This window comes from Myotis myotis, unplaced genomic scaffold, assembly GCF_014108235.1.
Source record: "Myotis myotis isolate mMyoMyo1 unplaced genomic scaffold, mMyoMyo1.p scaffold_m19_p_44, whole genome shotgun sequence".
Lineage (NCBI taxonomy): Eukaryota > Metazoa > Chordata > Mammalia > Chiroptera > Vespertilionidae > Myotis > Myotis myotis.
The window spans coordinates 37569-105885 of NW_023416351.1; the positions used below are offsets into that span (position 1 = coordinate 37569).

General features: G+C 66.4%; 1 protein-coding gene across 2 annotated transcripts; it reads left to right on the forward strand.

The window, feature by feature from the left end:
* The first annotated feature begins 7693 nt into the window (after window positions 1-7693).
* OLFM1 (olfactomedin 1) lies at window positions 7694-36617 on the forward strand. 2 transcript variants are annotated; one of them, XM_036306964.1, is made up of 6 exons: window positions 7694-7984; window positions 20795-20944; window positions 25197-25352; window positions 27102-27321; window positions 32509-32615; window positions 35032-36617. In XM_036306964.1, the coding sequence occupies exons 1-6, from the start codon at window positions 7919-7921 to the stop codon at window positions 35704-35706; spliced, it is 1374 nt and encodes a 457-aa protein (XP_036162857.1). In that variant the 5' UTR covers window positions 7694-7918; the 3' UTR covers window positions 35707-36617. The 2 variants fall into 2 exon arrangements, with proteins under 2 accessions (XP_036162857.1, XP_036162856.1); XM_036306963.1 differs by lacking the exon at window positions 7694-7984 and adding an exon at window positions 18592-19060.
* The last annotated feature ends 31700 nt before the right edge of the window (window positions 36618-68317 follow it).

Sequence of the window (68317 nt, forward strand, 5' to 3'; positions counted from 1 at the left end):
CCTCGCCCTGCTCCCTCAGCCCTGTGTGCTTGGGGTCGCCGGGCCGGGGTACCCAGTACTCGGACAGTGAGGAGAACGTGCCAGGCGAGGCCGGGTGGTGGGAGGACGGCTGTGTGGGCCCGGGAGGCAGCTCCATCCTCAGCTCTATGTTCAGGTTCACATCCTGGAATCCAGGTTGGCGTCTCTCCTGGGCAGCTGGCCCCGCGGGCCGGGAATCCTGACTGGTGCCCGGCACAAAGCTGCAGGCAGGACAGTGTCTGCAAAGAGCTGGCTGGCCCGGCCGGCTGTGCGGGGTTGCAGCGTCGTCCCGGCACCAAAACCAAGGCTGCAGGTTTGATCTCCAGTCGCGGCACATCCAGGAGGCAACTGATCGATGTTTCTCTCTCTCTCTCTCTCTCTCTCTCTCTCTCAAGTCAGCAAACATATCCTCGGGTGAGGATCTAAAATAAATAAGTCACTGGTTTGGACAATCCATTCTGAACCTTTTTTAAAAATATATTTGTATTGATTTCAGAGAGGAAGGGAGAGAAAGAGAAACATCAGTGATGAGAGAGAGTCATGGATCAGCTGCCTCCTGCACGTCCCACACGGGGGTCGAGCCCCCAACCTGGGCATGTGCCCTGACCGGAAATTGAACAGTGACCTCCTGGCTCATAGGTTCACGCTCAACCACTGAGCCACACTGCTGGGCCATTCTGAGACTTCTGAAGCAGAAGACACAATAGCTGCTTATTCATCATAATTGTGAGCATTTAGTCATTCACAGTATGTCCCACCTCCCTGCATGTCCCGCCTCCCGACAGATCCCACCTCCCGGCACGTCCCTCACGCAGAAGTGGCGTCGAGGGTTTGAAGCAGGTCATGAACGCCACTGGGGCGTGAGGGCTCCACCTGCCGGTCGGGAAGTTGGTGCCACTGTTGCCTGTGGTTTCATGGAAACTCAGAAGTGAACTCAGTGAGCTCCGTGAGCTGCACGCCAAGCGTTCGGATAGAATCTTCCAGGCACGGCCTGCTCCCGCCCCCGATGCGGGGAGAGGGCAGTGAACATGGGCCTGGAGCTGTAAAGGGGCCACTGGCTGCACGGCTGCACGGGAGTGAAATGGCTGCTCCCCACCCGCAGGTGGCGAGGGGCTCAAAGCAATGGCTGCCGGGCTGGCTGCCGGGGCAGACAAACCCACAGACGGAGCCTCTCGCCAAGCACAGCAATGCCTGCTGGACGGAGCCCAGAGAAGGGTTCGCTGGGGCCCTGGGGTGCAGGCCTGCGCGGGCAGACACGGCAGGAATAAGTGCCTGTGGGTGAGCCTCACGCTTCTCAGCTGTGCCCAGAGGCCGCGCGTGGGGACTCCCAGGGCAAACCTGCCATCCTCCCGCTGGAGGACCTGCGGAGTGCGTGGGCTGGAGGACCTGCGGGGGCGCCCGGGCCGGAGGAGGTGCGGGGGCGCCCGGGCCGGAGGACCTGCAGGGCACCTAGCTGCGGGGCTGCTGGAGAGGGAAGCCGCAGGGAGGAGCAGGAAGGGGCCACATTGTGTGTGAGCGCCGAGGGTGCTGGGACTCTGGCTGGACGGAGAGCCCGGGGGTGCGGAGGGAGCCGCACAGGAGCAGGCGGGCTGAGAGCTGGGTCCTGGGGTCGCAGGCGGGACTCAGGCTGCAGCGGGGGGGCTGCAGGGGCAGCTGCCTGCTGGTGCCAGTCCTCTGGACCGGTGCCCAGATGCAGGGTCTCCCCACAGAGCAATCACAGTCTGCAAGGTGTGTGCCCACCGAGGAGTCGGGGAGACGGACGCCTCCCACGGAACCACCCTGTGCTGGGCCGGGTGCTGGATCCCATCAGAACAGGAGCCGCCGTGTGCCCTGTGCCCACGAGGAGAGGCACGCGCCTCCCGATGAGTGGAGAGATGATTAAAGAAAAGTCAAGCGGAGAAAGAGAACATGTAAACAGCAGCCACACGGAACTGTCAGAGCCGAGAACTAAAGCGTGAGTGTCGCACGCACCAGATGGGCCTCGTTAGCAGAAGGGAGGAGAGAGACTCGTCAGCGCACTGGAGCCCAGGATGATGGAAACTACCCACCATGAGGAAGGGGTGGCATTGAAGGCGGCACCGCCATCGCTGGGGACAGGCATCGCTCGCGCCCAGGGGTCCCGCCTCCATAAAGGGGCGGAGCCTCGGGCAGCGAGAAGGGGACGGGTCACCTGAGGGACAGCGGACAGCGGAGCGAGCCTCGCCCAGGATCCCCGGGGGAGCTGCAGGGCGCCCCGGGGTGGACGGAGGGTGCTGGGCGCGATGTGGGTCTTCAGGACGAATGAGGGGCATCGGCAACGACCGACGGGCACCGGGTAAAGAGAAAATGACTGTTTGCCCAGAGTGAGTAGGAGGGGAAGGGAACAAAGGCGGGACACCAAGTCCAGGAAGTTGGAAACCAACACAAAATAGAGACAATTAACGGACCAAGAAACAAAAGTGAGAAAAGCACAAACCGTCAGCATCGGGAAGGAAGCAGGTGGGTGTTCCAGATCTTTCCAGGAGAATAAGAAAGCATTACGAGTCGCTATCTGCCAATAAGCTCAAGGACATCAAACTCGCACCAAGAAGATTCACGAATAACTTTACGCTAACAAATCTGACAGCTTCGGCTAAAAGGACGAACTCCCTGAAGAATGCTCCCTACCCAGGGGACCCTAGACAAGAGGAAGTCCGAAGGTCTCTACAGCTATTTTGTAAAACAAAAACAAGCCATCCTTTTCACCTCCCCCCTGTCCCCCCCAAAAAGTCCAGGCCAAAATGCTTTCGCCGGTGAATTCTACCAACTATTCCAAGAGGAAAAAACATCAGATTTACACAAGCCCTTTCGGATGACAGCAAGGAAGGGACCACCTCTCCACCTGTTTTGTGAGGCCAGCCGAGCCCTGTCACCAGAACAGACAGGGGCGTCGTAAGAAAACCCGGCCACGACAAACCATTGTCCCGCGTGATCACCGACAAGAGATCCTTAACAAAGTCCCTAGAGGTTTCCGGAATCCAGCAGCGTTTGACCACACAGGGTGGAGGCCGGAAAGCAAGGATGGTTTAACCCTTGACAATCAGTCACTGAAATTTACCATAATTGACAGGATAAAGGAGAGTCCGTTATCACAAAATGACCCGGGCCAGGGGAACGCCCTGGTCCCCACAAGATAGCCGCAGAGGAACGGACCGAGGTGAGCACCCTGGGCCTCGCAGCCAGGGGCGGGCAGGGCTCCTGACTGGAGGGAGAGGGGCTGTGCAGGTGGCTCCCACGCACCCAGGCTGGCCCCCCGGGTCCTGCTGGAAGGACAGGTGGTGCTTGTGGGCACCGGCCGGGCAGTTCTGCAAAATCAGTCCAGGTTCTCAGTTTGATGGCAAAGGATGGGCTTCCTCAGGGGAGGAGCGAGATGTGGGAGACAAATACAGAATAAAACGCAAACTGGTCACACGGTGGAAGCTGGGGAGGGTACCGGGAAGGGCTGGCAACCGGGATGCAGGTGGACAGCACCTAACGGCCACCAGCAAGGGGAGGCAGAGGGCTCTGTGGGTGCGGCTGCCCCGGAAGGTGCCATCCTGCCCCGCGTGTTCGAGAAGCTGGGCTTTGGGGGGGGGGTACCCACAGCCATGGGCACTGCTGTGGACGTGGCGGTTGGAACCCCAGAGGCAGGAAAGTGGTCCTTCTCCTGGGGCCACAGTGCCAGGGGGACACGGGGGACACCCCCTGCCCCGAGGCCCCAGCTTCCCTCTGCAGGACAGCGGCTCCCAGGACCCTGTGGGCACTGGTTCCTGGACGTGGACCTGGTGAGTTCTGGTCCCAGAGAGCGGGTGACCTGGGAGCTGGAGGCCCTGCATTTCAGCCCCGTCTCTGGCTGTGACTCGGGGTCATGGCTGCCTGGGTCTCGGGCTGCCCTGGTTCGAAGGGGATGGGGGGGGGGGGACAGGTCACCTGTCCCTCCACCCGTCCTGCTGGACCACTCGAGGGTTCCAAGCTTGCTCTTTGCTCCTACGCCCGTGCCAGGCCCGCCATCATCGCTTCTCGTGGCTTCCTGATTCCAAGCGTGTGCTGCTGGTGCCCGAGGTGGGGCCTTCACACAGTAGGTTCTCAATTCAGGAGCCGCGGTTTAACAAGAACCGTGGGGCGGGGGAGGCCGGGAAGGGAGGGCCAGGCCGGGCGGGCTGCTGAGGGGTGCTCGGCTCAGCGCCCGCCCGCAGGAGGGGGAGGCCGGGCAGCCGCCGCTCCCAGCACAGGCCGCAGGACACCTCGCGTGGGTCCGGCCTCATTTGCTAGGAAATTTGCAGAGAGGAGAGAGGAGGGTTAGTGCCGTTACCTTGGCAACTGCTCTGTCACATCATAATGAGGCTGGCGAGGAAGGAGGCTTCTTAAAGCAGCAGGAAGCCCATCCATGGCCGCTCCCTGAGTCAGTGGGCCGGCTCCCTCCAGGAGGACAGCAGGAGGGGGGTGGGCGGGGTGGAGGGGGGCTGGGACCCGATGTACCAGCTGACGAGCAGAGCGGTGCCCGATGGCTCTGTACACTGGGCCACATCCCAGCACAGCTCAGGGGCTCAGGGCTGGCGTGAAGGGACAGGGCTGCTGCCCGACGGGCCGAACCCCCGGGGCCCAGGCCCCGCGCCCACCTCCCCACGGACCCGCCACTCTGAGGCGCTCCATGGCTCCCCAGATGGGAAAGCCGCTGCCAGGAAGGAAAGCAAGAATCTGACCAGTCGGCAGAGAGCTGTGGCCTGGCCCTGGCTGTGGGCACCTCGCGCCTGGACTTCAGGCAGCCCAAAGGGGCCATCGGAAGCCAAGACCCCCGGGGAGCCTGCTGGTGGCCCCCCGGGACCAACGACCGGGGTGGGGTGAACACAAACATCACAAACCCTAGAGCACTGACCATGCAGAGGTGGGAAGGGGAGGCCAGAGGGAGGGACACGAAACGCCCATCTTTCTGGCCAGCACGTGGCCGACGTGGGCAAAATGGAACACGTCTCCGCGGACTTTCTTTCTCCGTCTCCATTCCTTGTTTCGCGCAGTTCTCCATCCTTCGGGCAAGTTCAGGTGCAGCCCAGGCCTTGTCCGCCGCAAAGCACCTGCGGCTCCGCCGCACGGCCGTGGCTCACCCGCCCGGCGGCTGGCAGGGGGGTGCGGGGCCGACTCGCCCAGGGTCACGGGTCACAGGGAGGGGGTTGGGGCTTAGAGGGCCTGGTCTCCCACCTCCCTTAGCCTCCCTCTGCACTCGCTCAGAAAACGCCAGCCTCGTGGTCGCCACGCAGTGACGACACGGCTGTTCTGGTCTCGCTGTGACATGCTCTGCACTTTGCATTCTTAAACCATCACAATGAGCCCGGCCGGTGTAGCTCCGTGGTTGAGCGTCGACCTATGAACCAGGAGGTCAGGGTTCGATTCCCGGTCAGGGCACAGGCCCCGGTTGTGGGCTCGGTCCCCAGTGTGGGGCGAGCAGGAGGCAGCCGATCCATGATTCTCTCTCATCATTGATGTTTCCATCTCTCCCTCTTTCTTCCTCTCTGAAATCAATTTAAAAAAATTTTTTAAAGCAATACAATGAGTCTTGCCATTAAAAAAACACACAGCAACCCACAGCCTTATTAAGATATAATTCACATACCTTACAATCCGCCCCTTGAAAGTGTGCCATTCAGTGGTTTGGGGTATCATACATCATTATTTCTTTCGATTGTGGTTACAAATTGCAGATCTAGTAAAATTTTAACCGTTTTAAGGGAACACTTTAGTGGCAATGATGACATTCACGTGGAGCAGGACCGGCCAGACGCAGCCCTCAGCTCCCGGCGCGGGCTCCCTCCATCCCCGTGGGCTCCCTCGGGGCCGGGGCCGCGGCGTGGCTTCCTCTCATCGCTGAGCGTGAGAGCGCTGGGCAGGCACAGGCACAGGCACAGGCACAGGCAGGAGAGCAAGACTCCCACCGCCCATCTCTATTCCCAGCTCTGTCTCAGCATCCAGCCACCCTGCCTGCGAGGCCCCACGAGGAAGTGCCCGCCTGGGCAGGGGGCGGGGGATCTGGCCCCTGAAACCCGCCCACCTTGGCTCCCCTGGAGCCCAGCCCTCAGGGCTCAGAGAACAGAGTTCCCCTGGCAGAGCCCTGGAGAGGGGGCGTGGCAGCCCCCACACCTGCTCTCTCAGGGTCCCCAGGCCCAGCTCCTTCACCCAATGCCCAGAGGGGCCTCCTCCAGGGCCCAGTGACCGGGTGGCACGGTGACCCGGTGGCATGGTGACCGGGTGGCACGGTGACCGGGTGGCAGGGTGACCGGGTGGAACGGTGACCGGGTGGCAGGGTGACCGGGTGGCACGGCGACCGGGTGGAACGGCGGCTGGGTGGCACGGTGACCAGGTGGAATGGTGACCGGGTGGCACGGTGACCGGGTGGCACGGTGACAGGGTGGAATGGTGACCGGGTGGAATGGTGACCGGGTGGCATGGTGACCGGGTGGAATGGTGACCGGGTGGCATGGTGACAGGGTGGCACGGTGACCGGGTGGCACGGCGACCGGGTGGCATGGTGACCGGGTGGAATGGTGACCGGCAGGAGTTGGCTGGCATCTGGGCCTCGCTCTGGAACTCCCTGGGTGGCCCTGTGAGTCCCCTCCCCCACCCGCAGGGCTCCTTCCCACCTGTGACCGAGGACACAGGGCCACGTCACCCACAGCTGTGCCTCCTGTGCTGCGGGAGCCTCCAGCTGTCAGCGCTTTTCCTCAAGGAGTTTCTTGGCGGGACAGACATGAGACGTGAAGGTGGTTGGGGGTTCCTCCCGAATGAAGGATTGACCTGGAGAGTGGGTCCCAGGCCAGCTCCCGTGGGGAAGACTTGGTCTCCCGCTGGGAGCTCATCTGGAAGGACCGGCGTGGGGGGGGGGGGAGAGGAGGAGGCGAGGACGCTGCGCCCACAGCCCATGGTGGCCAGGCCGGGGGTGAGGGCCGGGGGTGAGGGCGGGCGCTCAGGGGCTCAGGCCTGGCTTCTTGGGGAGGCAGAGCTGTGTCCCGTCTCATCCAAACACTGGGCGTGGAACCCAAGCAGCCCCACAGGGACCCTCACGAACCAGTGCCTACCCACCCACGTGCACGCACCCACCCAGGACACAGCACCCACCCCCACATGCACACACGCACCCAGGACACAGCACCCACCCTCCCCACACCCTGAGTGGGACCCAAGCCCCAGCAGCAAGGCCTGTCCCCACCCACAGGCGGGAGAGAGGCCTGTGTGTCCACCCGTCACCCACCCGCCCTGCAGCATCGGTCCTGGGTCCGAGCCTCAGCAGCTCCCTGAGGGCGGGGCCTGCTCTCTGTCCCTCCGGCCAGGCCCTCCCACTCCGCGCCGCTCCCAGCACCCAGGGCCCGGCCCCGCGCTGCTGCCTGAGTCCAGGTCCCCAATCCCAGGGGCCTGGAGCCCCCCGCCCCGCGGCCCGTGGGGATGGAATTTCCTGCGAGTTCAATTCCCCCGCCTCGGTGATGTCACATCCTGTCCCAGCCGCATCCCCGCCGGCCGCGCCCTCCCGCTCCCCGCACCCGAGCCCGGCGCGCGGGTCCCTCCGCGCCCCCCGCCCCGCCCCTTCCCTGCAAACTTTTGGCTCCGCCGCTGAGCGCGCCTCCCCGCCCGGCGCCCGAGCCGGAGCCCAGCCGCTGAGCCGCGGGAGGAGGGGCCGGAGGAGCCGCGCGCCCCGCCCGCCGCCCGCCCCGCCCGCCGGGCGCCGAGCAGCCCCGATCAATATGCAGAGCGGCCGCCCCGCGCAGCACACCCCGCGCGCCGCCGGCTCCGGGTGCTGAAGGCGCGGGGACACCGCCGGCGCCGCCGCGGAGCCAGCAGAGCCGGGAGCGCGTCCGCGTCCACGCAGCGCCGGCAGCACAGGCCCCGCACGCCAGGGCGTTGGGGGCGGCAGCGAGACATGCAACCGGCCCGGAAGCTCCTGAGCCTCCTCTTCCTCCTCCTCATGGGCACCGAACTCACTCAAGTACGTGCATCCAACGCCATCTTCCTCCCCGCGCCCGCGCCCCGAGCCTGCAAAGTCAGGGAGCAGCTCGCGCAGCAGGCGCCCCTGCCCGCGCAGAGCCCCGCGGTTGGGGAGGACGCCGGGGTGCCCGCCGGCCACACTTGGGATGGAGGGAGGGGTGCAGATGACAGAGCCTGGGTCCAGCTCCCCAGGACCCCAGCTCCGGCCCAGCTGGGCTGTGGGGGGGACCCCCTCCCTGCTGAGAAGTTCAAAGGGCACAGGAGGGGGCAGTGGGCTGTGGTCATCTGGGGGGCCGAGCAGGATGTCCAAGCCCCCCGTTTGCAGAGGTGGAGCTGAGCTAACTCCCCGCACCCGCTGCCGAGCCCCCTGCCTGTGGGCACAGCGCCGCCCTGGGGGCTGCCCAGCCGCCGTGGGGATCCTGCCTTTGAGACCAGACCTGGGAGGGCAGGCAGCGTGCGCTGGGCTGGGGTGCCCGCTGGGGTGCCCGCTGGGCTCGATGTGGAGGGCCTGGGGGGCGGCCACATGCTCGGCAGGAAGTGTGAGTGGCAAGTGGCCGTGTGCGTTTGGGACCGCGGGGCACGCCAAGGGGGCTCGCCGTCGGAACAGTGCGCCCTGAACAGTGCGCCCACAGAGCCTTCGCCAGCTGGGGTTCTCCATTTTAAAGCTGCTTCTCCGAGCTGAGGTCTGGGAGGAGGCGGCGGCGGCAGGCGGGAGCGCTGCTGGCAGGGCGGCTCTGGCACCGGGAGCCGGGCTGCTGGCAGTGACATTAAAATGCCCTTTGGATGGGGCCACTGTGCCACGCTCTGAGCGGACAGGCCACCCCGTGGAGCGGCAAATCCGGGAGGCGGGTGGGCGCCCGCACCTTCGCCCCCAGCCCCACTGCCCCTCCCTCCCTCCCTCCCTCTCTGCCTGTCTTCCTCTCAGAACAAAAGAGGAGAAACAAAAGAGAGAGGGAGGTGAGAGGCGGTCGCAGCAGAGAGGCTCGGAGCAGCCCCCAGGTTTTGCCTGGAGCCCTGCCTGCCCCCCAGCTCTGCCGGCAGGTGCGGCCTCCACCCCGCACTGGGCAGCTTTGCTGCCCCTCTGAGCCTCAGAGGCCCCAGACGGCGGCCGGGTCCCCTGTGGAGGCTCAGCCTGATGTCCCCCGAGAGAAGTCTGGGGGCAGGAAGGCCTGGGGGAGGGGGGGTGTCTGTGTACTGTGCACGGACAGGTGCACGTGTGGACGGACAGGGACACATGCGCACGTGACTCAGACACAGACAGGAACACAGCAGGCATTGCCCTATGTAGACATTGGGGGACATGAGGGCTGGCTCCAGTGGCCCTGGGAGTGGCTGCCCCAGGACCCCCCAGGCCTTCGCGGCCCCTGACTTCTGGGTCCCCTGAGCCTTCATGCCCAGACCACAGAACGTTTCCCTCCCGGGTCCCCGCCCGTAGTCTTTGTAAAGATCCCCTGTTCTTGGGGAAACTTTTGGTTCAACTTCAGTCGGAAGCTTCGCCTCGGTGGTTTGGGTGTTTGCCCGTCCACGTCCAGGCTAAGGAGGGCACCAGCCCTCAGCATCTCAGCCAGCGCCCCACCCCCAGGCACACCTGCACCCTCCCCTGCAGCTGAGGTCCCTCAGGACCCTGGACAGCTCCGGGTCGCTCTCCCCTGGGCCCAGGAGGGTTTTCCTCTGAGGTCCTTCCTGAAGCTCAGCTGCGGGGCCTCTCAGGGGACCAGTCCCTCCCTGTGTCCCTGGCCGCCAGCCAGGGGACCTCCCACCCGCTGGAGGCCCCATCCTCCCTGATTGCGTGGGATTTTAGGACAAAGGGGGGCTGAACTCGATGCAGGATTCCAAGTCCAGGAAGCTGTGAGGGCACATCTGCCTCGGCCACCAGCTCCTGGGACCCCAGCTGCACTGCCCCATCCAGGGGGACCGTGTCAGGGTCGGGCCAGGTGACCTCGAGGCCCTGGCAGTGGGCGTGGGGGCAGGGCTGGGGTGCTTGGAATCGGAGAGCTGCATGGGGGCGTCCGTGCCCAAGAATATCACTTTCTTGATCCCACGGAGGTTCGACCCTAGGGCGCCCCAGGGTGGGCATCCTGTGCCACCCGGTCACCTTCGTAAATGGACACAGCACCTCGGGGCTCCGGGAGACCTAGAGCAGAGAAGGGCACCCAACCCCCCAGCTGGGTGGCTTCTGTCTCCCCTCCGCCCCCCCTCCCCCCACACACTTTAGGTAACACGAGGGACTCGGGGCTGACGGCGCAGCCTGCGTTTATGGAAGTGGGAGTAGTGGGGAGCGTGCGCGTGGGTCTTAACTGCACGTTCCAAGCTGCTGGGACCTCGCGGGCGGGCGGGCGGGGCAGCGAGCACATGCCGCCATCTGTGCTCCCCACGGCGCACGACCAGCCGCTCAGTCAAATGCCAGGTGTTGATGGACGGCCTACTACGCGCCACGCTGGTGGCCCCAGTGAACTCTGACCTCAGACAGGAAGACGTTCCAGGTGGTCTTGTTCTGTGACTTCCATTAAAGGCCTGCGTTTCCCCGCCGGAAGGGGCGTGGGTCCCTCTGTCCCAGGGGGCGGGGCCCAGGGTGGCACGGGGCGGCCTGTGCTCCCGGTCCACTCGGCTGCCCTCAGAGAGAAGCGTGGCCCTCCTGTGTGACGGCCTGAGAGGGCCAGGACGCTGTGTAACCTCGACCTTGAGCCCAGCTGCCCTCACACACCCCCGCCCCCCCTCCCACCCCCACCCCCCCATCCCCCGTCCCACCAGGCACTGTCCCGAGACCTTGAGGAGGCTCTTGACCGCCCACCGTGTGGGGGCAGGAGGGCTGCCCGGGATGGGTCTGAGGGAGGTCTCCCTGCGGGAACCCAGCCCTGCTCTCTCCGCCGCTCCCTGTCCCTCCTTCACACACAGGCTCGGCCGCCAGCTGGTCGGGCTGCACGTGGGCAAACCGGGGCTCACGGTGCCGAGCGAGTCCGAGCCTCGCCATCTGGCATCTGAGCCGGCCTCGCGGGCGCCGGGGCCCTGCCATCGTTGTTTGTTTAAGAGGCAGGAGCGAGTGTGAGCCAAGCGGAGGCTGCGTGGAGGGAGGGGGCCTTCTCTCTCCTGGAGCTGGAGACAGCCCCGCAGGAGGCAGCGGCCCGGGGTCCAGCAGGGAGCCCGGGGCAGGACTGCGGGGGGCCAGGGGCGGGGGGCTGCACACAGGGCACAGCACGAGCTCGGCTGGGGAAGGCGAGCTGCGGGAGTCCGTGCACGGGTGAGGCAGAGCCTCCCTGTCAGCCAGGCTCACAGGCAGGCCATGGCTTTTCTTTTTTTAAATATATTTTTATTGATTTCAGAGAGGAAGGGAGAGGGAAAGAGGGGGAGAAACATCCATGATGAGAGAGAATCATGGGTCGGCTGCCTCCTGCACGCCCCACACTGGGGATCAAGCCCGCAACCCGGGCCTGTGCCCTGAGCGGGAATCGAACGGTGACCTCCAGGTTCATAGGTCGACGCTCACCCACTGAGCCCCATCGGCCGGGCCGGGCATGGCCTTTCTTAACGACAGAGCATCCCCGACACCTGGTGGGGTCCCCGCTGGGCCTGAGCACAGAGCCTCCTGGGTACCAGCTGTGGTTGTCGGTCGTTCTCAGGCGTGACCGCTGTGTGCTCAGCCCCCACTGGTCTGGGCGCCTGAGCAGAGAGGAAACCGAACCCTGGCCTCCCCTCAGGGGACGGGGGTGGGGCAGGGCCACAGAGGAGCCCTCCACCCCCACCCTCAGCTCCTCCTGCAGCGGAGACCGGGCCCAGCCCCCAACAAATGTAACCAGAGTGAAACAGCACGTGCTGTCACCTGCGGGGCCTGAACTGGGGCCGGAGGACCCATCGGCTTCTGCCCACCTGCCCCGGGGCGGCCCACAGCTGCCCTGCACCCGAGTGGGAGTGGGGTCTGGGCTCGGGGAGCACGGGGGGCGGGGGGTTCACTGCACCAGTCCGTTCAGGCCACGGGAATCCAGTGCGCGTTTCCGCCGTCCTGCCCCGGGCGGGAGGGCCGAGCCCCGTAAGCTGTAAACCCAGCCCCGGCGGCCGCCCGTCTCCGTCTCCGACAGCAGTTTGCTTCTCGTCCCCGACTCCACCTCCCTCGGAAGGAGAAAGGCGGCTTCTGCTCCGGGTGGCATTTATTCCCAAAGTCGTCGGCCCTGCGGTCGGTGTTAACACCGCCGTGTGGGGTGACACAGAACCAAGACCCGCCACGTGGAGTCAGATGCGTGGCCGCGTGAGCCGGCGGCGGAAGGAGCCCGTGTTCGGCTCTGAAGGATGCTCTGTGGGTGTTCACACTCTGAAACCTGCAGCCACGAGGCCACCCACGCGGGCGTGGCCGGGGGAGGGAGGGAGGGAGGGTGGGGGAACGCAGGCCTCTTTGTTTAGCTCATCGTTCGGGTAAGAAACTGGCCCGGAGCCCAAGGCGCTGGGGATGAAGCCAGTAGCCAGGGTGAACACCTTTTGTGTCACCGCGTCAAACCCCGCCCGGAGCTGCATCTGGGTCAAGTCTCCACAGTCCCCGGGACCCCGCGTCATTGTCCTCGCCCTGGAAGGACGGAGACCGAGGCTTGGGGAGGGCGAGGGGCGTCGGGGGGCGGGAGGAGGTGGCAGGCCCCGGCGCGGTCCCAGCCCTGTCTGGCACCCGTGGCACCGAGTGCGTGTTCTCGTTAAGAAAGAGAGAAACACGGAACAGAGAGGAAGCAGCTCGTTATCTCGGCGCCCGTGACAGGAGGCGCCCGGTGCGGCCCCGGAGCCTGCCGTCGCGTCCGAGCACCCGCTGAGCCGCGTCTCTGGCTGCGGGGCCACATGCTCGCCTGCTGCCGACCTTGAGCCTCAGCCTTGAGCCTCGGCCTCTAGCAGGGGCACAGCGGGCGCGGGGAGCGGGCTCGGCGGGCTCAGAGCGGGGGAGTTCCTTCCCACCTCCCGCTGGGACGGGTGACCCTGGACCAGTCCCTTCGCTGCCGAGGGACCGAGGTCCAAGAAGGAAGCACAGGCTCAGTGTGCCTGGCTCGGCTCCCAGTCCGGGCAGGTCTCTTGCTCTTCAGTACCCAGGTTACACCTCGCGACAGCTGCCCCGGCAACAGGAGGGGGCGGGGGAAGTTGCTCTCGCCATGTTTGGGCGCCGTGGCTCTGCTCGCTGGGACCTGGGCGTGGGAAGGGGGCAGACACCGCTGGGGACAGTTCAGGGACCTTGGGGTCTGGCCAGTGGTCTGGGAGGGAGCAGGGCCTGGGCTGGAGGGTACAGGTGAGAGACGGAGGGTGTGAACCCCCAGCTTTTGTCCACAGCGTGCCGTGCGGGAAGGCGGCACCTTGGAGAGTCCCTGCGGGTTTAGGGGGCCGCGAGGTGCCCTCCGGGGCCCAGACCTCGCGCAGATACCCCTCTCGCGAGCACAGGGCTCGCGCGGGGCTTCTGGAAAGAGAGTGGGTCCCGCTGCTTCAAGGGCGTGGGGGGTCTGAGGGCCGGAAGGAGCAGACGTGCGCTTACCAAGGTGCCGGCTCGGAGACGGCTGGCTGCTCGTGCACAGCTGTGCCCCGCCCCCCACACGCACCCACCACCCGCATCTTTCCTGTGGACACAGTGGCAGGGGGAGGGGGCGCGGGAGTGTCATGTGACTCCACGAGCAACTCCTGGGATTTCCTCGGAGACGGCGGCGGCAGCCTGTGGTGCAGGCGGCCAGGTCCAGGCAGGCAGGGAGGGCCCTGGTTGGCACGATGGTGGGGACAGAGCCCGAGCTCAGGGCAGGGACCCCGTCGCTAGAATCGGGAGGGCGCCCACGTCCCTGCTCCCCACAGAGGCTGCATCCGGGCCTCTCCTCCAGCCCCAGCGGGACCCCAGCGCCGGCTCTCAGAGGTGCCTATAACGACGCCCCTTTCTCATTCGCTTGGGGATCAATTACTCATGTCGGGGCGATCGCTCACTCACAGAGCAGGCTGCTTCTCGGTGGCCGTGGCGAGTCCCCTCGCTGCCTGGAGAGCAGGGCCCGCAATGTGTGGGGCCCGAGCCCCGGGGTCTGCCAGCGCCAGCCGCCCAGAAGGGGCCCATTCCTCCCGGGCGACCAGGAGAATGGCCTGTGGGCCCGGCAGGATGAGGGCGTGGGCTGCCCGAGGCCGCGGGGCAGCGCGGAACCTCCCCAGTGGCCGTGGCAGCTGTGGGAGGGGCACCAGGAGGCGCTGCCCACGGCGCTGGCCAGCTCTGGCCACGGGCGTCTCACCCCGCTGGGCGCACGTCCTCATGGCATCGGGTGGCAGCAGCTCTGCGGGCTCGGGCTCAGATGCCGCAGCGGCCCCGCGTCAGGTCATGCGCCAAGCCCAGCGTCGGGCGGGGCGGCTCAGCAGGAGGGAAAGCCTCTCACCGGAAGCATGGCCGCCACCCCGCCTCCCCCCGTCGGCCCGTAGACTCAGAGGCACAGAGGGGCCAAACGAAAGGGACCTTCGGTCGGACAGTCTTTGCTGGTCCTCCTGGTGCCGGAGAGGGTCCAGGACACCTGTGGGCGCCTCCCCAGTGCCCGGCCCAGACCAGCCCTCTCCCTGCTCCCGGGCTTCCTTCCAGCAGGGACAGTGCGTGCAGAGGCGGGCACAGGGGGCAAGGGGGCCCCTTCCTCCCCCTCCCTCCCTCCACCCTCCTCCCCTCTTCCTCCCTCTCCTCCCCCGCTCCTGTCTTTCTCCTCCACCTCTTTCTTCTCTCCTTCCTTCTCTCTATCCGTTTCCCTGCCCCCCTCCCCATGTGCAAGTGGCCTGAGGAAAAGATGCATATTTTAAGCAGCAAAAGGGCACCTACACTGTCCTTTGGGGGCCACTTTGCCAAGGAGGGGGTGGGGGGACTGGCTGGACCCAGGCAAGTCCCCGTGGACCCAGTTTCCTGTCTGTGGGTGGAGACACTCAGGGGCCGCACAGCCGTCGCGGGCTCCGTGGGTCTGCTGGCCCCACACGCATGTCCCAGGCAGCAGGTGCTCCCGTGATGGAGGGAGGGCTGTGAGCCGCGGGGCGGTGGCGCTGGGCCTCGTGTGCCCATGTGTACCGGTGAGTCGGTGCCAAGCCCGGAGCCCGCCGAGGTCCAGGCTGGGCAGGGCTGGCTGAGGACACAGGCCTGACCGTCCAGCGGGTCACGTCTGGTGGCCCAGCCCCGCGGGCCGGAGCCGGACCATGCGGGGAGGGACAGCCACTCAGCCTTCCCACGAGGCCTGGGAGGCTCTGGCAGAAACGTGTCTGTGGCTGGCGGGCGCCGTGGAACCGTGCGGGTCCCGGAGTCCGTGAGGTCTCCAGTGAATGTCATGTGCTCCCCAGTCATGCTGCGATCCTCACCCCAAAGGCGGTCTCAGCAGAGGGACCCATGGAAATGTCTGCCGCCTGAGTGGTCGGGGCCGCACCTGCCCTCCGTGTGCCCGCCCTACATGTGAGGACAGGACCCCGAGGGGCCCCTGCATCTTGATCTCAGCCTCGCAGCCTCCAGAGCTGCAGCCACGGACACCTGTGGGCCCCCGGCCCCGCCTCCCCCCCCACCCCCCGCTCTGTTACAGCCTCAGAGCTGGCCCGGACGCCGTGACCACGTGACCTTGGACAGGTCGCCATCCTCTGAGCCTCACTGTGAGGGGCCGGCTGTGCCCCGACCCGGCATCCGTAGGGCGGAGGGATGCCGGGCGCTGACGGGGTGCCTGGGCACCGTGCCTGCTCCGTCCTGCGGCGATGGGATCAGAGCTGCAGATCAGAACGGCGTCCGGGGAAGCCGCAAGCACGTTGGGTTTAGACTCCTCCCTCCCGGCCTGTCCTTTCATGCAAACGCTTCACCCTTCAGCGCCCAGCGCTTGCACGTGGAATGCCCGTAGCCTCTCATCAAATTAGACGCGCTCGCGGCTTCGCGACGACCCTTCCAAGTGCATTACAGGCGGCGCCTCAGATGGCTGCGGGGGGAGGGCTCTGCCTGGGCATGAGACGAGCGAGTGACTCCCTCAAGCCTCCCAGCTGGTACGGGCAGCTGGGGTGCGGGCGGGGGGTGCAGGCAGCTGGAGTGCAGGGGGGGTGCGGGCAGCGGGGGTGCAGGTGGGTGTGCGTGTGGGGGGTGCGGGCAGATGGGGTGCAGGCAGGGGGTGCAGGCAGCTGGGGTGCAGGGGGGTGCGGGCAGCTGGGGTGCGGGCGGGGGGTGCAGGCAGCTGGGGTGCAGGGGGGTGCAGGCAACGGGGGTGCAGGTGGGTGTGCGTGTGGGGGGTGCGGGCAGAGGGGGTGCAGGCAGCTGGGGTGCAGGCTGGAGGGCACAGATGCAGTTGGGGCAGCAGGTGCCGCCACCGCCTGCACACCCTGTCCCGTCCGCACGCTGCATCTGGGCAGAGAGCGGGCACAGTGGGTCCATTGGACTCTGAACCACAGACGAGTGATGAGCAGAGACGGCCGGTGTGAAAGGCTGAGGGGGTGGTGAGTCCGGTCTTCCTCCCACCGCCCTCCAGTCCTGTGACCTCCTGGTCGGTCGGTCGGCCGGTCGGTCGGCTTAGTCCCAGGGAGCGGAGGCGTTCCCAGGCTCGGGCTACATTTGAGGAGCCTGTGGGAGCCCCCAAGCTGCATGTTTGAGAGGCTGCTTCTTGGCCGGCCCTGAGGGGTGCCAAGCCCTCCCTGGCTCCCCCACTCGACCTCACGCTCAGGAGAGGGGTCGGGGGTCGGGGGTCGGGGGTCGGGATCTCTGGGCCCCAGAGGGTGGGAGGTCCCCGGCCTCCAGCCACTCTCCACGGCCATCCTCCTTCCCGCGTGGCCGCCTGGACTTGCTCCCGGGAAGCGCAGCGGCCGAGGTGCCCTCTGCAGATCTCATACCCACTCCGTCCTCCCGGGACGCAGCTGACATGAAATCAAACCAGACGCTCTCCCAGCCAGACCAGGGGGTTCCCCCGCATCTGCGACCCGAGGTGTCGCCTTCCCAGCATGCCCCTGGGCGTGTTGCCAGGTCCGACACCACCCCCTCCAGGTGTAGGCCTCCACCCCCCGCAGTCTTCAGACAAAGCAGCTCTGAAGAGAGCGGGGAGTGCCCGGGGCATAATGCCCTCTGCCCTCTGCCCTCTGCCCTCTGCGCACCAGCCACTCGCCGCGGGTCCTCTCTGGGCGCGCTGGTCCGTGCACAGCAGGGCTGCCAACGACGGGCCCCTCCCTGGGCGCCACGCCTGCTCCTGCCCCTGCTCCACCCTCACAACACCCCGAGAGGAAGGGCACTGGTATTAGACCCATTTCAGAGATGGGGAAACTGAGGCTCGGAAGGGCTAATTACCTCGGCAGAGGCAGGGCTGGAGCCCAGGCTGCCCAGAGCCATGGCGCGGGCACCGCTGACGGTCCTCCTGGTTCTCCGGCACCTGGCTGGTTGTGAGGAGTGTTGGTTCGCGCGGTTGGGCCGTGGGAAGCGCCGGAATCTGGGGTGGGTGTCGCTTAGTAAACACCGTGGCTGCCGAGCCGACGCCTGGGTGGTGCGGCTGGACGGTTCCAGCACGTCCGTGGTCGCTGCCCTTGCTGCTGTGGGAAGTGGCGGGAGCACACGTGGCCTGGACCTGCGTCCCCTGTGCCGGATGGAGGCGGGTGGTGGGCCAATGCGGCCTGGGCACCCTGGGCACCCACGAAGGCAGAGCCTGCAGTACCTGCTCTCACTGGGAGGTGGCGCCCTTCCCCAACAGTTGGAATCTGTGGCTTTTAGGCCTCAGCGGCCACAGATCCCGGGTATTAGCCAGGAAAACAAACCAGAGACCCCTTCCTCCCTGGGTCTCCCACCCAGCACTGGGCTGGCCCCTCCTGCTGTACTGAGTTCCTTCGGCAGACGGGGCGCAGCGGAGAGGGGGTCCCGCTCAGGTGGGCGTGGGGAAGGCCACCCCTGCCTCCCGGCCCATCGGGAAGGAGGTCACTGTCCCCCCAGAGGGAGTGCAGGGAGCGATGGGGGGGGGGAGGGAAGGGGGGGCCACCCAATGGCGGGCGAGCTCGGTGCAGGCTGGAGGGGAGCCTGCCCTCCCGGGTGAGCCGAAATGAGCCCGTGAGGGTGTGGATCCAGCCAGCGAGCCCCGGAGACTCCCGTGGCCTCGCGCTGAGGCCGCCGGAGCAGGGACTGGTGCCAACCTGCCCTGCCCCAGCGCGGGCACGGGACTGTGGCTCCAGCCCCGCCCTAACCACAGACCCCAGGCCCCGCCTCACCCTGCTCGTGGGTGGGGCCCCTTGAGCGCCCCCCGTTGGGATGCACCCAGCTCCCGCTCCGTGTGCCCACCCCTCAGCCCGCGCCCCGGAGCCCACAGCGCTGGGTGTCGACCGGCTGCGGCCAGGAGCACCCCTTCTTCCAAGGGCCACCCTGGCACTAGCTGGGGTGGAGCGGGCCCTGGGTGTGGGGTCTCTGAAGGGTCCCCGGCCGCCTGGGGGTGAGGGAGGGCCCATCAGTGCCGCTCGGGCCTCCGCCCCAGAGGACTTGGGTGCCCTGGGCGCGGCGGTGTCTTCCCGGCCAGTCACCCCGTCCCGGCTCCCGGCGCCTGAGGTTTGCAGGCCTCGCGGCCGGCGCCAGGGGGCGGCGGGGAGCCAGCGGGAGGAAGAATCCACCCATTTCCTGGGCTGAGCGCGTCGCCGTCGCCCGGCCTTGTCCCCGCCTCCCGGCCGCGGCCCCCGCGCAGTCTGCCCGGCGCGCGGAGCCAGAGCGGCGGCCCTTCCCGGCGGCGGCGGGGCGCGGAGGGCGCGGCGGCGGCACCGGCACCGGGACAGCGCGGAGGCCGCCGGCGGCCACTCTCTCCGCGCCCGGAGGCGGCGCACCATGGCCGGGGCGCGCGGGGCGGCGGCGGCGGCGGGCGGGCGGCGGCGGGCCGAGGGGGCGCGGGGACGCGGCCGGTCGCCCCTGCCCGCCGCGGTGCCCGCCGCCTGAAGGCTGCCCGGGGCGCGGGGCCGGCGCCGGCGCGGCGCGGGCGCAGGAGGCGACTCGGGCGCGATGTCGGTGCCGCTGCTCAAGATCGGGGTTGTGCTGAGCACCATGGCCATGATCACCAACTGGATGTCCCAGACGCTGCCCTCGCTCGTGGGCCTCAACACCACCCGGCTCTCGGCGGCCGGCGGCGGCACGCTGGACCGCAGCACCGGCGTAAGTGCCGCCCTCCCGGCCCTCCGACCCCCGACCGGGCTGGGCGGCGCCACCGGGAGCGGCCGGGCGCTCGGGGCAGGCAGGTCAGGGGGCGGCTCCTGGGCGCTGCGGTGGGGACCGGCGCCCCGCGCCCCGCGCCCCAGCCCGGCCGCTCCCGCCGCCGCCCCTCCAGCCACGCTGCCCGGCTCTGCCCGTCCCGCCCGGGGGCGCTCGGGGACTCGGGGTGGCGTCCTGGGTCAGGGCGGAGCAGGTCGCTCCTGGTGAGGTTAGGACGAGGCGGGGGCCCGGGGACTCGTCCAAGGTCACTCAGCAGGTGAGGCTGGCGACGCGCCGCTCCGCTCCGCCCGGCGCGCTGGGTCCACCGGACTCGCACGGAGCCCTCCCTACTTTGTAGCAGCCGGTCCTGCCCGGCCAGGCCTTGGCCGGAGCCGTGCCCTCCCGCCTGCGCGCCCCAGAGCCCCAGGGCTCTGTCCTCCCGTCCCTGCTTGAAGGCCCCAAGTGTGCGGAGGGGCGGGGGCTGGTCCCCTGGGTGCCACCAGCTGCCGGCTCACCCCATGCCTCCCGCGGGCCCTCCCCCCTGCCTCCCTGCTCAAGGCGGGGGAGGGGGCCCGGCTTTGGGCAGGGCTGACAGGAGGGTGGCCCAGCGGCTGGAGGGAGGCTGAGCTGGAGCCCCGTGAGTGGGCGGGTGCCCCCCGGAGGCCCAGGCAGCTGGAAGGAGAGGTGAAGGGCAGAGGTTCCGGAGCTCCCCTTTTTGCTGTCAAGGGCACTGAGCTGGGGGAGGAGGCTCGGGGACGCCCTCTGAGTCCCCGGCACCTGCGGGTTCAGGCACCCCTGCAGTGCTTCCTGCTCACGCCGCTCCCCTCTGCTTCCAGCTGCTGGGTTTGGAAGTGAATGGAATTAAATGTGCCCGCACTCTCCTTTCTCAGCACCAACTTCTCCCCACCCCGAGCTAAAAATAGCGGGTGACCTGCCTCTTTGGGCAGGCTGTGGGGGCCGAGGAGGTGCCGGGGAGTGTGCCCCCGCCCCGCGCACCTGGCCCTCGGACCACCTGAGCCGACTGCAAGGTGACACCTGCGGTCCCCAGCTCTGGCTGGACTGAGATTGGGCGTGACGCCTGTCACCAGGAACTCGGTGACATCCCCACACTCAGGGTGGGAGCAGCCGTGCGCTTGGGGCCTGGCGTTTCAGGGCAGCCTGCGCCGGGCGGGCGGGAGGGCTCGGGCTGGGTCCTCGCACCCTGGCTGATAGCGGTTGGGTCGCAGCTATTAACGGTCTGACGGTGGGTGCTTCATCTCCGGCTCTGGGAGGAGCGGGGAGCAGCTTCGGCTGCGGCTGCGAGCCCCCCTGCTCGCCCTCAGGGGAGGGGATCGTATTTCTCAGTTACGTGCCCACTGGGTCCACCAGCGGCCTCCCGCCTCCCTCCCCTTCCAGCTCCGGCCCCGGCTGCCCCTCCCTCTGCCTAATGGATCGGTTTGGTCAGACGCCAAAACTCCACTATCCCTTGAATTTGAAAAACTGTAAACAGCCGTGCCTGTCGGACTCCCGTCCAGCCCCGGGGACCCTGACGGGAGGCCCTTTGTTTTTGGGGACCGTCTCCCCGCCCCCCCCCCCCCCGCCATCAGAACATCTTTAGATCATTTCTGTCTGCTTTGCCCCGGGGTTGGCCTGGACAGTCCTCCCCGTGTCCCACCTGATGTCTCACTGTCTCTCCCCCCCCCCCCCCCCCCCGCCCAGGTGTTGCCCACCAACCCTGAGGAGAGCTGGCAGGTGTACAGCTCCGCCCAGGACAGCGAGGGCAGGTGTATCTGCACGGTGGTCGCCCCCCAGCAGACCATGTGCTCGCGGGACGCCCGTACGAAACAGCTGCGGCAGCTGCTGGAGAAGGTGAGTCTGTGCGGGGCATGTGTGTGCCCCTGTGTGCGTGTGTGTGTGTGTGCGTGTGTGCGTGTGTGCGTGTGTGCGTGTGCGTGTCCACACCGCCGCCGCCGAGGCGTGGCCAGCCCGCAGGGTCCGTCCCAGCTCCACGACTCCCTCTTCCCATTGAGGATATTTGTGGATGAGTGATGAGTGAGTGAGTAGATGGGGACTCCCCAGCGGTCCAGGAGGAGATGACAGACCCTCCCCATCACTGCAGCTCCACTGAGAAGCCACTGGGCTCCCCTCATGCCGCCTCCCCCGGGGACGCCTTCACCTGCGGCCTCAGGCTCTGGCCCCGGCAGCAGCGTCCCGGGACCCGGGGTGCAGGCCACGCGGGTTTGCCCGCAGGGATTTTCCCTCCTCTGAGCTGTTGGACCTGGCGCGTGGCAGGCCGAGCATTGCCCACCGAGGAGGCACCCCACCCCCACCCCCCGAGGGCGCGCTCCTGGCATAGAAGCAGGTTAAGTGGTCACCTTCGTCGCCCACCTGGGAACAGCCCCACGCAGTCGCATAGACATTTTCCGTCCATTACTTCACTGAATCTTCACAAGAACCATGTGACGTAGATGAGGTCTTTCACGCCACCTCGGGCAGTGGAAATGTGGGTCAAGAGAGAGGCCCCGGCTCCTCCCGGGAGACAGCCGGTGAGCGGGGCCGCGCTCACCCCCGGTCCTCGCGCCCACCGGGCCCGGCAGCCTCTATCCCACAGGGGCGGCTGCGGCAGGCGGAACAGCCAACTCAGCTCCTGGCACATTCCCTCCAGACCCCTGGGTTCCCGGAGAGCCCGGGGGTCGGAGTTCATGGGAAGGAGAAATGGGGCCTCTGTTCCACTCATCACCCTCCTCCCAGGCGAGGGGACCCTTCCCACCCTGAGAGAGCGGGTCACACCACACACATACCACACACACATAGGTACACACACAGTGCACACACCTCATACACAGAGATACAGACACACACATAGATACACTGCACACACCTCACATACACAGATACATACACACACTCTGCACACACCTCACATACACAGATACATACACACACACACACTGCACACACCTCACATACACACAGATACATACACACACACACACACTGCACACACCTCACATACACACAAGTACATACACACACCACACACACACATAGATACACACACTGCACACACCTCGCATACACACACACACCACATACAAATACTCATACACACAGATACACACACACACACACACACACACAGCGTGAAGCCGTGGCTTTGCCCTCAGTTGGGGGCAAGAGAGGAGCCATGGGGAGGGGGTGCTGGAGGGCGCCGTCCTCGGGCTGCCCCCCCGCCCAGGAGAGGCCGGCACCTGCTGGGCCTGAGCCCCGCTCACTGAGACCCTCGCTCGGCTGCAGGTGGACCTGCGGGTCCCTCGCTTGGACCCGTTTCCCAGCTGTGCCGTCAGGGGCCCCCAGGAGGGCCTGGGAGGGACCGTGATTCCTGGGCAGGAGGCAGGCGGCGGGGCAGGCAGAGCCGGGCAGCAGCCGGTCCCTGGGGCTGCGCCCTTGGAGGGGCAGAGCTGTGTTCTTTTCCCACCGAGAAAGTCACTTAAAAAGAAAGTCAAAGCCTTAGCAGCTTCGGCAAACATGTATTCACACAAGCTAGACCAGAGCCTCACGAGCCTTAATCACTCAGAACCGGAGGGGGGTGGAGCCTGGGGGCCTCCGCTCAGGGCCGGCGCTGAGACCCCCCACCTCCCGCTCCTGACAGGAAGCCAGTCAGGGTTCCAGAAAGCTCCGGGAGCCCTGGCACTGCAGCTCTTCTTTCTGCCCCTGAGCCAGGGCGTCACTGCTTAGCCGTGTGCAGCCCTCGGCGTACCCGTGGGCACTGCTCTCCCAGGGCACAGCCATTTGCCGAGGGCCTGGCTGCTCTGTGCCTTCTGCCTGCAGAAGGGGCAGGGCCTCCTGCTTCCCCTCCCCCTCCCCCTCCTTCTCCCCCTCCTCCTCCTCTTCCTTCCCCTCCCCCTCCTCCCGCTGCTCCTCCCACTCCTCCTCCTCCTGCTCCTCCTCCAGCTGGGTTGCCCCAGTCTCCCCTCCTCTTTCCTTGTGGAGGAGCAGGGGCAGGGCGAGGCCAGGGCACTGGGCGGACCCGGGGGCGGGCCCAGCGCTGTGGCCCCTGTGCCCTGTCTCTGGGCGCATCCCATCCACTTCCACTTCCGCACGAAGGCTCCACCCTACAATCCCCTACGGGCGCCCCATGGCGAGCTGGTCCCTTGCCCTCAGCTCTGGTTTCCATGGGCCTGGAGTCCTTGGGAGGCACCTGGCGTCAGGGCTAAGGACCACAGAGACCCTCAGCGGGTGTGGGGCGGGCAGAGGGTGGGCAGAGGGCAGGCGGCCCCCCACTCTGTGCTCTTGGAAGACATGCGGGGCCCTGGGTTTGAAAGTGCGGGCGTGGGAGTCAGACCAGGCCTTGGATGTGGCTGACCGCTGCAGTGTGAGGGCAGGCACGTTTCCTAACGTCGCTGAGCCCCGTTAGACGCTGAGACCCAAGCCTGTGACCAGCAAGTGGGAGGTGTCGCCTGCAGCCCGCAGTCAGGAATGTTAGCCCCGGTGGGGCGGGGCTTGATGGAACCGCCATTGTGTCCCTTCCTCCCAGCCACACGGCTGCAGGGGGCGCCCCTGTGCACGAGGTGGCTGAGTCCCGTGCTGAGGTGACAGGTGTGAAGGGGGCCAGTCCCCCTCCCTCCCCGAGTCTCCCCGTCCAGCAAGGTGGCTGAGACAGCTGTGCAGGTTACTCCTGGGCAGGCACTGTGCCAACAGGGTGAGGTTGTTTCCAAGTCGTGTGCAGCCACTTCTGGCTTAGCTCATCAGGGAGGCCTGCCTGGAGGAGGTGCCGTTGGGCAGGGCCTTGAAGGGCGAAGGAAACCAAGCATTGCAACTTTTCTCAAAAGAGGTGCTGCAGTGATTCAGAGTGACAGAGCAGGAAGGTGAGGGGACAGGGGGACTTCGGGCGCTAGAGCACACATATTCTAGGTCATACAGCGTCTCAGGAGAGAGGGCCCGAGGGCACCGGAGCCACCCACATGTTGTACTCGACGAGCCGGGATTTCTCGCAGAATCTGTGTGTGCTGCTTTCAAATAATGTCCTAAAATCCCCGGCATTTTAAAACGCCGAGATGAACAATGCCGGTTTCTCTTGCTGAGAGGCCTTTGCTGGCCTCTTATTTTATTTGGGGGGGTGGCGGGGAGGCAGGAAGGAGTGGAAGCCACGCTGCCGTCTCCTCTCGCTGAGGCAAAGCTGAGCCTCAGACCCGAATGATTTTGTTGCTAAAGGGGGGGCGGGGGGCGGGGGGGGCGATATTCTTAACCAGCAGAAGCTCAGAAACGAAGATTTGCGCCTATGGAGATGCCTCCCTCCCTCGCATTGGACTCGATTCCGAGCCCACGCGCCCGCGCCCGCGCCCGCGCCCGCGCCACTGCGACAAGCCTGAGCTCGAGCCACCGCCCCAAACGCATTTGCTCAGAATCGCCAGCCAGTTTCCTGGAAACAAAAAGCGCTGGCAGGTGGCTGCGCCCAAACGCGTTCCTGTTAAGCTCCCTGCCACCCTGTGGAATATTAAAGTCCGCCTCCAGGCGGGACTCCGTTCCCACGTGCCTGGAGGGTGCGGAGCGGACATCCGTCATTTGCGGGTGATTGACTCCCGACGCGGGGCCCGAGTGTACATGTTTGCAGAGCAGTGTCGACCTGGGATGTCGTTGGGGTGATGGATGGCCCGCGGTGGGGGAGAAGGGCCCGCCGCCGGATCAGACTGGGCATCCCGGTGCCTCCGTTCCCGCCCGCGCTCGGCCCGCCTTTCTCGGGGAGGCACCCGGTGAGATTAGGGGCACAAGAAGCTGTACCCGGGCTGGGGGAGCCCCTCGATGCTGTTCCTCTTCATGGATGTTTATGTCTGCCTGACTGGGTAAAGAGAGGAGGGACCACGCCCCCAAAAGAAGGGAAACTCGCCGCCCAGCCGCACGCCCAGAGCTGTGGCCCGCGAGGGCGGGGCTCCGGCCCTGGTTTGCATCCCGGGCGCTGGGAGGAGGCAGGGGGTGTTTACCAGACCCATTTGCTGTGTTTGGGAAGCGCTCGGTCCTCACCATCCCCGGCCGTGTGGGAAGGTCCCTGCGCGCATTAGGAGGCCCGTGAGGTCGGCTGCGCCTGCCGCGGCGCCCTCCTTGACCTTGGCCTCTTCGGCAGGTGCAGAACATGTCCCAGTCCATAGAGGTGCTGGACCGGCGGACTCAGCGGGACCTGCAGTACGTGGAGAAGATGGAGACCCAGATGAAAGGCCTGGAGTCCAAGTTCAAGCAGGTGGAGGAGAGCCACAAGCAACACCTGGCCAGGCAGTTCAAGGTGCGTGTGTCCTCCTCCCAGGCAGGGTTTGCTGCCCTCGAGGCTCCCCTCTCCCTCTAGAGCTAGCGATTGGGGGGCGGGGGAGCCGAGCGAGGTTTGCTCTCTGCTGTCCTCGGAGACAGAGGCAGCTGCCTGCACGCACCCTGAGAGGGAGGCTGGGCCGGGCCTCGGTTCCCAGCACCTCTAGCGTCAGAGGCCAGGGGTCCCGGGTCCAAGCTCCGGCCAGGTGCCAGCTCCGCAGCTGCTGCGGGTCAAGCCCCTCAGCCGAGGACTGGCTTCCCGGGTCACCTCAGTTAGCTGTGGCGCGGCCACTGTAGGGTCACAGGGAAGAGAGAGAGAGACACCAACATCTTTCTCACTTTGTGGTAAGTGTTCCTGCTCTCCGGGTGACTGGACCGTAAGGCCGGGGTGTGACCTGAAATTATATATACATACGTATGAATATGTATATATACAGACACATAGATATTCACGCACCCAGAGCGAACGCAGCTTCAGAACTCCTAAACTGAGGAGCGCTATGCACCTTAATTAAGGCAGACGTGCATGCTAATTAGAACTCTGGCCCGGATATAAATGAGCGGGTCGATAACACAGCCCGCACGACTGGAAATTGCTGACGCGGTCGACCTGTCCCCTCCACGCCGGCGTCTCCCTTTGATGAGCTCTGCATGAAGCAGGAACGGACTCGCTTTTAAAAGCCACCGTCCTCTAGAGGAACCGGCGAGCCGATGACGTTACCGGCTGGAGGAGAGTGAGCGGTCGCCCTGGCCCGAGGCAGGCGGGCGTACCGTCGTCCTCGCTTCTGCCGCGTCATCGCGAATTATCCGGGAAGAGATTTTGACCTGCCTGACCATAAAGAGTTTGTGTCTCTCCGTCAAAGGCCAGCACTCCCTTCTCAGGGGCGCGAGGGGGGAGGGATAAGGCAGAGTCCTCTCAGGGGGCCGGGTCCCCCGCGGCCAGGGGCTAGCTCCTCTCTGCTAGCGCCGCCCACACAGCCGTCTCCCCCAGGCCCCGAATCGGGGCGCTGTGGCTCTGGGGGAGACTGGCAGCCCTTGCCCTCCACCGGCTTTAATTGCATTAAACGTGCCAGCGCAGGGCGGTGAGGGATTGACGTCGCTGGCAAGGCCGGCGGCCTGGACGAGCCCTAGCACTGAAGTGTGGTTCCTTCTAAGTGCCCGTGACGCGATCTGTCTGCGAGTGGCTGTGTGTGTGAGGCAGGCTGGTGAGGTAGTTCTTCAACGGTATTTCGTTTTCTTGCTTGCAGGGCTAACTTAAAAGCGTTTTTTCAGAGCCGCAGTGACTGAAGAGGCATGTGCCCATGTACCCATGACCGCGGGCCAGACTGCTTTTTGCACCCTGCATTTTTACTCTCCTTCCCGACACTTAGCGCCATTTCACTAAGGAATCCAACCGCGACCCTCTTTTTTGCATGCGACTGTAGATGCATTTCACGAATCCTTTGAACCCTTGTCAATGCATTTTTTTTTTTTGAAAAAGAAAAAAAAAACAAAAGGAAACTGTGTGTATGTGACCTGAAGCATGTAACCTTAAGATGTTGCATTCTACCTGACAATAAAGACCTTTCCCAAAGATGATGGTGTTCTGAAGACTGTTTCATACGCTCTCCTCGCGCTGGGGGCCGGAGGATAAGCCAGCCTGTGAGAGGCGGGGAGCGGCCAGGCCCAGGCAGGGTGTGACGAGTTTTTGCACGCATCGCACTGAACCTAGCTTATTTTAACCTTGCAGGCGATAAAAGCGAAAATGGATGAACTTAGGCCTTTGATACCCGTGTTGGAAGAGTACAAGGCCGATGCCAAATTGGTTTTGCAGTTTAAAGAGGAGGTCCAGAATCTGACGTCAGTGCTTAACGAGCTGCAAGAGGAAATTGGCGCCTATGACTACGATGAGCTGCAGAGCAGAGTGTCCAATCTTGAAGAGAGGCTCCGTGCGTGCATGCAAAAGCTAGGTAGGCCCAGCACCCTGCGGGGCGGGCGCGCGCGGGGCGGGGCGGGGCCCGGCCCCGCCCACCGCGGCCCGGCCCCGCCCACCGCGGCCCGGCCCCGCGCTGGCTCCGGGCGCGGTGCTGAAGTGGACAGCGCCCGCCTGGCTTCCGGAGCGGCGGGCTGCGCAGGGCTCGCGGGCAGGGCCCCGTGGAGGCTGCCCCCGCGTGAGCGCGCGGTCCCACCCCGGGCGGGGCCGGGCGCAGACCCCGCTGAGTTGCACACCTGGAAGAAATAGGAGGATCAGTTGCTGCAAACCGTCTGAAGAGTGTGCGTGCGCACGCGCGTGCGGGTGTGTGGGGGTGAGTTCCCAGGACGCGAGTGGCTTAGTTAGGGCTGCAAACTGCACCTCCGCGTCCCTCCCGGTGGGCACCAGGCCGAGGAGGCGCCTCGGGCACCGCGCCCGGCCTCGAGGAGCAAATTCAGCCCCAAATTCAGCGCCGGCGGAGGGTGGCCATTTAGGCGAGCGAGGAGCCGCTCCCACAGCTGCCCGCTCCCCGCTCCCTTCGCGCGTGGGGGCAGCCTGAGTTCTTATTCGTGATTGGACACCCACTCGCCTTAGCAACCTTCCTGTTAATTGCTTTTATAAGTCTTTCTTTTTTTTAATACTCGCCCCTAGGATATTTTTCCCATTGATTTTTTTTTTTTTTTAAAGAGAGAGAGAGAGTGGGAGGGAGGGAGGGAGGAGAGAGAAGAAACCAACGATGAGAGAGACACACCAATCAGTTGCCTCGCACACTCCCCCCCCCCCCCCAATCGGGGCCTGGGATCCACCTGCAACCCAGGTACTACCCTTGACTGGGAACTGAACCTGCGACCCTTCGGCATGAGGGCCGCCGCTCCAGCACCGAGCCTCACGGGCAGGGCCTGCGTCTACATGTCGGTGCCCGAGCCCCCTACCTCCCAGTTCCACTTCTTAGACCTTCTTCCCGAAGGTCGGCTGGCCCTTCTCGTCACGGGTTTAAAACAAAGGTTGCTCATCCCGTAGTGTGCTTCTTAGGGTAACTCGGGGTACGTTTGCGTTATCCTTTGGTTTTACCTGATGTCCTTGGCTCCCTTTTTATTCACCCCCCAACCCCCCCACACACTCACACTCACACACACACAACGTAAGACATCCCCAAAGAGCCGGCGCCAGTGCTGTTGTCCGTGAACGACCGAAAGGTGCCGAGGGCGGGGAAGCCGCGGCCGCCGGCCATTCTTTGAACAGGTTCCCGAGTCCAAAGCTGCCCCCCGCACCCCGTGGGGGCACACGTGCTAGCCCCCGCTCTGGAGAGAAGCCTGCGCGGCTGGCGTGGAGAGGGAACGCGTGCCATGTGTACACGCTGGCTGTGTCACAGGAGCACGTGCTGCCGCGTGTTCTCAGCGACATGCTTCCCGGCACCCACGTCCTGGTGTGTCGGGCTGAGTGACCTGGGACAGTCCCAGGGGGGGTCTGGGTGGACGGCCCGGACCTGCTGCTCCCTTCTGGCACCCCAGGAGCGGGGGCGGCGCCTGAAACGCAGTGATGCTGGGCTCTGATTATTTCCGCGGGGCGTGGTCTTGGGGTTTCTGCCCGGAATGACCCCGAGCTCCCGGCCACCTCTCTCTCTCCAGACCCTCCCCCGGGGTCCCTCTTGGCCTCTGACGTCCAGAGCACGTGGGGGGAAGGGTATTTGTTATTTTTGCCCCAAGATACAACCTCCACACTTTTCAATGAGCGGATCACAGAGCAAAACGTCACGCGGTGAGAAGCGAGGCCTTGGAGGGGCGCCCCGCCCAGACGAGCAGGCTGCCCGCCCGGCCCTGCCTGGTTCAGAAGCTGCCTGAGCTCAGCCGATGGCGTCAGCGCTCAGGGCTGTCACGTGGTCCCCCTCAGGCTGCTGAAGGGCTCGCTGGGGAGTAGAGAGAGGATGACGAGGCCCTTGGAGGCGTTCTCCTCGCTGGAGGGCAGCCACCTGATGTCACCTCTGGTTTCTTTTTTCAAAAGACCTTGATGTTTAGAGAGACTGTGAAGTGGGGTCTGCAGGTGGGGTTCAGGGTCTGCAAGTGAGGCCTGGGGTCTGCAGGTGGGGTCTGGGGTCTGCAGGTGGGGCTTGGGGTCTGCTGGTGGCCCAGGGTCTGCAGGTGGGGTTCGGGGTCTGCAGGTGGGACTTGGGGATCTGCAGGTGGCCCGGGGTCTGCAGGTGGGGCTTGGGGTCTGCAGGTGGGGCCCAGTGGTCTGCAGGTGGGGCTTGGGGGTCTGCAGGTGGGGCCCGGGGTCTGCAGGTGGGGCTTGGGGTCTGCAGGTGGGAACTGGGGTCTGCAGGTGGGGCCCGGGGTCTGCAGGTGGGGTTCGGGGTCTGCATGTGGGGCTTGGGGGTCTGCAGGTGGGGCTTGGGAGTCTGCAGGTGGGGCCCGGTGTCTGCACTGAGCCAGCACCAGGCGGACGGGATGAGCCAACTGTGAGACCGGCTGGGGAGGCAGGACGCGTGGCCGACAGCCATGTGACTCTCCCGAGGCAGTAATCAGCTTGGGGGTCAGCCTCTCTCCATCTGAAGAAGGCGGAGGGGTCCCTGGGCCCTGGGGTGATGGTGCGAGGCCATGGGTGTCATTTACATCACTCGCTCCTCACCGGCCCGGGAAGGGGGGGTAGGTAGGTGGGCAGATAGATAGATAGATAGATAGATGATAGGTGATTAATAGAGTTAGATAGATGAGAGATAGACAGATGGCAGATGATTGATAGAGATAGACAGATAGACAGACAGAAGGACAGATGATAGACAACTGACTGATAGATGATGGACAGATAGAGACAGACAGCCTGGCAGGTGTTCCTTCAGCTCAGGACCTTAGGACCCAGCTGAAGCCTGAAGCCGTGGCTGCTTGATCTAGTCTTTCTTTTAGCCTCACGAGCTGGCGCCCTCAGCAGCCGGGCTCCTGGCGCAGAGGTCGCCGAGGGAGCGGGACCGGAAGGCAGCCCCGCGTGGCGCCCGCGCTGACAGCTGTCCGAGGCCGCCCTTCCTCCCCGCCCTCTGCTACTGGGGGCTGGGGGCTGGGGTGCAGTCTGCTGGGTGCCCAGGTCCAGGGCGTGAGACACCTGCGCGGGCACTTCTGGAGCCTCCTCTCCCCGCCCCTCGCCCTCCTCCGCACGCGCCCTGGCACGCGCGCGATGAGAGAGGGACACCTTCGTGAACTGACGTGCCACCCGCCCCCACGGCTCTGCCATGGGTTAGAGCCTGTGGTTCCTGAGGTCCTGGCAGAGCCGTCTGGACGGAGAAACAAAACAGCTCCTGACTCAGGCGTGCGGAGCGGCCCGGGCAGGTTCCGGGCTCCTCTGGGGTGGGCGGGGAGGGTCTGGGAGGGGGCAGAGCAGGCTGGCCCTGCTGCGGTCACACCTGGCCCTCCCCTTCCGAGCAGCCACAGGCCGGAAGGTGCTGCGCAGGCAGGACGCAGTGACCGCCCCGGCAGCCCCTGACCTGGCTTCGCTGAGGTGAACCCCACGTCCTCTACATCCCCGGTCCAGACAAGAGTAACAAGAGTAGCGGGGCCTCCACTGATCACTTGCCATGTCGGGCACTTGCCTGTCAGGCATGTCCCCGGAGTCAGGTGTGTGCCGTGTCGGGCGTGCGGCGGCTAGAAGCTCCCAGTGCCTCCCGCTGTGACCCCACCATCCTCCCAGGCAGTGTCATCGCTGCCGACAGGACACTGTCTACGCCACACGCCGCCCCCATCCCTCTGCTGGGACAGATGGCGAAGCCGTGGCTGGCAAGATTTCCTGAGGGATGGATAATTTTACCTCTAAGTGCCTGAGAGATGAGTCACTCACTCACTCAGTCATTCATTCACTCATCTACTCATTCATTCATCCACTCACTCACTCATTCACTCACTCACTCACTCATCTACTCACTCATTCACTCACTCACTCACTCATCTACTCACTCATTCACTCACTCACTCACTCATCTACTCACTCACTCACTCACTCATCTACTCACTCACTCACTCACTCATTCACTCATTCACTCTGGACCACTCCCAGCCGAGTCTTGGGGAGACAGAAAAGGGCAACAAGCTTCTTGCTTGGGACCATGAGACCACACACTGTGTCTGTGGCCGCAGGAAGTGTGTGGTCGGGGAGGATGGGGGTGGGGCTCAGAGGGAGAGGTCTCTGGAAGAGGCATCCGTTTGGGTCCAGCCAGGAAAGACAGGCGGGGAGGGGGTGGCATTCCAGATGGAGGGGCGGCTAGAGCACCGGTGTGGGGGCCGGCGTCGGGCTGGGCCTCTAGCTGAGTGGGGCGCTGACCCGCCCTCTCACCTCAGAGTGTGATGCCGAGGGCAGAGTCGGTCTCCTGGTCCCTGGGCCAGGCCTGGAGGGAGGGAGGGCGGGACAGGCCACCGCCCCGCAGCTCAGGGCTCAGAAACGCGCTGCCCTGGAGGCCGGCGGAGGTGTGGTCACTCTGACCACTGCAGCGGCTGTGCGCACAGGTCCGCGTTGGCGGGACAGGTGGGGTGGGCACGGCGCGGGGGCCGCCAGAGGCAGCCTGGGAGGCCACGGGCTCTGGGGAGGGCAGGGCTGAGCCAGGTGCTGGTTCTGGCCGCAGCCGTGCTGCGGGGCCCTGAGAGCGCCCCACCTCGTCTCCAGCCTCCAACTGAGCGGGGGAGGCCCGAGGTCACGCCCAAGGTCCGTCCGATGCTCGCTGACCCGTCCGTGCCCAGAGCCCCGGCCCTCCGGCCTCCACTTCTCCTCCCGCAGGAGACACGCCACCCTCCAGGTGGCCCGTGGGAAGGCGGCGGCCCTGCCCAGGTCTGGTTCTACCCGACGGGAGGGGCCAGAGCGGGGGCTGGAGCAGAGCCGCCTGCTTCTGCTTCCTGACCCCGTGGCCAGTGTCCTGCGTGGAGCCCGCCGCCTGCCACAGGCGCCAGACAGACAGCGCCTTCTCCCCGCACCCATTTCCCCGAGAAAACCAAGCTTGGCTGCTGACCGCCCCCCTAGAGGCGCTGCTGGGGCTGCCCCTCCCTCCCCACTGCCCCACCTCAGCTGCTCTTGGTTCCGGGAGGCCCGGTGTCTGCAGGAGGAGCCAGGGCGTGAGCCGCTCGCTGTCTGGCCGAGGTCCCAGGCCGGGAGCGAGGGGACCCGGCACCCACAGCGTCCGGGCTCCGGCTCACCTGCGCCTGCTCTCTTGCAGCCTGCGGCAAGCTGACGGGCATCAGTGACCCCGTGACCGTCAAGACGTCCGGCTCCAGGTTCGGGTCCTGGATGACCGACCCTCTGGCCCCCGAGGGCGACAACAGGGTGAGTGCCCCTTCGTCGGGCCCGGGGTGGGGTCGTGTGGACCAGGTGTCCTTGTGGGGCCCGCTGGTCTCCTGCCGAGTGTCTGGCTCTCACGCCGGTGCCAGTGCGTCCACCGCCCGGCAAAGCAGCCAGGGCCTGTGTGAGCGGAGCGTGGCGCCTGGGGCCACCGACTGAGGGTGCGGTGTGGGGAGGAAGAGACCCACCTCCTACCCGCGCCCGCCCTGCGCACACAGCCGCCCGCACACCTGGTGGGATCCGGGGAACCAGCAACGCTGGCGCTGCAAGCGCGCCTCTCGCCCAGCGCCCACCCCCTCGCTGTCCCCCTGAGAGCGCGCGCTCTGCCCAGACAGGGGATCGGGGCTCTGAGCCCGCTGTGTGCCTCCCCGCATGCGTGGCGAGGGCGTGGATTTGCCTGCCGTCCAGGTGGTGATGGGCGCATTTGATCATTAGAGAGCCACTTGCTGCTGGATGGCTTGCTCACCCTCCAGGAAAGGCGGCCCCGGGGACCAGCAAGGGAGGAGAGGTGGGGGGGGGGGGGGATGCTGGGCGGCAGTGGGCGGGCCAGGAGCTCAGGACGGCCTCCACCTCCCCCACGGAGCGCCATGTCCCCAGGCCCTGCCATCGGTTGGGAAGACACCTTTGTCTGTTTGATTGTTTCCATCCTCCCGTCCGGTTCTGATTACACACACGCAGGAGACCAATAACTCGCTTCCAAAACACACACAAAATCAATGTCACTCTGCGCTGCTGCGGAGGGAGGGCATGGTGGGAGGGGTGTGGCCAAAGGCTGGGGGCGAGGGGAGGGCGGGGGACCCTGGTGGGGCCGCCTAAGCTCCAGGGGCCCCGCTGCCCGTGTGCTGAGCGGGCAGAACAGGGTCGCTGGGCATGCCCGGCGTCCATGCTTCCGCGGCTCATTTATTAAGCGCCAGCTGGATGCCCGTGCGTGCTGGGTGGGGCGCTGGTTTCCTGCACCAGGTCTCAGCAGGGACCTGCCCGCGGGCTTCGTTGGCACTGAGGCCCGGAAGCTCCCTCCCGACGCCAAGCCCTCACCCCCTGGCCCCTGCCAGGCTGTGCGCCCCCAGGAGACACGTGCGCTCCAGGGACCCTGACCCCCCACACTGACGGTAGCTCTGACTGTGGAACCTTCTAGAGCAGCGGTTCTCAACCTTCCTAATGCCGCGACCCTTTAGTACAGTTCCTCATGCTGTGGTGACCCCCAATTTCATTGTGACAAATTGAACATAATTAAAGCATAGTGATTCATCACAAAAACAACATGTAATTATATATGTGTTTTCCGATGGTCTTAGGCGGCCCCTGTGAAAGGGTCGTTCGACCCCCAAAGGGGTCGTGACCCACAGGTTGAGAACCGCTGTTCTAGAGTCTAGCGTCTGCTTCTGCTGGCGACCTTGGAAATGGGTCAACGCGGAGACTGGGCGGCCCAGTGCCGTGTCCTCGTCCAGGGCCCAGGCGGCCACGCCCTTTCCAAGGCTTTCTCGCGGGCCCGGGCTTCCATACACGGATGGACTCCTTCCTTCCCCAAATAAGTATGAGCACCTACTGTGCGCCTTTGGCCAGGGAGAGAGCAGTGAGCAAGCAGGGGGCCCTGCAGACCCACAGCCGGAGGCACCCACAGAGGGCTGCCTGGGGCCTTGCCACCCACAGGGGACTCGGTGCCCCGGGCCGTCGGTTCCACCCCCCCTTCCTGGCCGGTCCCCAAGCGGACGCTGCTCTGTCTGGGGGAGAATAGTCCCGTCCCCTTTTGAAACGTGCCTGAGCCTCTGGCCGGTTTGGCTCAGTGGATAGAGCGTCGGCCCGTGGTCTGAAGGGTCCCGGGTTTGATCCTGGTCAAGGGCACGGACCTCGGTTGCGGGCTGGAGCCCTGGCCCTGGTCGGGGCTGGTGCAGGAGGCACCTATCCTGTGTCTCCCTCCCCCCTTCCTTTCTTTTTAAAATCCTCACCCGAGACCCAAGGGTATTTTCCCGTTGATTGTTAGAGAGAACGGGAGAGAGGGGGAAAGACAGAGGGGAACATCCATGTGAGAGAAACACATGGATGGGTTGCCTCCTGCACGCGCCCCAACCAGGGCCAGGCCGGGGAGGAGCCTGCAACCGAGGTACGTGCCCTTGACCGGAATTGAACCCCCAACCCTTTGGTCCAAAGGCTGACGCTCTATCCACTGAGCCACAGTAGCCAGGGCTCTCCCTCATTTCCAGCCTAACAATCAGTGGAAAACATCCTCAGATGAGGATGAACCGAAAAGCAAAAGAAAGTGTGTGCCCTGAGGGTGTGGGAGGGGCCGTGCATCTTTCCCTCTTCATCTTCCCCTCCCGGCTCCTCTCGTGGGAGAGACGCTGCCTGGGGCGGAGCCGCCGGCTCCCTGGGCACCGCTCACCGCCGTCTGCTCTGCCCGCAGGTGTGGTACATGGACGGCTACCACAACAACCGCTTCGTGCGCGAGTACCGGTCGCTGCAGGACTTCATGACCACGGACAACTTCACGTCGCACCGGCTGCCGCACCCCTGGTCGGGCACGGGCCAGGTGGTGTACAACGGCTCCATCTACTTCAACAAGTTCCAGAGCCACATCGTCATCCGCTTCGACCTGCGCACCGAGAGCGTCCTGAAGCAGCGCAGCCTGGACTACGCCGGCTACAACAACATGTACCACTACGCCTGGGGCGGCCACTCGGACATCGACCTGATGGTGGACGAGAGCGGGCTCTGGGCCGTCTACGCCACCAACCAGAACGCCGGCAACATCGTGGTCAGCAAGCTGGACCCCGTGTCGCTGCAGGTGCTGCACACGTGGAACACCAGCTACCCCAAGCGCAGCGCCGGCGAGGCCTTCATCATCTGCGGCACGCTCTACGTCACCAACGGCTACTCGGGCGGCACCAAGGTGCACTACGCCTACCAGACCAACGCCTCCACCTACGAGTACATCGACATCCCCTTCCAGAACAAGTACTCGCACATCTCCATGCTGGACTACAACCCCAAGGACCGCGCGCTCTACGCCTGGAACAACGGCCACCAGGTCCTCTACAACGTCACCCTCTTCCACGTCATCCGCTCCGACGAGCTGTAGGGCCCCCGCCCGGAGCCAGGCCACGGCCCCGCCCGCGTGGAGATCCCGCCACAGCGGCTGCCAAAGTGACCCTCGCGATACCGATCGCACGGATTCGGGACGCCCGGCCGCCGCCTGGCGCGGGGCATCGCGTGCGCGGGCACGGCCTCCGCGTTCCTCCGGCTCTGGCCGGAGGGCGACGGATTTGGGGAGAGGCCCCCCCAACTTTGCAGCTGGAACTGCAGCCCAGGGCTCCCCTCGCCCCCCACCCCTTCAGCCCCCTTTTCGGTCACATGACATACTAGAGAAGTAAGGCGTGTCCGCGGCCAGTTCTCGCCCAGGACGGCCCGCTGTTAGGATCGCATGGACTTTCCTTAGGTCGAGGTCGGTGCCGGTGGGCGGCTCGGCGTGGCCCCCGGGCTCCCGGTCGCGCTCGGCGTCCGGAGGCTCGACGCGGGCTCCTCTAGCGCGTCCCCGTCCCGGCGGCTGCTCCTCGACACGTGTCGTGTCTTAGATTCCCGTGCGAGGCCCCCGTAGCCTGTGCCCCTTGTCCGTGCCCGCGGCGGCCGCCGTAGTGTGTTGTGCAGTGAGTCTTGTTCCTCGAGGTGGTGCCCTGTGCGTGGTTTGAAGTGGGTGTTGTCATGCGATGCCGTAGTTTGGACCCGTAAGTGGGTGGTTCTTGTTGCTACAAAGAAAAATAATCCTCAGTGTTCGCCCTTGTAGAGAGAGAGCCCAGTTCACGGCGAGGTGGTCAGAGGGACGGCTCTCGCCCAGTCCGACCTCTGACCCGGTGACCCCGGGGAGAGGGCTCGCCGGGAGACTCGTTTCCGGCGGGAAGGGAGTGTCCGGGGCACCGAGTGCGGGACGTACCCTTTTAAGTAGAAAGAGGGGAACTCTGCTCTCCAGTTTCCTAAGGAACAATAAACGTAGTCGGAGACTTCGTGTGGCTGCCCTTTCGTGTCTGAGGTGTAACCGATGGGTCTCCCGGGTCCTCGCAGACGCACGTGGCCCCTCAGAAGGGGGAGGGAGGTCCCCCCTTCCGGGAGTTGACAGTGGACATGTTCCCTCTGGGTCTCTGACCACCCGTCCCCCCAAAATCCGGAGCCGAGCGATCATCTCGGAGCTCCCTTCCCCCCATGGGTGAGCAGGAACCAAGGCTCCCCCCAGGACCCCTTCCCTCACCCACCCCCCGCCTGCCAGGCTCCCACAAGGCTCAGCGGGAAGGAGTCGGGACAGGCGCTCCCTGTACGCGTGGCCGGTACACCGGCAGGCCTGTCAGCGGGTGCAGGGGACCCAGGCCCTCGCTGGCCAGGGGCTCCCCAGGGGCTGTGTGGGTCCAGCAGGGCAGCGGTCGGCCCGTCTGGGGTCTGGGCACCCCCCCCCCATGGCCGTCCTGAGCGGGGCCCTGGCTGAGCAGGCCCTGAGGGTTCTGAGGGGCCACGCCCGGTCCCCCAGCACATGGGGGGGACTGGGCCTCATGCCGCGGAAAGGAGCCTTGCACGTCCTTCCACCAGACAGCGCTCGCGGCCGCGGAGGTCCAGGTGGGCGCGGCCTCCCTCCCTCTGCCCGGGACAGGGCACCCGGTGCCAGGACAGCGGTGCGGCCCCGGGAAACCCAGCAGCCCCATGAGCCGGGCCCAGCCGCACGGCCCTCAAACCAGGAGAAAGGAGCCCACACGTGTCCCCCGCCGTCTTCCCGAGCTCCCTGCCTCATCCCGGAGGGGAGCTGGCCGGTGCCGGGCGAGTGGCCGGCGGCACGGAGACGGGCGTAGCTGACGGTCACGGCTCCGCCCCGTGGAACCTGAACCTGCCACGGGTCCCTGTGCCCGCGGAGCCGGAGCCCGTCAGGGAGCGGGTGGCTGGGTGCGGGGCCGTAGAGGCTCGGCCCCCGGGGGGGTTGGGGGGGGCGCCCTTGGGACCCGCCCTGCCCCATAGTTGGGAAATTGCGGATGGAAATAGAGCAGAGGTTCCCAGGCTCCCCGCCCCCCACACACCCACCCACCACCCCGCACCCAACACCCCGCACAACCCACCTGCTGGGCAAGGCGCCCCCACAGAAGGAAGGCTGCCCGGCCGGCGTGGCTGGTGGTCGAGTGTCGCAGCCGTGAGGGACCAGCCGCAATGACGCGGGGAGGGGAGGTGCCTCTCCCACTTCCTGTTCACAAAACATAGCGGGGACGCCCAGATATCCCCCCTCTGAGACGGAGCTGGGGGTTCCCAGGAGCCCGGGTTCCACTCACACGGTCCCGAGGCCCCCGCCCGCCCTGTGACGGGCCCTGTCGGGTGCCACCGGCGGGTGGTCTTGTCACGAGCGCCGCTGTCATGGCTGGCGCCTTCGTCATTCCCCCCGACGACGGAGGGAGACACAACGTACAGACACCCGCTCTGATCCCCGGAGAGAGAGGCGCGGCCGGTGGCCGGGAGGGCTTCCCCGTCTCGGGCGGGGTGTGTGCGAGGGACTACCCCCAGGATATTACACACGCAGGGAGAAGGTCCCCCGAGAGCAGACAGGCAGCCGGCCCACCACGGAGCCTCCCGGCTGCGGGAACGGGGAGTGTCGCTGATGGCAGGACGTCTGTGGCTGCATTTTCTTTATTAAAAGTTTGGCCCGGAGTCCAACCCTCAGCCCCCTGGGTGCTCGGGGGCCAGCGGGGTTCTCAGCTCTGGAGCAGCCAGGCCTCGGGGTGTCATTTCCCCAGGCGGCCCGGGCAGGCGCCCCCCACAGGCGCCCACGGTCCCCCTGCGGCTCCCAGCGCGTCCCCACGCCGAGGGGACTGTGGGAGGCCCAGCTCGTCCGAGGGGCGGAGAGGAGGCCGCTGGCTGGCGGATGGTCGCCTCTGGGGCCGGGAAGTCGGGGCACCAGGCACGCGCCAGGCTCCCCCCGAGGGAAGGGAAGGCCCGGGCTCATCTTCGCTCACCACGGCCACGCCTGACTCCACTCCACTCGAAGGTGCAGCGGGAGCCGCCCGGTCCCTCCGACTCCTGCTCCGCAGGCCCGGCTTCCTCCTCAGGCGGGGACTCTCCCAGGGGCCGAGCTCCCACCCGACAAAGAGGGTCCGTGTCCGCGGACGGGCGGCCGACGTGGAGAGGGGCCGGAACCATCCTGGTCCCCTTGCCGCCTGGGGGTCAGGCTGTGTCGCGCACGGCGGGCGTGGCTGTGGGGCTGCGCGGGCCCGGACTGGCTCTCACCCGCTGTCTCCCGCGGCCCCTCCGCGGCGACGGCACCGTGACGCCCGCCCCGGCCGTGGAGTCTCACCACCCCCGGGCCCGAGGGGATGTTTGCCGGCGGCTGTTTTGTCGGATCCGCGGACGAGTGGTTTGGGGCGAGGCCTCTCTGCTCTGACCAAGTGCGGAGGCCCCAGACGCCGGACTCACACGGGGAGGGCCCGTCCCCCGAGGCAGAGCTGGGGGGTCCCTGGCCGAACTCCCCCCATTTCGCGGATGTCACACACGGAGTCCGCGCAGCTGGCCCCTGGTCAGCGCCCGCCGGCCCTGCACCCGCTGCTCTCCCCGCCCTCGCGGCCCCTGGCACACACGGCGGACGCTCCGGCTGGTGAGTCACCGGACGCTTATTCATCACACGGCAGGTGGCGGAAGATGCTAGAACGGTGAGCCCGGCAAGGATCTGGCTCGTCCTCCAGCCCCGGGCTGGTGAGTCACAGATGCGGCCGCTGAGGGGAAGCGGGGGGAAGCGGGGCCCGGCCAGGGGAGGCCGAGGGCTGGCATCCGCTCCTGCCCCACCTGGGCGGGGGCGCCCACAGATAGGGGGCTTCCCCTTGCCAGTGTGCCCTCCATCCTGCTGCCCGCCCATGCACACACATACATGTGTACAATCAACAACACACATGCTCTCGTGTATACCCATGAACACATGTGAACACGCACGTGCGCACACACACAGACACATACACTCCCCGGCTGATTCTAAGCCGACCGGGCAGGGGCCGCAGGGCCGCTCCTGTGGGCGAGCCCCTCCTGCACATGGGGGCAGCGATGCGCCCGCCCGCTTGGGGCCATGGCGCGTCCCAGCCTCATCCCACCAGGCCCGCGCCCCAGGCCTCCCAGGCCCCCGCCCAGCCAGCACCGCGTCATCGCAGGAGGGAGGGCACGGTCACGCGTGACGTCCCGTCTGCCTCTGCAGTCCACCCCCACCAGGGCCTGGCTTCCTCCCGGCCCGGGCCTGCGGGAGGGGCACCAGGCACTTGGAGATGCTGGGGTGCCCCAGTCTCGGGGGGGTGGTCGCCAGGCTTCCCGTGGGCCGGCTCCAGGGTCCAGCCCGGGCGGAGCGCCTGTGCCCTCTCACCGCCCTTGCTGCGCGGAGCCTGCGTCTCGGGCAGGTGACCCGCGGCCCCGCTTCCCCCTCAGAGCCCTGCCGCCCGCCCTCCACGGTGAGGACGGCCCACGGCTGGTCCGCCCGCACAGGCCAGCACCGCCGGGGGGGGGGGGGGGGGCCTGCGGAGTGGCACCGCGGGCGCAGCTGTCTGCCATCTGGCCAGCTGCCAGGACGGCCCGTCGGTCGGCCCCCCCGCACCTCCCCCTCCCCCCCACCTCCACCCCCGACCCCGCGTGTCCTCCTCGCAGCCCGGCTGAGAGGGAGGGCGGCCCCAGCAGCTGCCGGACGCTGTGAACAGAAACCGTGATTTCCTCATTGATCTCCGCCGCCGCGAAGGGCCTGAAATAAGGTCGAGGAGAGCATGTTGCCGGCTCCGTGCTGTTTCATTTCGCTGATTGAATTCCCGGCTATTCCTGGAGGACCCTCTGCGGCCTCCACTGCGAGGCATCGACGGCGCCCGCCCCCGCCCGCCCCCCTGCCCCCCAAAGCCCTTGCTGTGCCAGTGACAGGAGCACAGCCCCATGGCTGTCCCCGCAGCAGCAGCACGACATGGTGCCCACCGCCCGCGGGCGCCCCCCAGCCCCCGGCCCCCTCCCCCTGCCGCGTCTCCTCCATCAGCTGCCGGCGGCTGCGTGTCCCTGTGCGGGCGCCGCTGTCCCGCTAAATTGGCCGTGAGAGCCCGTAATGAAGAAGGACCGGCCGCGTCCGCCGTCGCAGGAGCTGCGCTGACCTGGGCAGAGCCCGGGGGGAGGGGGGGGCGGGGGGGCGAGACGCCCAATTACAGCTCCGCGCTGCTCTGCTCGGCCTGGCCTGCGATGCGTGCGGCTTCAGGGACGGCGGCGGCTACAGCCTGAGAGTGTCCCCTCCTTCCTCCCAAAGGCTGTCCGCCCTCCGGCTGGTCCCTGGACCCACGGGAAAGCTGCCCTGGGTGGCGCCCTGCAAGGCAGTTCTGCAAACGTACACAGTGCGCCCAGCTCCTGAAGGGCACGGCCCCCGCCCTGGGTGTCCACTCCGTGAAGGGCATGCCCCCGCCCTGGGTGTCCACTCCGTGAAGGGCACGGCCCCCGCCCTGGGTGTCCACTCCGTGAAGGGCACGGCCCCCGCCCTGGGCGTCCACTCCGAGAAGGGCACGGCCCCCGCCCTGGGCGTCCACTCCGTGAAGGGCACGGCCCCCGCCCTGGGCGTCCACTCCGCGAAGGGCACAGCCCCCGCCCTGGGCGTCCACTCCGCGAAGGGCACGGCCCCCGCCCTGGGTGTCCACTCCGTGAAGGGCACGGCCCCCGCCCTGGGCGTCCACTCCGTGAAGGGCACGGCCCCCGCCCTGGGGTCTCCGTCGAGCGGAGACAGACTCAGCTGTTCCAGACGGTTCTCAGAGCCTCAGGCCTCGGGTACGAACCGGCGGCCAGCCTCACCCGGACGCAGGACTAACAGAAAGGCCTGGGCAGCCCCGTGAACCCTGAGGGAAGCCCGGCTCAGAGGGGCCTGTGGGGCGCCGTCTCTGAGGAGCACCGGTCTGCACCCCGTCTCTCCTCTCCCCCCGATGAGGAAGAGGGGTCAGTGCCGAAGGGCAGGGTGACCCGTCACATCCCGGCTCCCGCACGGCCGGTGGGTGACGGTGGCCACTCCATTGGCCCTCGAGGGGCATTGATTCCCAAGCTCTGACGTGAGGTACAGACGGGGCCCACGCTCGGGCCACCTGAGGGGACCGGAGCCAGCCTTGGAGGGCCCTGGGCGGGCAGCCAGATGGGCCCCGGGGCTGGGGCTGGGGCTGGGGCTGGGGCTGCAGGGTGGGGACGGCATGGGTGCTGGGCGCTGCCTGGCCGTGCCAGCTGGTCCTCAGGTTCCTATTAACAGTGCACCGCGCCGGGCTCCAGCCGCGCCCCAGAGGCCCCTCACCTGTCATCACAGCCGTGCCCGCTGCCCGGGCTGGGGGCTCAGGCTGGGGGGGCTCAGGCTGGGGGCTCAGGCTGGGGGGGCTCAGGCTGGGGGCTCAGGCTGGGGGGGCTCAGACTGGGGGCTCAGGCTGGGGGGGCTCAGACTGGGGGCTCAGGCTGGGGGCTCAGGCTGGGGGGGCTCAGGCTGGGGGACTCAGGTTGGGGGACTCAGGCTGGGGCTCAGGCTGGGAGGGCTCAGGCTGGGAGGGGCTCAGGCTGGGGGACTCAGGCTGGGGGACTCAGGCTGGGGGACTCAGGTTGGGGGACTCAGGCTGGGACTCAGGCTGGGGAGGCTCAGGCTGGGAGGGGCTGGGGTCCCCAGCGGCTGCAGGCAGGTTGCTACGCTCACAGAGCAGCTTCAACATCCCACAGAGCAAAGCCTGGAGCCCGGGTCCCACTCAGGGCCGCGAGGCCCCACTCGGCAGAAGCCGATGCCGGAAGGTGAGCAGGAATCCACCCCGCCTCCCCCCCCCCCCCCCCCCGGGGTCGCGTCTCACGGAATCGAAGGATGAAGCCGCGGACCAGAGGCGCTCCAACAAGGCGGGAGTTTACTGCCACCAGCACGGCACCCCGTCGGGGAGGGGGCCCGAGCCCTCTGCCGCACCCCCCCCCCCCCCGACATCGGCGACAGGCCGGCCCGGCCCTCTGTCCACCTGCGCTGCTCTGAGCGGGTCCTGGCCTTTCTGCAACATGTTGTTTTGCAAGAAAAACGCCCTTGTTTCAAAGCACCCTGTCTTCCACTGCCCTGTTTTTCTACAAAACGTTCTGTGGTCTCAGCCTCCCGGGACCCCTCCTTCTCCCGCCCCTGCCCTGCCTGCCTCGCCCCGCTTCTAACGCCTTTCACAGCTACGCATGTGGCCCACGGCGCCGCCGCCACGTCACCCGGCGGAGCCTCACGCCTCGTGCTGGCCGTCCCGCTGCCGGCGTGTTCGCCCGCCGGCTGTGTCTGTCTGTCCTGCCCCCTGAGGAGGCCGCTCGGAGGGGGACGCTCCCCTCTGCGCCCCGGGCCCAGCTCTGGGCCCGCACACAGTAGGTGCTCAGTGGCCCTCTCCGCAGTGAACAGGCGACCGGACGACCGTGTGTAGCGGGTCCCAGGGAGGCCTGGAGGGGAGCTGGCTCACGCGGGGAGCGGGCCTTCAAGACGCCCGTCACTTCTGTTGTGCCCAGATTTCAAGGTTCCCAAAAAGCCCATCAGGGAGCCAGCGAGTCCGATGCAAAAGCAAAGAGTCCTTCATTTCGAACTAGTTCGGCTCCCCGACCACACTCACCGATACAACAATGGTAGCCCAGTGGCCGAGAGCGCGAGGCCTGATGGGATTGTGGGTTTTATGGTAAGGGCAGGGGAGGGGACTGTGGGCCCCGCCGATTGGCCAGGCGCCAGTCGGGTCTTGTTACACAGGATGTGGTCATCTCTCTGGCGCGCACGTCCCTTGATTGTCATTGGTTAGTTTAAAGAAATCCTGGGCGTGGCCAGCAGGGGCCTGGGCTTCCAGGAAGAAGGCACTCTCCTGAGCACATGGCGGCCGCCCCAAAACTGGAGGACCCAGGGCAAGATGGAGGGTGCAGTCCTAGCCCCCCCCCCCCCCCAGGGCGAGCTGAGCCCGGGCTCCAGGGGCCAGTCCGGTTGCCGGGGGTCCAGCAGATCAACCAGTTCCAGCCCAGACAGGAAGTCCACGTCCTCCGTCTCGTTCCCGGGGGCGCCGGCGATCGCCTCCTCCTCCATCTCCTCGGGCGAGGGCATGCGCCCCGCCCTGCCGCCGCTGCTGCCGCGTGGAGTCGGTGCCCGAGGCCGCCAGTCAGGCTGTGCCTCATGGGGCCCGGCGGCCGGCCCACGTAGGCCCCGCGACCACTCGCCCGTCACTTCCCTTCCAGCGGAGGTCCTGGCGCACCCCTCACAGGAGCCGCCGGGGCCGAGCCCGGGGAACGAGCAGAGGCTGTTCAGCCCCTGGCGCCCGGGTCTCAACGGGAGACCGTGTAAGTGCTGGGGCCTCGGGGTCCCGGGGCGTCCGGCTGCGATTCTCGCTGAATCTCGGCTCATCTCACACTTTCCGCTTCTCAACACGAGGAGTTGGGCAAGGCCGGCGTGGCTCGGCCGCTGGGCGTTGACCCGTGAACCCGGAGGTCACAGGCCTATTCACGGTGAGGGCCCTGTCCCGGCTGTGGACGCGCTCCCCCGAGTGGGGCCTGCAGGAGGCCGCCGACAGGTGCTGTTCCTTCTGTCCGTGTTTCTATCTCTCCCTTCCTCCCCCTGCCTTTCCCTTCCCCTCCCTTCCCCTCCCTGCCTCTCCCTGCCTCTCCCTTCCTCCCCCTGCCTCCCCCTGCCTCCCCCTGCCTCTCCCTTCCTCCCCCTGCCTCCCCCTGCCTCCCCCTTCCTCTCCAAGAATCAAACACACACACACACACACACACACACACAATGAAGAGCTGGGTCACAACACGGACAGGAGGGGAGGACCCGGGGCCCCCTGAGCTCTGGGGGCTGCGGGCCTGTCACCCACCGGCTTTGCCTTCCCTCTGTTTGAAGTCACTCCACTCACGCCGCCACCCCACCCCCGAGCGGGGAGGAGGCCAGCGGGCTGCTCTCCCAGCCCCCCCCCCCACCCCCCGACACCCAGGCCGCAGGCACAGGGAGCCGCGCTCGGGTGTGAATTATTCAGAGCAGCCGAGACGCAGACGAAGGCCGGAGGCGGCCGTGCGGAGACAGAGACGCCGACAGCAGGTCCCGACGGAGCGAGCATCGAGCATCGGGTTCGTCTCAAAACAAATTAGCGGTGAGTTATGGCAACATTGTTTCATTAGACGCAACCCGTCGTCTCCAGAACAATCCTCATAAATCGCTTTCCTGCAAACAGGGTTGGCCTCGCTGTTCCGCAGGCTCGCGGGGCGCTAGCTGGCGTCCGCCTGTGGCTCACACGGCGGGTCCCCGGGCCTCACCCCATCCGCGTGCATCGGAGGTGCCCAGTGGGCCCCCCCCCCCCATGGAGTCCTACTTCCTCGCGAACACCCCACCCTGGCCCCAGCCTGTGCCCCAGCCCCTGGGTCAGCCCGCACCGTGACCCCTGAGCGCCTGCTCTGGGCGCTGCCAGATCTCAGCAACCTGCCTCCTGGCAAATCCCTCCAGGGGGCAGGATGGAGGCCCCTTGGGATCACGCGACCCCATGACTATACAGTTATCCCCGCCGACCTCTGAACCAGGAGGTCGGGGTTCGATTCCCGGTCGGGGCACAGGCCCGGGCTGCAGGCTCGATCCCCAGTGGGGGGCGGCGTGCAGGCGGCAGCGGGTCCATGGTTCTCTCATCATTGATGTTTCCCTCTCTCTCTCTCTCTCCCCCCTCCTCTCTGAAATCAATAAAAATACATTTTGAAAAATAAAAATAAGTGAAATAATGTTGTCCGCAATGGGTGCCGCTGGCCTGGGGTCTGGGCACACTGGGGGCCGTCCCCAAAGACACTGCTGGGTCCCGCTTTGCCACGGAGGCTCATTCTGCCCAGCGACGGGCACCCTGTGGGAACCTGGGAGCAGAGGGCTGTACTGATACGGAAACCGTTAGGTACCAAGCGAGCGCAGCAAAGGCCTCAGGGTCCTGGAATGTCCCCTGCTTGGCGGTCAGGGCAGCAGGCCACTGGGCCCGGCCCTGGGGAAGTGGACAATGACCCTCCTCACCAAGGTGGCCTGGCCATTGTGCCTGGGAAAACCTCTCCAGGCCTCCAAGCATGAGAAGAGAGAGGGGGGGGGGGGGCAGGCGTGCCCGGGAGCTGGGGCGTGGCCGGGGCCCCCTCCTGGGCAGGCTGGCTGAGCCGGCAAGGCCCCACTCCCCCCCCACCCCCCGCACCCTCACCGCCCGCTCGGAGCAGCTGGAACACTTTGCTCAGGGACTAAGGCCCTTCTATGCGGCCGTCCTGGGTCCGGTCACTCGTGCCTGCCGTGGGGCAGAGACGCTCACCCCGACGTCTGCAGGGACCCCGCTGTGCACGGCTCTGCGGTGCCGCTGGATGGGGGTCCTATCTCCCCACAGCAGCCTGGGGGCTCAGGGGCTTCCGAGCAGAATCAGGGAGCGGGTGAGCTCACGGAGCCCACATGGGGCAGACACAGGGCGAGGACAGAGGGAGGCGAGTGGGGCCCTGCGGGCGTGGAATGCAAGGAGGCCGGGTGCGAGGCCGGCCAGGACCGGTGCCTCCGGGGGAGCTGGCTGGCCACCTGGGTCTGGCCTCCGTCCTTGGCCTCCCTCCTGGATGAGCCACCAAGGGGGCAGGCGCAGGGAGGGGCCTGGCAGAGGCAGGAACAGCCCCGAGGGGGGGGGGCGGAGGGGTGAGCTCCCGGCCCTGGCGAAATGCAAGCAGAGGGGAGAAATGAGCCGTGGGGGTCGGCAGATTGCCCCCCATGTGAAGGGAGAGGCCGCACTGGGTCGGTGCGTCCAGCCCTCCTCCCCAGGCACGGCCGCCCGGGCAGCGGGCAGCGTCCGCGCAGCTGGATGGGAGCCCCAGGCCTCAGCTCAGGGCCCAGGAGCCTCTCCCGCTCCCACGGCCCCGCCCCGCGCCCCGCAGTCGCAGCCGCCCCCACACCCTCCGCCTGTCTCAGCAGAATATGACGCTATTGATCGGAGACGCGCTGTCGGCTGTGCGGGTGAAGTATGCACTCCCCTCGCTTCTCGCCGCTGTAAAATGGATTGTGCGCCTAAGAGGGCGGCATAAAGCACGCGCGAGCTCCCGCCGCGAGTTTATAAATCAGGCGCGGGCGGGACAAGGACGCTCAGCTCCTCCTGGATGTGCAATGGTGGCTGCTAAAGGCCGGCCCTGGCTGACGGAGGGCGTGGGCAGCGGGGCCTGAAGGGCGAGTGTCCGGGTGGAGGACCTCAGTGATCCAGGCAGGTCACTCCCCCGGAGGCAGGGGGCCGGGCACTGGCCTCCCCGAACTGGGGCTCAGCACCCCCTTCCTGCAATGAACCCCGTGGGGGAGGGGCTCGCACCGGGCCTCCCAGGCCTCAGCCAGCGCGAGGAGTGGACAGACGCCGCTTCTGTCCTCTGGACAAAGCGACCACATTTTCCCAGGAGACCGAGGGCGAGGCGGGCGGGTGGGGAGGGCAGAGCTCACGCCTGGGGCCCTGGCAGAAGACCCCAGTGGGCAGCTCCTGCCCCCCCGGGCGCCTGTGGGAGGAGCCGAGACCCCGCAGCCCTGTCACCCCCTGCCTGGACCCACTGGGCGGGGTGGGGGGGGGCACTGACTCTGGCTCGGAGCACCTGGCCGTCCCCTCTGTGGCTAATGGGCGGGAGGAGGGGGGTGATCAGCGTGTAGCGTGTAGCGTGTCGTTTACCCTGAGCCCTCATTAGGTTTGTTATGTTTCCATCCAGTCACACAAGCGCCCGGCTCTTCTGATGCTGCCCGCGCCTCGGGCTCAATGGGGCTCAGCCTCGCAGCCGGCGGGGACGGGGGCGGCTGGGGCGGGGGCTGTGTCAGCCAGGCCAGGGGTGCTGTTCCCAGGCCGAGCTGAGCCTGGGGCGACGGGGTCACGCGGGGTCACACGCAGGCAGAGGAGCCTGTGACTCTGGAGGGCAGAACAAGAGCCCCCACAAGATGCCCACGTCCGACTCCGGGAGCCGGGCCACGTGGCCGGCCACGGCCTTAGGGACTTTGCAGACGCGACCGAGTCGAGGATTCTGAGATGGGAGTGACCCAGGGCCACGCGGTGGGCCGATGCCATCCCAGGGGCCCCGGGGGGGGAGGGGGGCAGGAGGCGGAGTCAGAGAGAAGAGGTGAGGCCAGAGCAGAGGTGGGGGAGAAGACACTGGTGCTGAGATGCTGGCGGGAGGGGCCGGGCCCAGGAGTGGGGCTCCCGGGACTGCCCCCCTCAATTTCCCTCTCCGCGCAGTCACAGGGCTAACAGGACAGGATGGTCAGCGTGATCCCCTCTCCCGGTTCACCAGGTTCCCATGGCCCTCACTCGGCGCCCCCACTCAGGCACCGGCCTAAGGCTGGGCTCGCCCTCCTGCCAGAGCCACGCCCACTCCCTAAGGTGGGTGCAGGTGCTCTGACTGTAGAGCGGGGGGCTGGGGGGCGGGCGGGTCGGGGCTGGCTGTTGGGTCTCGCTCGCTGTGAGGGGGGGGGACTCGGCTCATGCTGTGTGGGGCCTCCAGGTGCCCCTCATCAGGAGGCTGGTTATTGCCCGAGCGCCACTCAGGTCCACAGCCCCCCGCCGCGCCCCCCCCCCCCGCTCCTCTCCCCCCACCCCAGCACAGGCCTGGCTCCGGGGGAGGCAGGGGGTGGAGAAGGGGAAGGGCTGATGGAGAGATGGGGAGACGGGGAGGGGCGGCCCTCCTGCCTCCTCCCACCCCCGGCTGCACTGCGGTGACGCCCCAGCAAGGACAGAGGGTCGGCCCCGGCAAAGCCCCGCAGGGCGTCTCAGGCGATGCCGATGCCGGGTCAATAGTGTCACCATGGTGACCTTGGTTCCCAGCTTCCAGCCGCTCAGGGCTGAGCCCCGCCCCTGCGGGAGGAAGGAACGTTCCGGTGGATCCGAGGGCATCCTGACCCCAGAGCCCAGGCCGGGCCCAGGGCAGCCACCTGGCGGCAGGGAGGACGGTCCGCCCACCCGGAGGTCCCACCTGGAGGCCAGAGCGTCCGGAAACCCCAGCCCAGCTGTTCTTCCCTGAGACCTGCTTTCCCCCAGGACTGGGCTCAGACACCCGGAGGGCCGTCGGCAGATTCAGACCCAGCAAACGTGCTGAGTCACCTGCCTGCTCGGAAAACAGCGAGCTGATTAGCTAATTAAGTTACCGCTGGGGAGGAGGCTGCAGCAAGGCTGAGGCCGTGGAAAACCTGCACTCGGCCGAGCCCCCACCCAGCACCGAGCCATGGATCCCAGGGCCCCATCCCCCCGCCTGGCAGAGGACTGGAGGGGGCGGGGAGCCCAGGGCAGCCCCGCAGGCCACAGGCCCCAGGATGGGTGCAGGAGGCCCACGGGAGGAGCAGCCCAGGTCCCACCCCTCTCCCTCACCCAGGAAGAGCAGGACGGAGACAACTCCGGTGTCTGCTGGTGAGTCCAGCCGCCCTCCCGCTGGGAGCCCTGCAGACAGTGGGCTCCTGGAGGGCAGACCCAGGACGTCGTGCCCGAAGGCCATGTCTGAGCCCGGCATCTGCTTGGTGCTTCGTTGCTCACAGACTGGCCACGAGGACGCCTGGGGGCTACGGGGGGGGGGGGGGTGATGGGGGCAAGGAAAACTGAGGACGAGTGCTGGCGCCCAGCGACGGGAGTGAGTTCACGGTGAGGCCGGGTTGCAGGAGGCAGGCAAGGATGGTTAGAGCCCAGGTCTGAGCAAAGGAGACGGTGTTTGACTTCCCATGGCTCTCCTAACACACGCCTGCAGACAGACACCCCTTCTGGGGCGAACGGTCATGGGGTGGGCACATGCAAAGACCAAACCCACCTGCCCCCAAGGAGCCCAAATCCAGGGGGACGTGCACCTCATTCTAACATGTAACAGACAGAATCAGGCCATGAAGCCAGCTCCTCCGCTCCCTGGACCACCACCCCCCCCCAATCTTCTAGGCCTCACCTCCCACCCCCATCTCATCAGCACAGGCCCAGGGGCTGAGGGTGGGGGGCGGGTGGGGGGAGACCCCTGGCCCCTGGCCCAGGTCCCAGGTGCGTGGCTGCAAGTGCTCTATACACGCCGGCGGCTCGGAGACCGGCCAGTCCAGCCTTCCCGCCTCGCTCCAGGCTCGCACCTCGGCTGTCTGCCCGACGTCTGTGTGTGGGCATCTAGTGGAAGTGCCCCCTCGGCGTGCCCCAGAGGCAGACTCAGCGTGGGCATGGTGTGTTGCCAGTGTCCTGGGTCACCAGACGGCCTGGGGGCACGGAGAGCGGACTCACGGAAGGACTTCCATGCCGGCGTGTGGCAGAGGCCAGGCCTCCGCTGTGGAAGTGGCAGCACAGAGATGACCCAGCCCCAGAGGTGGCTCACAGGCGGGCAGAGCCCCGTCAGCCGGCGGCCCATTGCGGGCAGCTCAGGAGGCAGCCTGGGGGCAGGGCTCGCACATGGGTCCGATTCATCACTGTTTCACCAGAAGTTCACGAGGCAGAAGGCGGTGGACGGGTGACCCACTTCTGCGGGCTGGCGGCACCGGCACTGGCGGCAGCGCCATGGCAACCAGACGCCCGGCTCGATCACATCAGCCCACGGGCTCCCTCTCAGGGAGCAGGGGGGAGCAGACGCCCTCCCTCCCGTGGTCACGGAGGAGAGAGAGAAGCCCGGTGCCCAGGTACCTGCCAGGAGCCCGGGATGGACGGGGCGTGCCAGCTGGCCCTCTGCCGTGCGACAGCCGTGCCCAGGGGCCTTGCTTATCCTGTGTTCACCTATTTTCTTTCCGTTAGCTGGAACACGGAGATTTGGAAAGCTTAGAAACTTGACCCGACTGAAAAGAAGTAAGAAATGGCAGACGTTGAAAATGACTTCAGGTTTTCTCCTGCACAGAAGATAGTCAGACACGGCCGCAGTTACATGTTCTACCCTTTGTTCTCCCTGCGTGATCTACAACAATAATCTGCTTCGTGTTGATGTTTACTGCTGTGTTGCTGACAATGACCTGAAAGAGAAGTTGGGGTGCTTCCCTGGGCTGGAAAAAGGTTCGCTACATCAGAAAGCAGGTCTGATTAGCAAGTTTATTCTATGTCTATAAAAGGCTAAGTTGACTCACGCATGCGCGATACATGTGAAGCTCTCACTGGCGCCAGTGGCACATGCGTTTCAATATGTCATTGTCATCATGAATTTGGCTGACACTCCTATTATAGAGAAAGGGCGAAGAGCGATATTAAAACACTAGAGGCCTGGTGAGCGAATTTGTGCACGGGTGGGGTCCCTCGGCCTGGCCGGTGATTGGATGTTGGCCAGCAGGGGGAGGGGCCTCGGGAGGTTGGCTGTGGGAATGCACCAGGGGGCAGCCTCTGCATTGAGCGTCTGCCCCCTGGTGGTCAGTGCATGTCATAGTGACCAGTCAACTGGTCGTTCAGTGGCTTAGGCTTTTATTTATATAGGTTTCTTCTAACTAATTTCTTTTCAATGTGCACAAATTTGTGCACTGGGCCTCTAGTAATAATAATAATAAAGGATCAGGAGTGCCCCAGCTGGGCCCTGCAGCACCACCCTGTGCCTGCTGGTGGCTTTCACACCTGCCTGAGGCAGTAACACAGTGGCCTGAGCACGGCTGGGTGCAAACCCCGACCCGGCCGGGTGTTGCCGCGATGTCAGGGAGCTGGCCCCACGGGGCTGGTGACCACCTGAGCGCCGGCAGAGGCTGTGGCTGTGTCATAATCAATGTCCCGACACCAGGTGAGCCCCGAGGCTGTGTGAGGGCGGGAGCCCCAGGTGTCCACAGAGGGAGCCCCACCCTGTCCGCAGGAGGTCTCAGGGCCACGGCCAGCGCCTGCTCCGGGAAGGGGGCGGCCCTGGGTTCAAATCCCAGCACTTCCCGTGGGGACACCAGCAAGTCTCCGTGGCAGCCTGGGCTCAGCCAGGGGACAGCCGGGCCCTGGCTCTTTTGTGGCGTCCACGTGATGAGGGACGTGTGATCTCCAGCTCACGGCTGAGCACCTGGAAGGGACACAGTGGTTGTCCCTGGAGATGACTTTGCTAACAGCTCAATGACATAGGTCCTGGCTGGGTTTCACCTTCAGCATCCTGCTCACGGGCAGAGCGCCCGGGATGGATGAGTGGCCTCACACAGACATGCACACACATGTACAAACATGTGCACATAGACATGTGTGCACCTGTCAGATACGTACACACATGCACATGTGCTTACACATGCATGCTCACACACAGAAGGGCGTGAGGAGGTCTCTGAGCCCATGGGGCCAGTGCCTGAGTCCGTGGCTGGCAGCTGACCCGGGAGGAAGATGGATGGGCTGCCGGCTGCCAGGAACTGCAGGGGCAGCGTTTTCCCTTCCAGCCTGTGAATGCGGGGCTTGTTCCACCCACACATCCTCGCACTCCCGGGGGGAGAGGAGGCGCTGACCTGCAAGGGTCACCAGGAGACAGAGCTGCGCCAGGGAGGGCGGCCTGGCTGAGCTGCCCACGTCCAGGGGCATGAACGGGCCTGGGTCAGGTGAGGGCTGACAGCAGAGGAGGGGGCTCGCCTGGGGGGGGGGGGGCGTTCCAGATTGCGCCCTGGCCAGGAGAGTCCGGCTGCCCGGGCATCGGTCAGCACCCCCCAGGGACCTGGCGCAGGCAGCTCCCAGCTGGGCATGTGGAGGGTCCGGGGACCTGGCAGGCCAGGCGTGGAGCCCGCTGCCCCTGGGAAGGGGCTGGGCTTCCCTGAGGCCACACGGCACCAGCCCCACCGCCCGGGGACACATGGTCTCCTCATTCCTGGAGAGTCACCGGGTTTGCACTCTCGCCAACTGCCTGGGAGGAGGGGAAACTGGGTGGAAAGGATGGGGCAGGGGCTCCGAGGGGGCGGGGCTGGCACCTCAGGCTCCGGGAGCCCCGGGGGGGGATCCCCCCCCACGCCCCAACGCGGCCTCCCAGACCCGCCCTGCCTCCTGGCGGCCATGGCGGTCAACCCAGCAGCTCCTACACCACCCAGCCCCCTCGCAGCTCCGCGCCCGCCCAGGCGGCCGCCACCCACAGTGGCCTGAAGTCAGAGCTGGGGCCCCCTGGGGCTGGGCTTGGCGCCCTCTCTCCAGGACGACGGAAACTTCCAGAAACAACTCTCAGAGGATTCGAGCTCAAGGCCCAGCTCAGGCCTTCCTCCGGTTTGAGATGAGGGCAGGTGGCTCCTCCCACGTGAGCCTAAATGTGGGATGTTTTTGCATCGTTCCCTCCCCCCTCCCTCCTCCCTCTTTCTCCATGAAAATAGCTCAAGTAGCCTCCGCTTCTCAAGTTTCCGTCTGTGCGGGGCCACCCGAACGCCCCCCACGCACTGGCCCGCGTTTGGTTAGGACGCAACTGGGGTCGCTGAGGTCACCTCCCCACTTCACAGTGGGGTGCAGGGCCAGGGCTCCGATAGGGGTCCCCCCCGCAGCAGGTCTGACCTCACGTCATCTCGCTGTAACGTGCCTTTAACATTTTCTTTCCATTCCAAAGTGGTCATTGGAAAATGCAAAAAAACAACCAAAAAAAAATCAAGCCAGCAGGTTCTTTCCAAAAACACAAACCCCACAACTTGGTGAGAATGCGATTTGTCCAGCGGCCTCTCGGGGCCAGACTCAGCCGGGAGGTCAGGGCGGGGAGGCGGGCAGAGGGGCTGGGGCCAGAGCCGGGCTGGCCAGCCTCCTCCTCCATGTCCACCTGACCCACGGCTCAGCCTCCAGCGGGAGCCGAGTCGGCCAGAGCCTGAAGGGCCTCACCCTCGGGGGAGACGCCCCCCCGCCCCCCAGAGGAGAGGCACGGAGCTGGCTGCTTTGAGGGTCTAGTCTAGTGGGTCTGGGTGGAAGCAGGGACGCACGTGGAACTGGAGGCTCCTTGGCCCCTCCGCCTCGGCTGCAGGCACACGCGGCTCACCTGTCCCCACGGCCGGGGTGCCTGCCAGGGCTGTGGGAACCCCTTCTTCCTGCTCAGGCAGCAGAGGAGACCGGAGCCTCGAGATGCCCCCTCTGCCCCCGGCTGGCCCCCCTCCTGCCCCTGGCAGAGCCCGGACACGGCGGCTCCCAGCGTCTCCATGAGGACGGGGAGCCGCCCTGGGCTGCGCACTGGGGGGCGTGGGCAGGGCTGTGTTCACAGCCTCCTGTCCTGTGGACGCCCGTCCCCTGCCAAGAGCTTGTCCCTCAGCCCAAGGGCGGAGGCCGGTCCCCTCTAGTGGAGATGGCCGTCACCGTGAGGACGAGCGGAAGGGCCCCCGCAGCCACCAAAACTGCGAGCGCCGACTCCCCAGGCGGCACGGACGTGGCCACAGCCCAGGGCGGCGTCAGGGGCAGCGCCCGGCCCCGGAGCCAGGCCCCTGGCACCTGAGCCCAGCGCGGCCCCGGCGGCAGCCTGTTGCCTGGCAGAGGTGGCCGCGCGAGGAGGCCAGAGAGCGTCCCCAGCGAGGCGGCCACTGCTGCCGCCGGATGGAGCCCCGGGCCCGGGGGCGGTGGCAGGAAGGGCCGGGTGGCAGCAGGGCCTGGTGCCCGCCTCCCACACTTGGGGTGGCACCTCTCCAACAGGACTCCTGCCAGCCCGGGGGCGGGCGGGGCGGCGACCCGGGCCAGGGGAGCAGGGCGACAGGAAGGGCTTCGTCCGCACCGGGCTCGGCTGGAGCGGGGCCCGCGTGATGAAGAGGCGATGGAGCCGGTGTGTGGCGGGAGGGGGGCGGGGGGGGGGGCGGGGCGGGCCTCCTGGTGCTCCGTGGGGTGCAGAGGCCAGGCGCCTACGGGTCATCTCTCTCTCAGCCACAGGCACCTGCTTAGGAGCGGGGCTGGCAGCCCAGCACCCCCCCACTGGCGTCAGCGGCCCAGCACCGGGTCTGGACCTGGTGTCCTCAGGGCCAGGCCTCTGGGCTGCCGCCTCCCTGGGACCCCCCGGGCCCCGGACCCCGAGCGCCCCCCAGTCCCCAACCCCCTGGGCTCCTGGCACCAGACCGGGGGGCACGGCAGCTTCTGTCCCTCACACGGTGGGAGGCTTGTCCCTGCCCCGCCCTCCTTCACTGGAACAAGCGACTGGCCGCAGGAGATCCGGCTCCCCAGGGGGCCAGCGCCGCCACCCGCGAATCCATCACCAGTACCTCCTCAGTGGACAGACACGGCGCTTTGGGGAAAACGCTTTGATTTGGCAAGAAGGACAGGAACCACCTGCAGCCCATTGCAAGGAGCCCACAGGCCTGGGGGGCCCGAGCTGAGTTCCCGCCCAGGTTTGGGCCGCTGTCCGCCTGCCCAGGTGCAGGCTGAGGGGCGGGGCTGGGGGTGAGCAGGCTGTGCAGCGGCTCATGCATCGAGGCTGGGTCACCTACCTCCTGCTGAGGGCTGGAGGCGGCGATGTGCCCCTGCTCTTCCTACATGGAAGGAGGGGATGTGAGGACAAGGGCTGGCTCCTGGCAGCCACGCTGTGAGCATGAGGCCAGCCCGAGGGCGAAGCCAACACATGGAGGAGGCAGAGCCGGAGGCGGGCGGGCAGGGCCCCTCTGTGCGTGGGGCCTGGTTAGAAGCTGAGCCGCATCCTCACTGGAAACCACTTGCACTGGAGTTTAGTCTCCCGTCACCGCAGCCTCCTGACCGACCCAGGGCCCTGCGATGAGCCCAAAGCGCCTCCGGGCTCCGGAAGGGCCTGCGGGCAGGACCCCGCTCCTCCCGGGGGCGTCCTTCGACCTGGAGCAGTGCATGTCCCATTTCCCAGATGAGGAGGCTGAGGCGGAGGGAAGCTCAGCGCACGCCAGGAGCTCGCACCCAGGACGAAGAAGAGCCACGACTTGGATGCGGGTCCGCTTGGCGCCAACGTTCCGACTCTGACTCCCACCCCACTCGGTCCGGAGCGTGGGAGCCAGGGTGGTCCTTGGAGGCAGGAGGCAGAGAGCAGGGGTCCTGAGCCGTGTCTCCCCGGAGACTCAGCAGGGGAGACGGGAAGGCGGCCGCCGGCAGCCAGGCGCCCCTTGCCGACCAGAAATCGTCTCCTGGCCCCTGGTTGCCGCCTGGCCAGTGGCTGGCAGGGAAGGTGGGGGTGCTGTCCATGTCGGGGAGCAGGGACACACGGCACCAACCAGGGATGGAGCAGGAATGGCCGCTTGCAGCTGGAAATGAAGCTGTCTTCATGCCTCCCTCCCGCAGAAATGCAGACAGAGGCCGCCTGGGGCCTGGAGCCAGCTTCCAGCAGGTGGTGGGGGGCAGGGGGGTGAGTAAATGCCGTTCCAGCTCAAGGCCCTCCCACCTCTCCTGGAGTATCCATGCAGCATGAGTGCCCCGGGACTTCCTGCCACCAGACCCCACTCTGAGACTGGCGCCGACAGCCAGCTCACCTCCTCCCTGGCCAGCAGAGGGGCTGCCGGACCTGGCAGGCACCCCCCTGTTGTGGCCAAGGGTAAACTGAGTGGGGGGGTGAAAGGATTAAGGAAAGACAGATAAGAGAATGAAAACTGGGTCTCGGTGGGACGCTGCTCCCTGATGAGGAAACAGCGCCAGCACCCACAAGCCGTGTCTTCATTTTATAGCAGATGCCACGAGGCAAGGTAGGGGCGTGATCACGTTGTTTACAGCATTCTCGTGAGTTCCAACCTCACTCAACTACATGCACCTGAACTCCAGCACAAGGCACGTGGGGCCACGTGTTCGGACCATAGGTTCAAGCTCACAACCACAGCCGTTGGCTATAATTGTGCTGGGGGGGCCCTGCCCTCCAGCTGGGACTTGCACGTGGCAATGAGAGGACCCTGTCCTTTCATTAGAGGTTTGAACCTGGCCAAAACACCGTAACCCGCGCCCCACACCTCCCCCCCGAAACACAGGACCCCTCTCGAGAGGGACAACTGAGCTGACACCCCCCAGGGGGCCGCTGGGACTTACTGCCGACCCTGCAGCCGCAGGACCTGCCACAGGCCGCTCTCTACTGCACCAGCAAGGCCAGGCACATAGTGTGGCAGCAGGCACATAGTGTGGCTGCACAGAGAGGCTTCGCCCTTTCCTCGCCCTCCAGGTGGCCGGGGCGGTAGAGCCACCCTCGCTTACCCAGCCTTGCATTCCCCGGCAGGGAGCGGGCCGCCCCTCACCCCTCGCCCCTCAGGGTAGGTGCTGGGAGCGGGAGCCTGCAGCAGCCCCGTGCAGTGCATGGCACGAGGAGCCGGAGACAATGTGCATCTCATCTCACAGCAGAAACTCCTCTCCGGCTGCTTTTCCTGGAGGCTGGTGGGGGTGGGAACCCACCAGGTTCCTGGAGCCACAGGTGACTTTTAATGTGATGGGGCTTCTCCACGTCTCACTAATGAGCTCCGGGCTGAGAGGAGCCTGCAGCCACGCATCTGCCGAGCGGGTGATGGACGGGAGAGGGGTCTCAGCGGCGGCTGTGAATTTCCACTTTATCGGGGAGCTCGGGGCCTGGAATCCGTCTGGGGGGTTGGGCTGCTATTCGGGGGAGCGGCTCACTTGGGGCCTCACTGGGGGCCTCTTCCTGGGCCGTTTCTCTCCCGGCCACTCGGCTCCTGACAGTCTCGGCCGAGCAGGGTCCGGCCGCATCTCGAGTGAACAGAAGGGCCGCCCTCGGAAAACCAAGTATTTAGGGGCCTCGTTACTTTTGTTCCCATCCCAACCATCCTGCCTGCACTTGATCGCGAAACAACGGACACATTCCCCTGGCGGAGCTCCCTGTCCTCGGCCTGGGAGCAGCCCCCACCGGCTGAGTGAGCCGGTGCCCCCACGCCCCTCAGGGCCGAGATGGCGGGGTGCCCGTCCAGCAGCCACATTCTGGATGCTCTGAACGTCTCTCCTCTGTGACGCCAGGGCCCGCGGGGCACAGCTATGGATGGAAGGGGGGGTTCCAGCTGCCTGCTCCGACTCCCCACCTCTCAAGGTCAACCCCGCAGGCCTGCCCCCTGCAGACCAGCCCCGCCCCCGGGCAGCCCAGGCGCCCCTCACTGGCCTGCGGAGGCTCCAGGCCGCTGCTGCCTTCTGCACCGGAACCCGGCCGTGAGCCGCCCGCAGCGCCAGGACTCCCCACCTGCGAGCAGCTGCCCTCGTCCCACGCGTCCCGCTACCATCCTGCCCCCTCCCGCTCCGGCTGTCAGCCCGAAAGGTTAATGCGGGAAATGGCTGATTCCTTTCGCTTCATTAGCCCTGTTGTCAGCGAACACTTCCATTACCCGCAATCACCTTCATTATCCGCTAACGCCTTCATTAATAGTCAACGCCTCTGCCAGGAGCTGGCAGCCGGAGCGGCTGTGGGCAAGGCAGCGGCCGCCAGCGGGAGGCAGGGGCCCTCAGAGGGTGCCCAGGGCACAGCCGGGCCTGGCTGGACCTGGAAGTCCTGGGGGAGCCTGGGGGGCCCCCTTAGACCTGGAACCCAGGGCCACTGTGAGGCCAGCACCTGCGGGCCGAGCCCACCAACTCCGCGCTCAGGGTGCCGCCCACCCGCGGTGAGCCCTGGCGTGGCTGTGACCGGGCGCACCTGCCCGTACAGGGCCAGGCGGGAGCTGCTTGGGGCCTGGGGACCCGTCTGACCCCCAGCTTGTGCGTGGGCCGGAGTATGTGAGCCAACCGAGGGTATGCGCCAATAAACTTGACCTACAGAAACCGGTCGGGCCGGAGCCCTCGGCCGCGAGTTGCTGAGGCCCACGACCTGGCCGCCATGCGGGTGTCTGACCGGGCTCCCTGGCCTGGGGCTCCCCCGCCCCGTCCGGCTCAGCCGCGGCCCGAGCAGGGGCAGCCCTGGAGGGGCCTGTGCTGGGGTCTGGCGCTCCTCTCAGGGCACGTCCTCCTCTGCTGGCCTCCGTGCCACGTGGCCCTGCCCACACCTGCAGAGCCGGAGCCGAGCCAGTGCCCAGGAGGCTCTCGGGACCCTGGCCCGGACAGACCGCCTCCGGCCCCCACCAGCACCGAGAGCAGAAGCCACCATTCCCACCGGTTAGAGTGTCAGGGGCCACCCTGGGAGGGGAGGCGCCGCACAGGTGGGGAGGGGCACCTTGGTCACAGATGAAGTGGCTGGAGTCGCTGGTGCCGGGAGAGGACATCAGAGCAGGCTCTGACTGGGGACCCTTAGTCCGCAGGACACCGTGTGGTCTCGGGACTGAGCTGCCCCAGTGTGTCCCAGGGCTGGGCACGTCTCGTCATTGCCGAGAGCTGCTGCCTCACCTGCGTGCCCCCTGTCTCCAGGTGGGCCAGAGCCCCCTGGGCCAGAGCCACCCCTCCCCCCGACTCCGGGTCCCTCAGAGCCTCCTCCATCCTGGGGACAGGTTTGGGGCTCAGTGAACAACTGGGGTCACCGGGCCGAGTGACCAGGGCCAGGAGTCGCCAGAGCGGTGGGTCCTGAGAAAGCAGGTCGGTCGGCTGTGCCTGGCAACAGAGCTAACGGCGCCTGCAGGGTCCCAGAGGCGCCACTCAGAGCCCCTGTTCCTGGGCCGGACATGCTCACTCCTGGCCCTGCCCGCTGCTCAGTGGCTGGCAGGAGGCGTGGCCTAAGCACCCTTTTCTGCCAGGGCTACCCTGTGCCTTCTTGCCACGCCCAGGGGAACCTGGCTGGGACAGGCCTGAGGAGCAGGGGAGGACGCTGGGCTGCAGGGGAGGCAGGCGCTGGGGTCCCGTCCAGCCCTTCAGAGCCGCCCAGCCCGAGCCTGTCCCGCTGCCCTGAGGCTTGCAGAGCCTGCTGGGCCGGGGCCCTGGGGTCCTGTCACTGACCCACGGGCCTGGGGGGCGGGGCAGGTTCCTGCCTCTCCCAGCCTCCGCTCTCCCACCTTACCAGGCCCCCAATGGGGTGGGAGTGAGAGGAGAGGGTGCTTGTTGGAGCCCAGTGGCCAGGCCGCGTGGCGGGGTTAGCACCTGCCATTTCCCAGCAGCTTGGTCGTGACACCCAGGCACCGGGAGGGGGGGAGGGCCGCCCCTCAGCCCAGCGCCCTGCTGCTCGCACACCTGGCCCGGCCTGGGCTGCGGGCTGAGCCGGGTCACGGGACTGAGTGAAGCATCCCCACCTGCCCCTCCACGGTGTCCTCCTTCCGGAGGGAGGCGCCCGGCTTTGGAAGGCCGCCCGGCCATCTGGCCTGTCAACCGCGGTGACGGGGAGTCGGGAGAGGCCGCTGGCCCGGGCTGGGATCGCTTTCGGGGCTCGCGGGGCTGGGGGCGGGGGGGCCCTCAGAGGCTGAGCTTCCGGATCACAAGGTGCTAATTACTCTGCAGTTGGCAGGAACCCGGGGAGCTGCCGACAGTGTGACCCCCAAACACATGTGGGGGGATGGACGACCCAGGAGGGCCGCCCAGGTTCCAGGATCCCTGCCCCCAGCGTGGCAGTGGCAGCGGGAGAGGCGGGGGAGGGGGCAGACCCTGGCTGCGGGGTGGGGGTGCAAACGCTGGGCACCAAGTTACGCTTCCTACAAGCCACGGCAGTCTTTTTTAAAAAACATATTTGTATTGATTTCAGAGAGGAAGGAAGAGAAGGAAAGAGAGAGAAACATCAATGATGAGAGAGAATCACTGATCGGCTGCCTCCTGCTCGCTCCCTACTGGGGATCGAGCCTGCAACCCGGGCCTGTGCCCTGATTGGGAATCGAACCCATAACCTCCTGGTTCATAGGCCGACATTCAACCACTGAGCCACACCAGCCTGACTCTTAGCAGTGGCACAGTGTAACCAAGAAGGTGGCCGCGTCGTGCAACATCTACGATGACGGCGCCCACCGACCGCTCTCTCAGTGAACAGCAGGTCGCCATCCGTGCGCGCAGGCCTCCCCCGAGCCCCGCCTGGCACAGGCGCACAGACCTCTGCACAGACGGGGCAGCTGGAGGCGCCGGGAGTCCTTCTTCAGTCCTCCTGGGTTTTCTGAACTTTCTCGCAGTAACTAGAGATCCGTTTTATAACCAGAAGAAAACAATGCGACTATTTTAAGGCTGCTAATTGGCACCTCCGGGAGGGGCTTGTAGCCGGGGCGATGAGTCACCTGGGGCTCCCAGCCCAGCGGCTGAGGGACTCACCGTACCGAGAGGCCAAGGGCTGCTCCTGCCCGCACCGACCAAGCCCTGCCCGGGCGGGCCCTCAGGGAGGGGCCCAGACCCAGGGGTGTGGGTGGGAGCGAGGAGGGTGCCGGGCCCTGACAGCCAGGAGACAGCTTTGTCACCAACATATGGGACACCCCTCCGCTCTCCCTGCCTGCTCTCTGCCAACAGAGAGAAATCAGCAGCCCACACGCACACACACCCACACACACACACACACACACACACACACACACGCACACACACGTGCAACACCTCTGCCGGGAGGGCAGGTGGGCAGCAGTGCAAACACAGTGTCCGATTTTGGAAAAGCAAAGGGGGAGGCACGCGGCCTGGCCCGGAGGGAAGGTTCTGTCCTGTGTTCAGACACTGTCCTGGTTGAGCTGGGTCTGGGTCTGGGGCAGGTCGGGGCCTGGGGCAGGTCGGGGCCTGGGGGAGGTCGGGGCCTGGGGCAGGTCGGGGCCTGGGGGAGGTCGGGGCCTGGGGAGGTCGGGGCCTGGGGCAGGTCGGGGCCTGGGGGAGGTCGGGGCCTGGGGGAGGTCGGGGCCTGGGGGAGGTCGGGGCCTGGGGAGGTCGGGGCCTGGGGCAGGTCGGGGCCTGGGGGAGGTCGGGGCCTGGGGCAGGTCGGGGCCTGGGGGAGGTCGGGGCCTGGGGGAGGTCGGGGCCTGGGGCAGGTCTGGGCCTGGGGCAGGTCGAGGCCTGGGGGAGGTCTGGGAGAGCCACCCATGCCCCGGGTCTGGCCCAGCAGGGACGGCCCAGCCTCTCTGCTGCTGAAGGAATAGCCGGACGGATGCTGGGGCCCGAGGAGGGTCCGCCCGTTTTGCGAAGCCCCATCTGGCCCCTGAGAAGCGCTCACGTCCGCCCCTCCCCCGCCGCCCAGCGTGAAACCTCGCGCACCCTGACCTCCCGCTCGGTGATGGATGGCCGGGCCACGGAAAACGACGCGTCCCCGCGAGGACGCTGCGCTGGCAGGTGAGGCCGGGAATTAAAGCAGCTCCGCTGGCCATCCATCACCGAGCCTGGCTCCCTGCCCCCTGCCCGGGGTCAGCGTCTCTGCCCAGCCATCCGTCAGCCGCGGCCGGGCTGTCACAGGAGGCGGGCGTCCCCCTCCCCCACTCGGAGGCCCCCAGGCGCTGTCCTCGCGGAGGATCCGATTGAGGTGCCATCAGGCCCTGAGTGTGTGCTAAAGGACAGGCTCGCTGGCAGTTCCGCGTCATTTACATAATCACTTTGCACAGCCCCACCCCCAAGCTGCCCGCCCGGCCCACAGGCTCCGGTTTATCTGCTCAGTTAGGGTACCTGGCCCGGCCGGCGGGGCTCAGGGGTTGAGCATCGACCCAGGAACCCGGTCAGGAAACAGGCCCGGGTTGGCTCGATCCCCAGGGGGGGGCGTGCAGAAGGCAGACGGTCCATGATTCTCATCATTGATGTTTCTCTCTCTCCCTTCCTCTCTGAAAGCAATAAAAACATTTAAGAATTATGAGACATGTGAGAAGCAGACAGTCCTGGTGGCCACCAGACCCCATCCTGTAGTCCTCCTGCGGGAACTGGGGGGGGGGGGGGGGGGCAGGCTATCTGTGGGGTCATGTGACCAGTTCTGGCCAATGAGACGGGAGCAGTCTTTCCGGGTGGAGTGGCTGCCGCCCCAGGCTGGTCTCCTCCCCGCCCTGCACGCTGCTGGCGCCTGGAGAGGGGCTGGCGCAGGGCGGCCTCTGTGTGGGGGACTAGGTTCCGAGAAAGGGGGGTCACCCCAGCTGGCCAGCAGCAGAGCCCAGGCTCCAAGGGCCCCGGGGGGTGGGGGGGCGATCCAGGGGCTCTGCACTTTCAGGGTGGACGGGGGGGTCAGACGGAGCCCTGGGAACACAGGACCAGCTGGAGCCAGAGGCAAGAAGTCCCGCTTCCCGCTGGCCACCTGGTCCCTCTCTGTAGCGTCATCCCCTGAAGGCGCTGGCCGAGGCGGGGCTGCTATGAGCAGGCGAGCCCGGTCAGGGTCAGGTCAGGGTCAGGGTCAGGTCAGGGTCTGTGAGCAGCATCTGCGCGGCTGCGGGGGGCGGGGGGCGGGCAGGTGTGTCCGCAGGGAAACTCGCCAGCCAGGCTGCAGGCGGGGTCTCAGCGGGCGCTCAGGGACAGCCTGGGTGTGACGCGCTCCGTGCCCTTGACGCCTGCTCCGTGGGAGGGAAGTCGGCTTCTTACTGGCGTTGTGTCATCTCGGGGCTCCAACGCCTGGGCCCCTCGCGAATCCGGGAGGAACTGGAGGGCACCCGGTCGGACCCGCCACCCGGGAAGCGCCGACTCCCTGCCGTGTCCAGGGAAGTGCCCGCCAGCCCCCAGCTCTCCCGGCAGCAGCCAGCTGCGCCCCAAGCGGGAAGCGGGAGGGGTGTGTCCTCCTCAAGGCCAGGGACTCCTCGCCTCTGTTCAGGGGAAACGTGTCTCAGGGACTAAGCGCCCCCCGCCCCACCTCTGCTCCCCTGTCCAGAGCCCCCAGGCCCCCTCCTCCTCCCCACGAGCCCCCAGGCCCCCCTCCTCCTCCCCATGAGCCCCCAGGCCCCCCCTCCTCCCCACAAGCCCCTCAGCCCCCCAAGGTGCTAGGGAGCCCTCCCGCCTCCTCATGTGCAGCATCTTTGTCAGTTTCCAACGTGAGGAATAGAAATCACAGAAGTGTGGACAGGTCGGTTAAAAATAGTCCGTCTATTAAAAGGTGAAAACGCGGTGAGAAATGCAGGGGGTGGGGGGGGTGCAGGGGTGGGGTGGGTTGGGGGGGACTTTCTGGGAAAGCCAGCCCCCCCAACAGGCCGGGGCCCATCCGACGCCCTGACCTGCCAGCTGCCTCAGAGCCGCACAGGCGGGTGGGGTGATGGCCGTCCCCCCAAAGCAGGAGGGATGCCCCCCGCTGTCCTCTCATGGCCTTGAGGACGCTCAGGGTGTGGGTCGAGGACTGAGTGACCTCCCAGTGACCCGGCTTCAGGGGGCCCATCTCCCGCCCAGAAAAGAGGAGGGAGCCCGCGTCCAGCTCCGCCGATGCATCTGCCGCCAGCACGGGGCCATCCTGCGTGGAGACACCTCCCCCCCCTCTCCCCCCAACGTCAGCGCAGCCGGGCGTCCCCAGGTCCCGCCAGGGCGGCGTGCTGCTGGGGAGGGGGCGCCCGCACAGCCCGGCAGCAGAAGCCGTGGTGGCAGGCCCTGGGGGCCGACGGGGAGCTAAGCCAGCCCCTCCTTTCCACAGGCGCCTGCCTGGTCCCCGCTGCCAGGTGGCCCCAGGTTTGGGTGCTGGGCTCACTTTTCGCTGCCGTCACTATGAATCATCACTGCAAGCGTTTCGAGTTTTTTAAAAATATTTTATTGATTTTTAGAGAGAGAGGAAGGGAGAGGGGGAGGGGGAGAGAGAAACATCAATGATGAGAGAGAATCGTGGATCCCCTGCCTCTTACACGCCCCCCACTGGGGACTGAGCCTGCAGCCCAGGCCTGTGCCCTGACCGGGAATCGAACGGAGGCCTCCTGGTTCCTAGGTCGACGCTCAGCCACTGAGCCACACCAGCCGGCACAGTGAGAGTTCCTTGAGCCTCGCAGGCCTGGGCTGAGCGTTTCCGTGCGCTGTCGCCATGGCCAGGAGGCGGGGACCAGGCCGTGGCTGCGGGGGGGTTCCCTGTGTTGGCTAAAGGGGTGCTGAGCTGTGGGTGTGACTGAGGGTCCTGAGCAGGTGCCTGCACTGAGGGGTCGCAGGGGGACACGGGGAAGCCAGTGGGGCTGGTCAGACACCCACGCGGCCCCAGCACACCCTCCTCCGTGCTCTGGGCCCCGGTTCCTGCCGCTGCGCTCAGCTCCCCGCGGCCGGCCCTGCTGCCCGCCGGCTGGAGGGGACGCAGGCGATGGGCCAGGCTGCACGGAGCCCGGACACCGCCCAGAAGCTGCACTTGAGCTGCACTCAGCTGCCAGCTGTTAGACGTGGAGGCAAGAGCTTAACCACAGCCAGCAAAATGGCTGGGAGCAGACGCATCAGCAAGTGTGCAGACTAATTCAGTTCCTCCTCCGGCTCCGCAGGGAGCCCACTGAGCCCAGCTGCTGCATGAAGGCGGGAGGAGGGGAGAGGAATGGGAGGGGAGGGGAAGGAAGGGGAGGGGAGGCAGGGGAAGGAGGGAGGGCAGGGGGAGGCAGGCGGAGGGAGGCAGGGGAAGGGAGGGGAGGGGAAGGGAGGGGAGGGGAAGGGAGGGGAGGGGAGGGAGGGGGAGGGAACCAGCCAGCGACTCAGGTGATCCCCAACATCTGCTCTGCTATCACCCCAGCTCCTCTGGGGTCATGGGTGTGAGATCTGCCCCGGAACCGCTGACCTGGGCCTGTTTGTCATCTTTTCAAAGGAGCAGTGACCCCCGTGCCACCACCCCCCCCACCCCCCCCCCCGTCCTGGCGTGACATGGGCAACGGACAGGAAGTTTGGGGACCAGCACTTGCCCCCACAGGCCTGCATGGCTAGCAGGGAACTGAGGGAGTCAGCCCTCCGGTCAGGGTGGGGCTAGAGGTCAGGTCGTGGGGATCCTGTGTCCCCAAGGCCACACAGCCCCTCCCTGTGGGAGCGTCACCCCGGGCTGCAGGGGGTGGGGTGGCAGCCAGGGTCCTGAGTGTGGCTGCCCTCAAGGAGCGCCCCCGCCAAGGGCAGGTCCTGGGCCGGACACGGATTCATGTCTCCCTGGGGACGCAGAGCCCTCCCCAGAGAAAGCAGGGGTGCAGGCAGGGCAGAGGGCGTGGCCTGTGCCAGCCTGGCTGCCCCCCTCCGCCCGCCCTCCCGTCCTCGGTGGCCAGGGTGAGGCTTGGGGCCGAGGAAGGGGCTGACCCGTCCCGGAGCGCGAGCCTGGGCTGGACTCGGATTCATGCCTCCGCCCACCAGCTCTCCGCCTGCCGCTCAGCCGCTGAGTGTGGCCGTCACCCAGGAATCTTCCTTCCGCGTTGGGGGGACCTTCCCTGGTGTCCCCACCCGACCCCAGGGCCCCTCTGCCTGTGGGCCGGGGGTGGGGAACCTTTTTCCTGCCAAGGGCCATGTGGGTATTTATAACAAAACTAGAGGCCGATGCACGGAATTCAGACAAGAGTAGGCCTTCCGTCCCCTGGCTGCCGGGACCCGGGCTTCCCTCGCAGACCCGGCTTCGTCCGGAAGGTCGTCCGGAAGGATGTCCGGTCTAATTAGCATATTACACTTGTATTATTGTAGAAGATTACCAGCGTAACCATGAGCCTGCTCTATTTGGTCAGACATTTCATGAACTCAGCCCTGGTGCCTTGGCAGGGCCAGACCAAATGGTTTCATGGACCTTCTACGGCCAAGGGCTCAACGCTCCCTGGCGTGAGTCCTGTGATCAGGACGGTGGGCCATCCTCCTCTCGGACACTCAGCCCGTCGCACGGACGCCAAGAAACCCTCACTCCGTGGGACTCTGCAATGCAACATCGTAGACACGACATTGTCTCAGCCAGGCTGGGCCCCAGTCACAATGTTACATTGTATCCATCGGGCTGGGCCATAGTAACATCATGTTGTATCAGCCAGGCTGGGCCCGGCTGGGCCCCAGTCACAATGTTACATTGTGTCCATCGGGCTGGGCCATAGTAACATCATGTTGTCTCAGCCAGGCTGGGCCAGGCTGGGCCCCAGTCACAATGTTACATTGTATCCATCGGGCTGGGCCATAGTAACATCATGTTGTCTCAGCCAGGCTGGGCCCGGCTGGGCCCCAGTCACAATGTTACATTGTATCCATCGGGCTGGGCCATAGTAACATCATGTTGTCTCAGCCAGGCTGGGCCAGGCTGGGCCCCAGTCACAATGTTACATTGTATCCATCGGGCTGGGCCATAGTAACATCATGTTGTATCAGTCAGGCTGGGCCAGGCTGGGCCCCAGTCACAATGTTACATTGTGTCCATCGGGCTGGGCCATAGTAACATCATGTTGTCTCAGCCAGGCTGGGCCAGGCTGGGCCGCAGTAACAAACAGCCCCCTAATCCGTGCTTCACAGTGGAAGCTCAGCTCTCAGAGGTGCTGTGCACGTGGTTGCAGAGGAGCTCGGCCTGCTGGACCCCAGGCACCCCGGGATGGAGGCGCCCTCCTTGCTCCCACTCCCTCACCCCTCACAGAAGAGGGCGAGGGAGACACAACGGCCTCTGGCTCTTCAGGGGACCTTCCAGAAGTAACTGCTCCCTCCTGGCCCGAGTCTCATTGGCCAGAGCAAGACGCAGCGCCACGCCCACCCGAAGGCAGTGGGCGGGGCCTCACCTGTGCCCAGAGAGGGGGCTGTTTCCACAGGAAGAGGGCCCCGCAGCCCACACCTGGGAATGCCACCTTGGTTCTTCGTTTTTAATATATTTTTATTGAGCTCAGAGAGGAAGGGAGAGGGAGACAGAAACATCAATGAGGAGAGATCCATGGATCGGCTGCCGCCTGCACGATCGGAGATGGAGCCCACCCCCGGGCCTGTGCCCTGACCGGATCGAACCGCGGCTCCCGGTTCACAGGTCGACGCGGTCCTGCCGGATGTAAGCCCAGCGTTTCAGGGATCACAGTCACCGACGGGCACACACACGGGCTGTTTTCTGTCTCCCCTCAGACACAGGTTTCTGCTCATCCTCGCGTTTTGCCTTCACACACGTATTCGTACGGAAACTGTATCCCGGCACCTGTGACAGCGGCTGCTGGGTCACGGCTTCCGTTCTCCGCCGTCGCGCAAAAGGCGGAAAACACCAAACAAGCGTGTGGACGCCGAGTCCTGCCTGTTTCCTGGAAGCAACTTTTAGTTCACGACTAACACGGAATGAAGACGAGAACACGGCTCCCCTCTCTCCCGGGAACGGGGTGCGTGGCTCCCTGCCGGGGCGCAGTCCGGCGACACTGGAACCCATCGCTGGGCCCACAGAGAGCCCGGCCACCGGCCGCCTCCCCGGGGGCTCCTGTCCCTCCAGCCTCAGTCAGACCACCCCCCCACCACCCCCGTCTCCCTGGTTTCCCTGGCGATCGCGTGCTGCCTCGGTTTCCCTGCTGTGCCGCGGGAATGGCAGCGCCTGCCCGTCTCCCTCCTCCTCTCTGCAGAGGGGAAGCCCTCCTCCCTCGCACACGCTGTCCCTGACGATGTCCTCGCACCCAGGACACTGGCTGTCCTCGCTGCTCCTTCAATCGGGTCAGGCCGCACCGTGGGCCGTGGAGAGGCGGGGCCGGGGCCTGGAAGGCGTGTCACCGCGCCAGCTGCTGGTCTGCGCACCGAGACTCAGTTCCGGCCGTTTGACCCCAAGTGACCTCACTTTCCTGCTCTGCAAACCCTCGCGGCTCCTGCCTGAACCCGCTGAGCAGTCTCCTCGGCAACCTGCGTAGCCTTAACGGACCGGACTGGACCAGGTGGACGCGGTGGAGCAGGACAGAGGCTCGGTTCCCGCCCTTCTCCCTCGCACCGTCTCCCTCTCTGAGCCTCCGTTGCTTCGTGCAGAAACGGGAGAAGCAGGAAGGCTTGCTCGGACCTCCCGCCGGGCCCAGGCCCCTCCCCCACCCCCCACCCGGTCCCGGTCCCGGTCCCGGTCCCGGGAGCTAGGTCTGCCCGCCTCCCAGGCCCCAGGACGATTCCTGCCGCCTCCCAGGATGTGGGCGGCGTCCGGCTGGTCTCAGCGTCCTCTGAGCGTCTTCCTGCGCCTGGCCACGAAGACGCAGCAACTATGCGAGCGCTGGTTGGGTCCCCAGGCGGCCCCGCACCCACCCACCCAGGGCACCCCTTGGGCACAGAAACCCCTGGACGCCC

Excerpts from the sequence above, each read along its gene's own strand:
- OLFM1 (XM_036306963.1), top strand. The coding sequence starts at position 18,911 with ATGTCGGTGCCGCTGCTCAAGATCGGGGTTGTGCTGAGCACCATGGCC. Across the intron at positions 19,061-20,794 it reads CGCTGGACCGCAGCACCGGC|GTGTTGCCCACCAACCCTGA; the intron begins GTAAGTGCCGCC and ends CCCCCCGCCCAG. Across the intron at positions 25,353-27,101 it reads ACCTGGCCAGGCAGTTCAAG|GCGATAAAAGCGAAAATGGA; the intron begins GTGCGTGTGTCC and ends TTAACCTTGCAG.